Raw genomic sequence first — 65,693 nt, forward strand, 5'->3', positions numbered from 1 at the left:
CCTAAACTAAAATCTCAGCTCCTAAACTTCCCACTCATGAGCTAGGTACAAAAGCTCATATGAAAGTAGAAATCTCAGAGCTGTGATAAGGATAAACACAATGGACTCCCACTTGCAAGAACACCGGAATCACAACAAACTGCTGAACAATCATCGACTGGAAGACACTGGAACTCACCAAAAAAGATACCCCACATCCAAAGACAAAGGAGAAGCCACAATGAGACGGTAGGAGGGGTGCAATCACAATCAAATCAAATCCTGTAACTGCTGGGTGGGTGACTCACAAACTGGAGAACACTTATACCACAGAAGTCCACCCACTGGAGTGAACGTTCTGAGCCCCACATCAGGCTTCCCAACCTGGGTCTGGCAACGGGAGGAGGAATTCCTAGAGAATCAGACTTTGAAGGCTAGTGGGATTTGATTGCAGGACTTCAACAGGACTGAGGGAAACAGAGAGGCCACTCTTGGAGAGCACACACAAAGTAGTGTGTGCATTGGGACCCAGGGGAAGGAGCAGTGACCTCATAGGAGACTAAACAAGACCTACCTGCTAGTGTTGGAGGGTCTCCTGCAGATGCGGGGGGTGGCTGTGGCTCACCGTGGGGACAAGGACACTGGCAGCAGAAGTTCTGGGAAGTACTCCTTGGCATGAGCCCTTCCAGAGTCCACCATTAGCCCCAACAAAGAGTCTGTAGGCTCCAGTGCTGGGTCACCTCAGGCCAAACAAGCAACAGGGAAGGAACCCAGCCCCAGCCATCAGCAGACAAGCGGATTAAAGTTTTACTGAGCTCTGCCCACCAAAGCAACAGCCAGCTCTGCCCACCACCAGTCCCTCCCATCAGGAAACCTGCACAAGCCTCTTAGATAGCCTCATCCACCAGAGAGCAGACAGCAGAAGCAAGAAGAACTACAATCCTGCAGCCTGTGGAACAAAAACCACATTCACAGAAAGACAGACAAGATGAAAAGGCAGAGGGCTATGCACCAGATGAACAAGATAAAACCCCAGAAAAACAACTAAATGAAGTGGAGATAGGCAACCTCCCAGAAAAAGAATTCAGAATAATGATAGCAAAGATGATCCAGGACCTCGGAAAAAGAATGGAGGCAAAGATCTTCAAGAAATGTTTAACAAAGACCTAGAAGAATTAAAGAAGAAACCAACAGAGATGAACAATACAATAACTGAAATGAAAAATACACTAGAAGGAAATCAATAGTAGAATAACTGAAGCAGAAGAACAGATAAGTGACCTGGGAGACAGAATGGTGGAATTCACTGCCACAGAACAGAATAAAGAGAAAAGAATGAAAAGAAATGAAGACAGCCTAAGAGACCTCTGGGACAACATTAAATGCAACAACATTCGCATTATAGGGGTCCAGGAAGGAGAAGAGAGAGAGAAAGGACCAGAGAAAATATTTCAAGAGATTATAGTTGAAAACTTCCCTAACATGGGAAAGGAAATAGCCACCCAAGTCCAGGAAGCACAGAGAGTCCCATACAGGATAAACCCAAGGAGAAACACGGCGAGACACATAGTAATCAAATTGGCAAAAATTTAAGACAAAGAAAAATTAATGAAAGCAGCAGGGAAAAGTAACAAATAACATACAAGGGAACTCCCATAAGGTTAACAGCTGATTTCTCAGCAGAAACTCTACAAGCCAGAAGGGAGTGGCATGACATATTTAAAGAGATGAAAGGGAAGAACCTACAACCAAGATTACTCTACCCGGCAAGGATCTCATTCAGATTCGATGGAGAAATCAAAAGCTTTACAGACAAGCAAAAGCTAAGAGAATTCAGCACCACCAAACCAGCTCTACAACAAATGCTAGAGGAACTTCTCTAAGTGGGAAGCACAAGAGAAGAAAAGGACCTACAAAAACAAACCCAAAAAAATTAAGAAAATGGTAATAGGAACATACATATCAATAATTACCTTAAACGTGAATGGATTAAATGCCCCAACCAAAAGACACAGGCTTGCTGAATGGATACAAAAACAAGACCCATATATATGCTGTCCATAAGAGACCCACTTCAGACCAAGGGACACATTCAGACTGAAAGTGAGGGGATGGAAAAAGATATTCCATGCAAATGGAAATCAAGAGAAAGCTGGAGTAGCAACACTCATATAAGATAAAATAGACTTGAAAATAAAGAACGTTACAACAGACAAGGAAGGACACTACACATAATGATCAAGGGATCAATCCAAGAAGAAGATATAACAATTATAAATACATATGCACCCAACATAGGAGCACCTCAATACATAAGGCAACTGCTAACAGCTATAAAAGAGGAAATCGACAGTAACACAATAAAAGTGGGGGACTTTAACACCTCACTTACACCAATGGACAGATCATCCAAAATGAAAATAAATAAGGAAACACAAGCTTTAAATGACACAATAGACCAGATAGATTTAATTGATATTTATAGGACATTCCATTCAAAAACAGCAGATTACACTTTTTTCTCAAGTGCGCACGGAACATTCTCCAGGATAGGTCACATCTTGGGTCACAAATCAAACCTCAGTAAATTTAAGAAAACTGAAATCATATCAAGCATCTTTTCTGACCACAACTCTATGAGATTAGAAATCAATTACAGGGGAAAAAAACGTAAAATACAAAGCACGTGGAGGCTAAACAATACGTTACTAAATAACCAAGAGATAACTGAAGAAATCAGAGGAAATCAAAAGATACCTAGAGACAAATGACAATGAAAACACGACAATCCAACACCTATGGGATGCAGCAAAAGCAGTTCTAAGAGGGAAGTTTATAGCTATACAAGCCTACCTCAAGAAACAAGAAAAATCTCAAATAAACAATCTAACCTTGCACCTAAAGGAACTAGAGAAAGAAGAACAAACAAAACCCAAAGTTAGCAGGAGGAAAGAAATCATAAAGATCAGAGCGGAAATAAATGAAATAGAAACAAAGAAAACGATAGCAAAGATCAATAAAACTAAAAGCTGGTTCTTTGTGAAGATAAACCAAATTGATAAACCATTAGCCAGACTCATCAAGAAAAAGAGAGAACTCAAATCAATAATATTAGAAATGAAAAAGGAGACGTTATAACAGACACTACAGAAATACAAAGCATCCTAAGAGACTACTACAAACAACTCTATGCCAATAAAATGGACAACCTGGAAGAAATGGACAAATTCTTAGAAAGGTATAATCTTCCAAGACTGAACCAGGAAGAAATAGAAAATATGAACAGACCAATCACAAGTAATGAAATTGAAACTGTGATTTAAAATCTTCCAACAAACAGAAGTCCAGGACCAGATGGCTTCACAGGTGAATTCTATCAAACATTTAGAGAAGAGCTAACACCCATCCTTCTCAAACTCTTCCAAAAAACTGCAGAGGAAGGAACACTCCCAAACTCGTTCTATGAGGCCACCAGCACCCTGATACCAAAACCAGACAAAGATGCTACAAAAAAAGAAAATTACAGACCAATATCACTGGTGAATACAGATGCAAAAACCCTCAACAAAATACTAGCAAACAGAATCCAACAACACATTAAAAGGATCATACACCATGATCGAGTGGGATTTATCCCAGGGATGCAAGGATCCTTCAATATACGCAAATCAATCAATGTGATATACCATATTAACAAATTGAAGAATAAAAACCATATGATCATCTCAATAGATGCAGAAAAAGCTTTTTACACAATTCAACACCCACTTATGATAAAAACTCTCCAGAAAGTGGGCACAGAGGGAACCAACTTCAACATAATAAAGGCCATATATGACAAACCCAGAGCAAACTTCATTCTCAATGGTGAAAAACTGAAAGCATTTCCTCTAAGATCAGGAAGAAGACAAGGAGGTCCACTCTCACCACTATTATTCAACATAGTTTTGAAAGTCCTAGCCATGGCAGTCAGAGAAGAAAAAGAAATAAAAGGAATACAAACTGGAAAAGAAGAAGTAAAACTGTCACTGTTTGCAGATGACATGATACTATACGTAGAGAATCCTAAAGATGCCACCAGAAAACTAGAGCTAATCAATGAATTAGGTAAAGTTGCAGGATACAAAATTAACGCACAGAAATCTCTTGCATTCCTATACACTAATGATGATAAATCTGAAAGAGAAATTAAGGAAACACGCCCATTTACCATTGCAACAAAAAGAATAAAATACCTAGGAATAAACCTACCAAGGGAGACAAAAGACCTGTATGCAGAAAACGATAAGACACTGATGAAAGAAATTAAAGATGATACCAACAGATGGAGAGATATACCATGTTCTTGGATTGGAAGAATCAATACTGTGAAAATGACTATACTACCCAAAGCAATCTACACATTCAATGCAATCCCTATCAAATTACCAATGGCATTTTTTTTACTGAACTAGAACAAAAAATCTTAAAATTTGTATGGAGACACAAAAGACCCCGAATAGCCAAAGCAGTCTTGAGGGAAAAAAACGGAGCTGGAGGAATCAGACTCCCTGACTTCAGACTATACTACAAAGCTACAGTAATCAAGACAACATGGTACTGGCACACAAACAGAAATATAGATCAATGGAACAGGATAGAAAGCCCAGAGATAAACCCACGCACCTACGGTCAACTAACCTATGACAAAGGAGGCAAGGATATACAGTGGAGGAAAGACAGTCTCTTCAAGAAGTGGTGCTGGGAAAACTGGACAGCTACATGTAAAAGAATGAAATTAGAATACTCCCTAACACCATACACAAAAATAAACTCAAAATGGATTACAGACCTAAATGTAAGACCAGACATTATAAAACTCTTAGAGGAAAACATAAGAAGAACACTCTTTGACATAAATCACAGCAAGATCTTTTGTGATCCACCTCCTAGAGGAATAGAAATAAAAACAAAAATAAACAAATGGGACCTAATGAAACTTAAAAGCTTTTGCAAAGCAAAGGAAACTACAAACAAGACGAAAAGACAACCCTCAGAATGGGAGAAAATATTTGCAAATGAATCAACGGGCAAAGGATTAATCTCCAAAATATATAAACAGCTCATGCATCTCAATATTAAGAAAAAAACAAACAACCCTGTCTAAAAATGGGCAGAAGACCTAAATAGACATTTCTCCAAAGAGGACATACAGATAGCCAAGAAGCACATGAAAAGCTGCTCAACATCACTAATTATTAGAGAAATGCAAATCAAAACTACAATGAGGTATCACCTCACACCAGTTAGAATGGGCATCATCAGCAAATGTACAAACAACAAATGCTGGAGAGGGTGTGGAGAAAAGGGAACCCTCTTGCACTGTTGGTGGAAATGTAAACTGATACAGCCACTATGGAGAACAGTATGGAGGTTCCTTAAAAAACTAAACATAGAATTACCATATCACCCAGCAATCCCACTACTGGGCATATACCCAGAGAAAACCGTAATTCAAAAAGACACATGCACCCTAATGTTCACTGCAGCACTATTTACAATAGCCAGGTCATGGAAGCAACCTAAATGCCCATCGACAGACGAATGGATAAAGAAGATGTGGTACATATATACAATGGAATATTACTCAGCCATAGAAAGGAACAAAATTGAGTCATTTGTAGAGACGTGAATGAATCTAGAGACTGTCATACAGAGTGAAGTAAGTCAGAAAGAGAAAAACAAATATCACATATTAACGCATATATGTGGAACCTAGAAAAATGGTACGGATGAACCGGTTTGCAGGGCAGAAATTGAGACACAGATATAGAGAACAAACGTATGGACACCAAGGGGGGAAAGCAACAGTGGGTGGTGGTGGTGGTGGTGTGATGGGAGATTGGGATTGACACGTATAAACTGATGTGTATAAAATGGATGACTAATAAGTACCTGCTGTATAAAAAAATAAAATTTAAAAATTCAAAAAAAGAATAAACACAATGTACTATAGTTATTTTCACATAAGTACTCCATTAGTGGCAAAAGTATTCTCAGCTGTGATTTAAGAGGTTTAATTATTATCACATGGGATTTTCTGTGAAGTTAGAGCCCCTCTGGGTGGAATTTTTAGCCCCTTTAATCTTCCCCCATTGTCTTGTTTTCGTGGTACCCTTTCAGCAGGGGGGAGGTGACACATATAAAGCACCGCGAACTCTGTGATAGGCACATAGTAGGTGCTTTAGAAATGTTGGTTGACCAGGACTTTCCTATCTTTGGGGAGAGGACTGTCCTTGTGGAGGGGATGGAGGCTTTGGGTTACCACAGCTCCAAGACCACCCATGCTTCCATTTCTCATGTACATCCATTAATACACTGACTTTCTGATTTTTATTTTAAAAAATATCACTTCTCCTTGACACTCTCTCCTTCTGACCACACAACCTGAAGTCTTCCTCCCAGGCAGTCCTAGTGTCATACGTCTGGAAGACAGGGGCCATGTATATTAATACTACTCAACTCTGCCTTCGTAACACAAAAGCAGCTGTAGGCAATATATCAATTCATGGGTGTAGCTGTGTCCCAATAAAGCTTTATTTATAAAGACCGGTGGCAGGCTAGATTGGGTTCCTTGGCCACAGTTTGCCAACCTCTGCTCGAGGCGGTGTTAGGCATGAAGTGGGCAGAACCTGAGCCCCAGCTCACTGACATGAGCTGTGAAAGCCACCAAGAGGTGATGCTCCTGGATAAACAGAAGTTCGTAGCCAAGATGGATGGTGCGAAATCCTTCCTCCTGTCCTACCCTTGAGTGTCACTGAGTTTGGAAGGGATTAAACTGAAAAGACTGGCACCACACAGTAAGAGGAGGGACTTACCCAGAGCACGGAAGCTTCATTCTAAGAGATGCATGTGTCTGGGCATTATGAGCTTGATAAACACATATAAAATTCCGCAAATCAGACTGGTCTCTCCTCTGCATTTTCCCAGACTGCATTTCCAAAGGGACACAACCAAAAAGGTGGCCTCGAGAACAGTAGCATATTTAAGAATGCATGTCTATTCTATTGATATTTCTTCAGGCAATTACATGTAGTTATGCCTGTGTAACCAGGAGCTTGCTTTTTTTTTCTTTTTTTTTTTTTTGAAAAAGAGTGAATGAAACTCAGGACTTCTCAGAAGTCTAAGCTATGGAAGAAACTAACATGACCGGAGGGCTTAGCTCTTGTTGGGAAACAAGAAGCCTCTGTCCCATCCATGCTAGACGGTGCGGGGAGGGATGGCGGTCCATCCTCAGACATAACAACTGATCCTTTGCTGGATGCACAAGACACAAGACCAACTTCCTTCTTCATGACTGAAAAATGTTCAGCTTCCCAGATTACAGCATAATCCCTCCAGGGCAGGGACGGTATGACACCCTTTCCCTGTGTCCCTAGAGGTTAAAGTAATAATCATTGCTAACATTTAAGGAGCAATTATTCTGTGCCAGGCACTACCAAAGTGCTTTAAGGCCCTTCTCATTTAACAACCTCACAACTCATGCCTTGGGACCCTTTATCATTATTATTCCATATCGATAGATACTAGAACTGGGGATAAAGAGATTGAGTAACTTGGCCCAAGTTACATGCAGCTACAAGTGTGGAGTCCAGATTTGGACCCAGGGATCCCAGCTCCAGAGACAGTGCACTTAACTTCTATCTATACTGCTTCTAATAATGCAACCAATACAAGTGATCAGTATACTTTTGGGGTGGATGACAGTAGTGACTTGGAGAGATGGGGAACAAAGGAGGAGGTCTGGGTTGAAGCAAAGCCAAACTGTGCATGATTGCCAGTGAGCTCACTCTGCGCATTCTCCTGGGTGGGGAACACAGGACTGTCTTGAGGGCTCTGCACCGGAGCCCGGCTCTAAGAGGGCGGCTGCTACTGGAGGAGCTGCAAGAAGGCGCGTCTGCAGCTCTTAAAGGCCTTTCTTCAACCGCCTGAGCTGGGAGGAGCTGGAGATGTGCCTACAGCTGGGATCAGTGCTCTCTCTGACCCTCCCAGAGCCTTCCCTAAGGGGCCAGGGTAGAGGAGACAGCCCCAGGGCAGCCCCCATCCCCCCACCCCCCAATCTCCTCAAGATCCTGACTCTGGGAATGCAGGGGCCAGGCCTTCCTAATTGCTCAGTGATTGAGGTGAAGACGAGGGGCAGCTGACAAGGAGGAGAGGGAAGAGGCACTATCAAGCTGGGGCTAGACATGATAGCTTTGTTCATTAGACCACTTGGTTTTTCCTTTCTCAATACCCAGATTAGTTTGATTTTTCTTTCCTTTTTCTTTCTTTTTTTCTTAAAATGTTTTTGATTCAGAAGCTGTTTTAATCTCTATTTTTCTTCTCTAACACTGGCGTTTGGGAGTAGGAAATGTAGTCCAATTACAGTTTTCATTGCATCCCATGGTATACCGGGAAGACTGCACTTCTACTGTCTTTTGATATATTGTGTACTTGGCTTCTTCTTTCACAAAACAGCTATTTAATAGTTTTTGAGCAATTGGATAGCTTTTAATTAGCTCAGCATTCTACACCTCCAAAGTCCTTATATCATGTTATGAGAATGTCGTGGGCAATTAAGTCTGATTGCTTTTTTTATGAGAATATTTTCAAACGGACACTATATATCTTTGTAAAAGACCTCTGTACTCTTGAAATATATTTTATCCTCCACTTTTAAAATTTTTCTTAAAAATTCTGTTAAATCACTCCCAATGAAGTGTGGAACAAAGCTGTTTCATTTATTCTGCTGATCAAACATTTAATTTACTTATCATCGCTTTGTCTAACATACTTTGATAACAGGGTGCAAAGATTCTGTACATGTAATTATTTCCAAGAGTCAGAGAACCTGTACTCAGATCCTGGTTTATCTTTAAGCTGCTGCATCACTTTGGCCCAAATCACTTGACATCTCTGGACCTAGGTTTCCCTTTTTTTTATAACATGTAGAGTTGAATTAAAACTTTCAAAACTGTCTTTTGACAATATCATTCTAGGACAGCTTTCAGTGAGGCTTTACCACCAGGACCATCTTTCCCCTTCCTTTCTGCTCCAAGGCAACCCTTTTAACCAGATTTCACCTGATGAAGGAAGGGAAGGAAAGATCAAATAGACCCTGAGAATCACTACACTATCCTTGGAAGGAAAAGGAATTCCTTGTTCTGCACACACGCGCGCACACACAGACAGACACACACACACACACACACACACACACAACATATAGGATGCCTGAATGTGAACTTTTTAATAATCAATTGTAATGTACCCATGAGAAAATTTTTATTCTCAGCAACCAGCAAGTATTTGGTAAAGGGATTTTTTCTTTTACTTAAGGGCAAATATCAAGAGGCCACAAGCCTAGGGGGACCCTGGCCACCTTATATCTCCCTAGCCTTGGAACGGATACAATGGAACAATCGCAGAGAAATGCCAGCCTCAGAGGGAATAAACGTAGAATCTTCAACTTCCACAGCCTGGCTGTCACCACAGTATATCGGTCAGATTTCACTCAAGTCACTGCCAGGAAAGACCCAGACACCTGGCTAGGATCAAGGTTCTGCAGGCATCTGAAAATCAACTATTCCTTCATGGATTGAGGATGTCAGAACCAAATAATATGGATTGGCTTCAGCATATAACACACATCTACTATGAAAACATCCAAGAACAACTGTTAAATGTACATACAGTGTGCAAGAAAAATGAGCATTCCCTGGATTGGACTCAATCACACTGGGCCAGCCACGCCAGGAATTCCAACTGAAATCCTTGACTTCAGGCCCTCTGAGATCTCCAGCATGTCAGACCATGCTCCGGCTCACGCAGAGCTGATAAAAATTACACTTGGAATTTCAACCACCAAGCTGGGAATAACATTTCAACACCCTCTCTTCAGTTTAGATGTCCCCTCCAAGAAGCTCTTTATGTGCAGCAAAAAGTGACCAGTCTGCTGATCAAGGCAGGGACTGGGAGAAACGGGGTGCTTCCCCTGAGCCCATCAACAGGTGAATTTAAAATGTCGGGAAAGACACAGAACTGAAGAGGAAGTGGCGGCAAAGGAGCCCTGGGAAAGAAAGAGGTTCCCTGGACTGGAACTTTCCCTTGGAAAATGTAGGCGACAAACAACAACAACAACAAAAAAGACCAAAACTGCTGAGCTTTTACCCACGTCATTCCCCTTTCCTGGACTGAAATTTTCCCTCTTTTCCAAATATGAAAATCCTACTTGGAACCCCAGTTTACGCTCCTTCTCTATAAGGCTTTCCCAAACCCATCCACCCCACAATAACTGCTCCATTCTCTAAACTCAGCCGGTGTCTCATTTCACTCTAACAATAATGCTCATGCTGTCTTCTGGCATCTCACATCCTTGTCTTGTGACATCATGTAATTATTCCACTATTATTCAGCTTTTCACGTACTCATACCTCGATTTCTAAACTTGACTTTAACCTTCCTTCCTGAAAGTGAACTCCATGATCATTTTAGCTTTTTTCTCTAAGGCAGCTGTTCCATATATGCTAATTGATAAAGGAAAGAAAGAGGAGGGGAAGGTAACACAGTACAAAACTGTTCCCTGGTAGCACAAGGGTGGACCTGTCCTGACAGAAAGGGCAACAAAATTCCATGCAAACTAAGTACCAACAGCAACCAGAAGACACCTAAACATGTCTGTTGAATGGAAGGGAGGGAGGGAGGGAGGGAGGAAAAATTAGAGGAAATGATAAAGGGAAGAAAGTGAGGAGGGGAAAGAAAAAGAGGGAAGGATGGAGGGAGAAAGGAAGGAGGAGAGAAGAATAGAAGAATGGAAGAAAGGATGGAAAGAAAGATGGATGGAAAGAAAGATGGATGGAAAGACGGACAAAGGCATAGAAGGAAGGAGGAGGGAGAGTGGAAAAAAGGGGAAAGAAAAGGATGGAGGACGTCTTATCCTTGACCTTCTGGGTCTTCCATGTTTATACTTGCTCCCTTTCTATTTCCAAAATCTCTCTGGGACTTTATGATACCGAGCAGGACCCTCTGGGGCTCCTGGGCACAAAAGCCTTTCTGTGTCCACTGATAAATGGAATATTTATAAATGTAATGGAATATTTATAAATGGAATATTTCCTGCCATATTAGTAAACAAAGGATGATGTCATAGACATCGATGACTGCAGCCCTCCAATGTGAGTCAGTGAGCCCTAGGGGAACTCAGGGCTGAAAAGAATACTAGCCAACTAGCAGCCAACAGACTGCAGCCACTCCCTACGGTGAGCCCTGAGGAAACTCAGGATGTGAAAACACAAGGATACTGGCCCCAGATGGCTGAGGTGCATATCAAAGGAATGATTTCAGTGAGCCCAGACTCTTGCATCTTCCCATACATAGAAAAGCGCTAAATTCCTTGAGATACCTGGTTTTCTTTAGTTAAGAATAATCTTTTGACGTTCTGACTACCTGCCCTTTTGTTATAAAACTTCTATATAACCTGGCTCCCCTCCTCGCCTCCTCGGAGCAGTTTCTCAGAGTTCACTGAAACGCTGTCTGCTGGGCTGCAGTCCTCATTTTGCCCCAAATAAAACTTAACTCCCAACTCTCATGTTGTGCATTTTTTTAAAGAGGTATAGCGACCACGAATAAGGGACCCAGAGTGGACTTCTCTCCTTCGCCTGAACTCTAAGAGGAAACGGAGCCTTGGTACCAGTAGCGGCCCCTTGTGTTCATCTGCCTCCTCGGAGAGTCCAGACAAATTTGGGTAAGTCTCTCCTGGCTCTTGGATCTCCCGTGTTGGTTGATGAATCTGAGTTTTATTTGGTGGTGTATAGCAGGTACCTGCCCCCGCCCAGCTGAAAGATACTGGGGGGTGGGGGGCAGGGACGGACCCGGTTGAAAGATACCAGGGTTTGCTCAGTTGTAGGAGACTGAGTGGTCTTGGCTGAGTGGTTAGGTAAGAGGCTGATCTGATGCTTTTCCTCAATGACTGCCTTAATAGAATTTGTCAGGGTAAAAGTAAAGATATTACATGAGAGCGCTGCTCTGAAAAAAAGGGACAAGACTCCTCCCGGCTGGTTACGGCTTTCTCAGTCGACTGAGAAACTTATGGGAGTGGTGGATGCAGAGTCCTTTTACCATGCAGTGGTCCCATAGGAGAAACCTATTACAGGGAGGGGTGATCCATCCTGGGTGCTTACGTATACACCCTGCAGAACTTAAGAGCCTTGCCTAAGGAATTTTCCGATCTGAGTCGGGATCCATTGGGATTTGCTAAGAAATCTGAGTTAACCATCCAGACCTATGAGCCTCTATATCAATCAGTATTTACTTAATTGGAAGTTAAAGGAAATCACACCCTAAAAATGAGGAGGCTCTTTTATTGCATACGCAGTTAAGTTAAATTAAGGTTAAAAAGCTGGCTGGTTAAAAATATCTTTTCAGAATTCTGACTTTAAACAAAGGTCTTCTAGGGGGAAACCTGCATTTCTCTTCCCATGTCTTTGAGATGTAAATGTTCAACCTGATCTTCCTAGGACTTTCCCTGTATGTCTGTGTTTTGAAAACTTGACCTCCGCCATACTATTTTTGAGAGTAAACTTTCTGGATTTTACTTAGGTTACATCCTCCCCTACTCTCTTATGGGGAAGCCTCTTGCGTCTTAATGGTTTGAATCACTATAAATACATATACTTTATTAATGGCCAAATGATGGATCCTTTTAAAATTGGAGAAACTAACAAATTGGTCAATCTAGAGTGCTCTCATTATAAACAGCTGTTTTATTGGTACCTATAAAAACAAAAATCACATTAAAGGTGGAAAAAAGAAATATATCTAATGATTACCTAAGAACTTCTTTAGTTTAAAACAAGAAAAACTGGTGTGGGAAGCTTCATTTGTGGTCTTTGCCTTCCCTCAATGGGTCTCACAGATGCTAATAGAATCATTAGAATAATTAATGCTAACGGTAAAAATCCTGTAAGGAAAGTCTAGATACTATTTCCAACAAGGTAGAAATTTTAAAGGAATTATCTCAAATGAATAAAGCAATCTTTAGATGGTTATTTAAAATGGGATAAATAAAATGGACACTGATGTGATTTAAACACAAGGTTTTGATATTACACTACCTAAGGTTAAATGGGCCAAAAGGGACCCCCTACTGGTCCCCAACATTAAAAGCCAAACATGTCTGTTCTCTTTACCCCAGCTTTAAAATATATTTAACGGGCTAAAAAAAATTTTTTTTACACTGAGACACCTGACCAGCAATTACTTGGGACAACAGTTAGGCCAAAGGGTCTAAGTTCCTTGCCTCAACCTCACTCTGGGGATCCCAGAAGCCTTTTATATAAAAAAAGATAAAATGGACAGGGAACAAAAATAAAAACTTCTAGAACTCCTCCTGTAAGCTTGTTGATTGGCTCTTAATGAAAAGTAAAGTTAAAGGTATAAAGTTGATGGAATTGAGATGAAAGTATATAAAATTGGTATATTTAAATGGGCTTTATATAAGATGGCTACATCTCTTTTGTTTAATTATACTGTGGAATATACTGTGGAATAGTCATGTTTCACTGGGAAATACTTCCCCTGCATATTATAAGACAACGCATATAAATCTGCCCCTCAGGAAATATTAATTGAACATACTAAAAGACACCAACAGGGTTACCTGAACCATACAAATAGGTAAAACTGGGAACTAACATTCAAGGGCTAAGAAAAATAAAAATAGTGATTTTGCTCTGGGTTTAACCTGTAAACTGTAAACTCAGAAAGACGGTCTTTGCTGAATGCCTTATACAAACCTTTGAAGGCATGATAAATTAAAGTTCTAGAACATAGAACATAGTACTCGTAAAATAATTTTCAGTTTAATTAGAAATCTTGTCATTGATAAAATCTTTTAGTATCATTTAGGTGACAGACCTGTTCTTTGGGAAACTAAAAGCAACTGTCTTTCTCTTGCAAATCTCTACAAACCAGAAATGTAAATACAGGCCACAAGGACCTGAGACTGAGCCTAATTAGCTCAATCAGACAAGACCTGAAATAAAGGAAAAAAAAAAATGACAAAGTGGCAGTTATAAAATTCAAACCGCTGCGAATGCTCCCTCAGCCAAACTTTACAAATAGTAAAGCCTTAGTCATATAAGCAAGCAACTTTAATGTATTCCAACTGTCCTTTGTAAACTAGTAAGTTTATATTGTAATACCTAATTCATAACTAAGTTTTTTTTCTTTTAAATGAAGCCATGAGACCTCTAGTTTTGCCTGTTTATGTCTGTGTCCACATTATACATATGAGATTATCTCTACCTCTGGAAAGTATTATCAAAATTGAACTTATAAATAAAGAGCTCTATTTAATTTTTTAAAAAGCGCTTACAAATAAAGAAACCGGCCAAAATGACTTTCAGGTTCACGTGAACCGGGAAATATTCAATATTAGGTTGATATCTGGTATTAAAGTTTGTTTGTGGATCTAATTAATTTAGACATGCCGTTAGAGTCATCAACATTGAGCGTAATACTTTATTGTACCTAGGTTTAATAGAAGTCAAATAAGACCTTATCATATCTGTTGCAAGAAAAATAGTTTGATAACACTTTAAATGTAAATAAAAGCTTTGGGGTAAACTCTTTAAAAATATATTTTAGAAATGTCTACTTAAAATTATCCCTTCAGATATTTGATAACTTAAAGTTACAGAGTTGTGCTAATTTAAGTTATGGAAGTTTACTGAATAGCTAATTTCCAAAAAAAAAAAAAAAAAAGATACTGAGACATCAATTACTAAGTAGAGAAACTAAAGGTATTTAGGACTATTAATGAAAATGTTTGCTGTCACCCTGAGATGTCCTCTATAAGAAAACAAATGTTTTTAGAAATTATCACTGGTATTTATGCTCACCAATCTACAGAATGCTAATGTAAAAGACAGTTCATAACTGCTTACTTCTTAACTTTCACTAGAAATTAAGGTTTTTAAGAGTTGAGGATTCTAATTTAAACATGTAATTAAAACTGATAGGAGGGCTTCCCTGGTGGCACAGTGGTTAAGAATCCGCCTGCCAACGCAGGGGACACGGGTTCGAGCCCTGGTCCAGGAAGATCCCACATGCCGCGGAGCAGCTAAGCCCATGCGCCACAACTACTGAGCCCGCGTGCCTAGAGCCCGTGCTCCACAACAAGAGAAGCCACCGCAATGAGAAGCCTGCGCACTGCAACAAGAGTAGCCCCCGCTCGCCATTACAGAAAGCTCACGTGCAGCAACAAAGATCCAATGCAGCCAAAAATAAAATAAAATAATTAAATAAATAAAATTTTAAAAAAACTGATAGGAATAATACAGAAATATTTCAGTGTACAGTAGGAAAGTAGAATGTGTGTTTCCAGTAAAGAAGATATGAGGAATGGAATTAAATTTTATTGAGGGAAAAGGAAGAAAGTATATCTTAGGGCTGGTTGGTTTATTTGGACAGAAAAAATAAGGGACAGGTTGATATGAATACAGATAATGAAAGGCTGTGGAAAAGAAACACTGAGGAAAAAAAGTTTTATGCATGGTCAGGATTAACTAAATTTAGATTGAAGTTAACTAAGTAAATAGATTTTGTTAAGTAAACTGGTACAAGACTGGAATTTGAACAAAGTTTCTTACAGTGCCCCTTTTTGTTAACAGATCGTGTGAGTTTCTGTGCCCTTAACTAATCTTTTTGTGACTTTGGTTAAATGAATAAGTATTATTTCACAATGACCTGTTGTGTTTTAAAACCTTTTTCATATTTTTAACAAACTTCCCAAATATTAAAATCCAACTAAAGCTCTTTTAGCCTCCAGCTGACTCTGGGATGCTTTGAAGGAACATCTCTGAGACATCTTAGAGAGGAATTTTTTTTTTTTTAATCTTTATTGGAGTATAATTGGTTTACAATGGTGTGTTAGTTTCTGCTTTATAACGAAGTGAATCAGCTATATATATACATATATCCCCATATCTCCTCCCTCTTGCGTCTCCCTCCCACCCTCCCTATCCCACCCCTCTAGGTGGTCACAAAGCACAAAGCACCGCTGATCTCCCTGTGCTATGTGGCTGCTTCCCACTAGCTATTTTACATTTGGTAGTATACATAAGTCCATGCCAGTCTCTCACTTCGTCCCAGTTTACCCTTCCCCCTCACGTGTCCTCAAGTCCATTCTCTACGTCTGCATCTTTATTCCTGCCCTGCCCCTAAGGTTCTTCAGAACCTTTAGAGAGGAATGTTAAACTAAGTTTATTTGGTATATGTTTAATTACTTCAGAAACATTGTCAAGTGATTGGAGACGAACCTTAGGTTACAGTGTATGGATAAGTGTCATTAATATAGATACTCCAAAATTTATATGGAATTCCTAACATCTGATATGCCCTGATACAATGTTATCAGTCATAATTCTAATTATTCTAAAATGTTGTATGTCACAGAAATATCCAAGTTTCCTACTAATTGCATTGCACTCAAATCTTTAACCATGTTATTTTAAGTTTTGTCCTGATGCTTTCACAGAATGAAGATTTTCAAGAAGACTCATAAAAAGAACTTTTTTTTTTTTTTAACAGACATAAGTTTCTGATGGCCTTTAGATAATACCACTGAACTATGTAACAAATGATGGAAAACCTGATTACTTCATCCAGATCAACAGGAATCAATTACATGGGACTGAATGAACTGATGAATATGATTTATAACTTTATGACATTGGGAAATATACGAGCTTTAATCTTGGTGTTTCAGAAAAACCTTTTCTCTTATGCTATGACCTACGAGTTGATAAAGTACACCCTTGTAAACAAAGATAAAACATTTATCTTTTTCGCTCTACCTGATCCTGCCAGAATTTGGCTTTTCCAGCTGGCTCTCCTATGGACTTGATGGTTTATTGCAACTGGATTACAACTAGTTATACTAAGCATTGTTTTAATTTGTTCTTTGTTTCCAAATTGTTTATGATTGTGTCTCCCTGCTGCACTATGACTTTGTCAATATTACTAGCTGCATTACTTATATCCTATTTTATAAGATCGTTGTCTCTTACAGTACTCAATGACAGTAACCAGTCTATTAGCCTACTGAATTCTGAGGTCTCTATGATGAGAAAAGCAGTGTTACAAAACTGCACGGCTCTTGACATCCTTACAGCGTCTCAGGGAGGCACCTATGCCATAATTCAAACTGAATGCTGTGTTTTCATACTTGATGAATCCTCTAATACAACATGTTTAATGAACCATATGAAAAATCAGATTTCTGCCTTAAGTGACCCATTCCCAAACCTTGATGACCTCTTAGAAAACTGGTTTGGCGTGGGATGCTCTTGGCTTAAATATTTACTCATAACTCTATTAATATTATTAGCTATATTATTTATATTTTGCCTGTTTTACAAGATTATTGTTTTCTATATTACCAAATGTGTGACTGAGCCTCCAACAAAAATAATGATGACTAGGCGGCTTGAAAGAGTTGATCAAATATATAGTTCTGTATGCGATCAGTGATTGTAATAGTGCAACTCTAGATATGGGAAGATTCAACAAGGGAACACATTTCCTGGATCATAATAGATTAGTAAGACAAAGGATCCAGAAAATCTTTAATCTGATGATTAAACAGGGCCTAATCTGAAAATTAACACCTGGAGTGGCATATCAACAAGACTTTTCACCTGATCTGGGATGAACCTCCCAGCGCTGTGGGACAAAATTTGGTCATGAAATCTCTCCCAAACATTGGTCTACTTTCCGACCAAGAGGAGGGACTGATAAATGGAATATTTATAAATGTAATGGAATATTTCCTGCCATATCAGTAAACAAAGGATGTCATAGTCATCAAGGATTGCAGCCCTCCAACGTGAGCCAGTGAGCCCTGAGGGAACTCAGGGCTGAAAAGAATACCTGCCATCTAGCAGCCAACAGACTGCAGCCACTCCCTATGGTGAACCCTGAGGAAACTCAGGATCTGAAAACACAGGATACTAGCGCCAGATGGCTGAGGTGTATATCAAAGGAATGATTTCAGTGAGCCCAGACTCTTGCACCTTCCCATACATAGAAAAGCACTAAATTCCTTAACTTGTGATACCTGGTATTCTTTAATTAACAATAATCTTTGGGGGCTTCCCTGGTGGCGCAGTGGTTGAGAATCTGCCTGCCAATGCAGGGGACACGGGCTCGAGCCCTGGTCTGGGAAGATCCCACATGCCGCGGAGCAAGTGGGCCCGTGAGCCACAACTACTGAGCCTGCGCGTCTGGAGACTGTTCTCTGCAACAACAGAGGCCGCGATGGTGAGAGGCTCGCGCACCGCGATGAAGAGTGGCCCCTGCTAGCTGCAACTAGAGAAAGCCCTCACACAGAAACGAAGACCCAACACAGCAAAAATAAATAAATAAATAAATTTATAAAGTTCCTACCAAAATTCTTTAAAAAAAAGAAAAAACAATAATCTTTTGACGTTCTGACTACCTGCCCTTTGTTATAAAACTTCTACATAACCTGGCTCTGCTCCTCGCCTCCTCGGAGCAGTTTCTCAGAGTTCACTGAAACGCTGTCTGCTGGGCTGCAGTCCTCATTTTGCCCCAAATAAAACTTAACTCGCAACGCTTATGTTGTGCTTTGTTTTTTGTTTTTTTTTTAAGTCAACACCGCCATTTCTTGATTACAGATAATAGGCTTCATTCAGCCTCCATCACTTTCCCTGAGTTCCAACCAGCAGGTTCAAACAGTTGCTAATTAGGGAAGGGAGGGGGATGCGGAGACTAGGGAGGAACTGCCAAAAGAAACAATAGTGCAGCCTTGGGGGAGGGTCCTGGTTCCCCCTCAAGGGGCATGCAAAACAATACCTTTGAGCTGTTTTGCAGATACTGAAACCCCAACCAGGTGGGAGAAGTTAACTGTAAGCTGCCCACAAGCACGTAGACCTCAGGCCACCAGGTGGAACCAGAAGGTTGATGATGCTGACTCCCACTTACCTCACCACCAACCCAATCAGAAAAATGTCCACAAGCTGATCACGTCCTCTTCGAACCATTACCATAAAACTCTTCACTACCCCCTCCCTGTTGGGACGCACAGTTTTTGAGGGCATTAGGCGGCTCTGGCCCCCTTTGCCTGGCAAAGCAATAAAGCTATTCTTTTGTACTTCACCCAAAACTTTGTCTCCAACATTTAATTCGGTGTCGGGGTACAGAGGCCGGATTCAGCTTCACTTCCAGGGCACCCAGCACCTAGTTCCAGGCTGCCTGATTCACCTGCATAAAGATGTGCGTGAACCACCTCCAAGGCCAGTTTGCTTCACTGGTCAGCACCCACCATCTCCTTCGAGTGCCCCTGCTCCAGGGACGCCGGCTCCCACAAAGCTACGCCTCATGACCCAGGGCTTGGAACTCTGGGGGACGTCTGGGCAAAAGCCTGGGCACTCCTGGTGCAGCGGGAGGCCATCACCTCTTACTTGTGACAAGGCAGCACATGACGCAGCCCACTGGCTTCCTGGGCAGCCCATTAGGGAATCAGGGATCCTGGGCTCCGAGGGGTCGGGGCGGGACACGCACTGGCGCGCATGCAATGCCTCCCTCATTGCCAACCACCGACCCCCCTGCAGCCCTCGCCCCTCCTGCACCCCCTCCTCCATGCACCCCCAAGGACCTGGAAGGCGGGAGCAAGGGGTTGGGGGGAACTAGAGCCTTAAAGCCCACCCACGTCCTTCAGGGGGAGAGAGGAACACATCTTCCTAACAGTACTTCTCTCAGGGATCAGCCTGAAAGCAAGGACCCTGTGGGGCCCTCCTGGACACAAAAGCCTTTCTGTGTCCCCCGTTTCTGGTTTGTAGGAAATAGGCGTCATTCAGCCTCCAAGACCTTCCCTGAGTTCCAAACCGCAGGTTCAAACCTTTGCAAATCAGGGAAGGGAGGGGGGGGATGCGCAAACAAGGGAGAGGCAATCCAGAAACAATGTGCAGCCTTGGGGCAGGGTCCAGGTTCCTCCTCAAGGAAAATACAAACCAAGATCTTTGAGCTCTTCAAGGGACCTACGAGCCAATGGATGAGTTTCGAGCCCGTGGATGAGTTGTAAACCCGAGAGCCCAAGACTCAATTAAATACTGGAACCTACTGTAAAGAGTGGGGGGATGGTTAGGAGGCTGAGTCCCACTGCAGCGGCTCCAGCCCTGGGACACCGCACATCCCCTCGCTCAGGAGGTGGGGCGCTGCGACTGCAGCTGGGACGCTGAGACTCTGCGCCTCCCCCTCCCCATTCCCCTCAGAAGGCGCAGCTTGGACCTCTCCCCGCTCCCGCCGGCCCCGGTGAACCGGGTGGAAGGCAGGAGCTAGACGGCGCACCAAAGTTCCCCTGGACCAAGACGCTGCCCCCAGCTAGCTCTTCCTAAACAGCAGGGGCGGCTCCGAGCGAACGCGAACACGTGGGACTCAAAAGTTGGTCTCCCGCAGCAGCCCGGGGACGCGGTACTGGGTCCGCCCCTACTTACCAGGCGCGGGGCCCAGAGGGCGGACTGGGCTTCGGCTGGCGGGGTCCAGCCCGAGTGCGGCGGCGGTGCGGCCGTGGGCGAGGTCGAGGGTCGCGCCGCCCTCCCCTCGGGCTCCGAGGCAGCGCAGCGGCGGCAGAGAGAAGAGACGCCAAGCCGGGAATTCGGGCTCCGCGGGGACCCGGGCTCCACTCCAGGCGTCGGGGGTGGGTCCGCTCGGCCCTACGTCTCTAGGGGAGGGGGGCGGAGGCGGCGGAGAGTATGGGGAGCTGGAGGGAGGAAGCGGGGCCCGAGCGGGCGGCGAGGCACCAAGCCTCCGCAAAGACTTTCCACCTTCTGAAGATCCGCTGGCCACGCAGCCCACGCGTCGCCCACGCGCTGCCTGCTCCTATGCCTTGGCGCGAGCGCCCCCTGGGGGCCGGGAGGAGGGCGGGCCGGGAGCGGAGTGCCCCGCCCGGCCCCTCCGTGCCCCGCCCCCCCGTGTGTCCCGAAGGGGGCCTTCCGGACTGGTGAAGGCCCGCCCTGGCAGCAGCCCTGGCTCCTGGCTAGGCCCTATCGCTCACCTCCAGCTCCTGGGGACACGTCTCCTCTCCACATCGCGGTAAAGCGGGGATATCTGGAAGCGGGTAGGAGTGATGCTTCTTTTCGCACGCATTCCAGGAAACTTCTTGGATGGATGTTCAACTGCCACAAAAAACGGTGAGGATATCGCTCACCTCTGCATCCTCAAGGTCTACAAGAGCGCCTGGCCTATGGTAGGAGCCTGGTAATTATTTTTTAGTAAATAAGTGCATGAATAAATGAATGGACCATGAGGCTCTTTTTCATCCCATAACGTCTTCTGGAATACATCCACTTCACAAATAAGTAGAAGATAAAGAAATGCTTGGGGAGCACCAATGTTTAAAAATAAATATAAACAGGCTGTCTTATGTAAGGGGTAACCACTGCCACATGTTCTGAAGCACTTTAGAAAGGAAATGTGGCTTTCCTGTTCCAAACTTATTAAAAGTTGAATTCAGACAAATGAGCGCTGGAGGTGTATACTGTGCCTTACGTCTGATGCTTTCTGCAACAACAGATAAACTAGACAGCTACAGTAATCAAAGAGGATTATTCCACATCCAGAAACGGAGCCAGCTGTCAGGTGGAGGAACACACAAGCCAAAGGAGGCCTGTTGGCGTTTTTGAGAGTGTCTGCTTCCAGCATAAGGTTTACTTTATTTATTTACATTTTGTTTTATTTTTTTTAATTTTATTTGAAAAAATCCATTATTTATGAAACCGTTCTCTTTGGTCAGATATATACTGCTGTTGAAAACAGTTAAAACATGTAATGGTTATCTACAAAAATATCATTTCTGATTGTTGTATTCCCTCAATAGCATATGCATCTACACAGGTGCAAGGATATTATATTCCCCAAATATTTTATATTCAGAATTAAATTTTAAAGGACCATGTTTTCCATAGTTTTGGTCTGGTGAACAGGTTATTTAAAAAAACCCATTAAAAGGGGCACAAGTCATCAGAATAGGCACCCAATATCACAATAGGCACCAACCATCAGAATAGGTGCCAACTGTCAGAACAAGGCATCAGCCATCAGAATAAGCACCAATGAGCAGAAGAGGCATCAACCATCAGAATGCGTGACATACTGTGGATTCCCCGTTGAACTTTCACTTCACTTATTCATTTATTTATATTGGAAAGGACTCATAGCTTTCTGTTTGATTCAGTGGGTTATTATCTATTACTCTCACTGTTTATTTTAATCCTCACATTGTCCCAGATTTGACCAGTGAGGACCTCTTCAAACTGGATTCTGGGTCTTTTTAACATGCTCCATCATTCTTAGAGCACTTTGTTACTTTGTAGGCCCCAAAGATCTTACAGGCTCATCTTGTATCTTCCCTGCCCCTTGGATTCTTTTAATGGAGAATGGCTTTGAGAAGTCAGATATGGGTGCTAGGTGTGCTCATTGCTATTGGGGTGCTCATTGCTCCTAGGCTGTCTCAGTGGACAGAACAAAATGCGTGTGTGTGTGTGTGTGTCTCACAATTACATTAATATTTATCTCTATATATTGAAAACCATTAATTTACATAATACCTCTAACTCTAATTCAAAGCCACAGGGCTCATTCTGGTTTTCTCCCCTTCTGTATTTGTAACTGCCTTCTTAATCAGTGAGAAAACTGGCTCCCATCATTCTTAATATATTTGCTTTGCTTGGTTGATCCCCCTGCATGGAGCCAACTTCCCATAGTAGGACACCCTCCCACCAGCACCTCATTCTGCTTGGGCTTTGGCATTCCACCTTGGCTGTTCCCTTTTCTTGTGTGGACACCCTCTTCATTGTATTTGGTCTCTGACACTGTGCATTGGGCTACTAAATCCCTGCTCCCCTGTATGGGTACTCTCTTTGTTCTGTTCTGGCTCTGACATCCGATGCCAGACTCTCCCCACCATGGGGTGCTCTGCTCTCACAGTGCTGGGCTGCTCCAGTAGCTGCCCTACCCTGTGCAGATGTACTCCTCCCTACTCAGCTCCAACACCCACCTGGTCTGCCCCTTATGGGGACATCCTCTCATTCCACTTGGGCTCCAACTCCCTGCTCTTAGCCTCTGAGACTCCCTAACCCTGGCCCATCCTCATGAATGCTGAGTCTCTGGTGATGGTGCCATGCCTCTAGACTATAGCAGCTAATCAGGTAGCCCTTCCTCCACAGTCCCCTGGTTCTGTGACTCGACTGTCTCCCCTGATTCCATGAGCTGTAGGGTGGTAACTTCTTTTGCTAGTCTTTGACTGCCTCACCATATCCTGTATTTTCCCTTAACTCTGCCCACACCTCTCTGTTACCTTCCCATTAAGATCTCTTCATGTGACTATCTGGGGGTGAACTCTCCTGCTTAGAGTACGACTGATATGCTACCTTTCATTTTCTTGGTTCTCCCTTCCTGGAAATTTTATTAATTGGATAATGGATCATTTGCATTAATCATCTATGCCTCTTATTTTTGCATAGGGTTTCCTAGAACAAATCATCTTAAAATTTGTATGGAGACACAAAAGATCCTGAATAGCCAAAGCAGTCTTGAGGGAAAAAAATGGAGCTGGAGAAATCAGACTCCCTGACTTCAGACTATACTACAGAGCTACAGTAATCATGACAATATGGTACTGGCACAAAAACAGAAACATAGATCAATGGAACAAGATAGAAAGCCCAGAGATAAACCCACACACCTATGGTCAACTAATCTATGACAAAGGAGGCAAATATATACAATGGAGAAAAGACAGTCTCTTCAATAAGTGGTGCTGGGAAAACTGGACAGCTACATGTAAAAGAATAAAATTAGAATACTCCCTAACACCATACACAAAAATAAACTCAAAATGGATTAGAGACCTAAATGTAAGACCGGACACTATAAAACTCTTAGAGGAAAACATAGGAAGAACACTCTTTGACATAAATCACAGCAAGATCTTTTGTGATCCACCTCCTAGAGTAATGGAAATAAAAACAAAAATAAACAAATGGGACCTAATGAAACTTCAAAGCATTTGCACAGCAAAGGTAACCATAAACAAGACGAAAAGACAACCCTCAGAATGGGAGAAAATATTTGCAAATGAATCAACGGACAAAGGATTAATCTCCAAAATATATAAACAGCTCATGCAGCTCAATATTAAAAAAACAAACAACCCAATCCAAAGATGGGCAGAAGACCTAAATAGACATTTCTTCAAAGAAGACATACAAACAGCCAGCAAGCACATGAAAAGATGCTCAACGTCACTAATTATTAGAGAAATGCAAATCAAAACTACAATGAGGTATCACCTCACACCAGTTAGAATGGGCATCATCAGCAAATGTACAAACAACAAATGCTGGAGAGGGTGTGGAGATAAGGGAACCCTCTTGCACTGTTGGTGGGAATGTAAACTGATACAGCCACTATGGAGAACAGGATGGAGGTTCCTTAAAAAACTAAAAATAGAATTACCATATGACCCAGCAATCCCACTACTGGGCATATATCCAGAGAAAACCGTAATTCAAAAAGACACATGCGCCCCAATGTTCATTTCAGCACTATTTACAATAGCCAGGTCATGGAAGCAACCTAAATGCCCATCGACAGATGAATGGATAAAGAAGATGTGGTACATATATACAATGGAATATTACTCAGCCATAAAAAGGAACGAAATTGAGTCATTTGTTGAGACGTGGATGGATCTAGGAACTGTCATACAGAGTGAAGTAAGTCAGAAAGAGAAAAACAAATATTGTATATTAACGCATGTATGTGGAACCTAGAAAAATGGTACAGATGAACCGGGTTGCAGGGCAGAAGCTGAGACACAGATGTAGAGAACAAACGTATGGACACCAAGGGGGGAAAACTGCAGTGGGGTGGGGATGGTGGTGTGCTGAATTGGGCGATTGGGATTGACATGTATACAGTGATGTGTATAAAATTGATGACTGATTAAAAAAAAAAAAAGAAAACACTCCCATTTACCATTGCAACAAAAAGAATAAAATATCTAAGAATAACCTACCTAAGGAGACAAAAGACCTGTATGCAGAAAATTATAAGACACTGATGAAAGAAATTAAAGATGATACAAATAGATGGAGAGATATACCATGTTCTTGGATAGGAAGAATCAACATTGTGAAAATGACTCTACAACCCAAAGCAATCTACAGATTCAATGCAATCCCTATCAAACTACCACTGGCATTTTTAACAGAACTGGAACAAAAAATTTCACAATTTGTATGGAAATACAAAAGACCCTGAATAGCCAAAGCAATCTTGAGAAAGAAAAACGGAGCTGGAGGAATCAGGCTCCCTGACTTCAGACTATACTACAAAGCTACAGTAATCAAGACAGTATGGTACGGGCACAAAAACAGAAACATAGATCAATGGAACAGGATAGAAAGCCCAGAGATAAACCCATGCACATATGGTCACCTTATCTTTGAAAAAGGAGGCAAGCATATACAGTGGAGAAAAGACAGCCTCTTCAATAAGTGGTGCTGGGAAAACTGGACAGGTACATGTAAAAGTATGAAATTAGAACACTCCCTAACACCATACACAAAAATAAACTCAAAATGGATTGAAAACCTAAATGTAAGGCCAGACACTATCAAATTCTTAGAGGAAAACATAGGCAGAACTCTCTATGACATAAATCACAGCAAGATCCTTTTTGACCCACCTCCTAGACAAATGGAAATAAAACCAAAAATAAACAAATGGGACCTAATGAAACTTGAAAGCTTTTGCACAGCAAAGGAAACCGTAAACAAGACCAAAAGACAACCCTCAGAATGGGAGAAAATATTTGCAAATGAAGCAACTGACAAAGCATTAATCTCCAAAATTTACAAGCAGCTCATGCAGCTCAATAACAAAAAAACAAACAACCCAGTGCAAAAATGGGCAGAAAACCTAAATAGACATTTCTCCAAAGAAGATATACAGATTGCCAACAAACACATGAAAGAATGCTCAACATCATTAATCATTAGAGAAATGCAAATCAAAACTACAATGAGATATCATCTCACACTGGTCAGAATGGCCATCATCAAAAAATCTAGAAACAATAAATGCTGGAGAGGGTGTGGAGAAAAGGCAACACTCTTGCACTGTTGGTGGGAATGTAAATTGATACAGCCACTATGGAGAACAGTATGGAGGTTCCTTAAAAAACTAAGAATAGAACTACCATACGACCCAGCAATCCCACTACTGGGCATATACCCTGAGAAAACCATAATTCAAAAAGAGTCATGTACCACAATGTTCATTGCAGCTCTATTTACAATAGCCAGGACATGGAAGCAACCTAAGTGTCCATCATCGGATGAATGGATAAAGAAGATGTGGCACATATATACAATGGAATATTACTCAGCCATAAAAAGAAACGAAATTGAGTTATTTGTAATGAGGTGGATGGAGTTACAGTCTGTCATACAGAGTGAAGTAAGTCAGATAGAGAAAAACAAATACAGTATGCTAACATATATATATGGAATCTAAGAAAAAAAAAAAAAGTCGTGAAGAACCTACTGGCAAGACAGGAATAAAGACATAGACCTACTAGAGAATGGACTTGAGGATATGGGGAGGGGGAAGTGTAAGCTGGGACAAAGTGAGAGAGTGGCATGGACATATATACACTACCAAACGTAAAATAGATAGCTAGTGGGAAGCAACCACATAGCACAGGGAGATCAGCTCGGTTCTTTGTGACCACCTGGAGGGGTGGGATGGGGAGGGTGGGAGGGAGGGAGATGCAAGAGGGAAGAGATATGGGGACATATGTATATGTATAACTGATTCACTTTGTTATAAAACAGAAACTAACACACCATTGTAAAGCAATTATACTCCAATAAAGATGTTTTAAAAAAATCATAACTTTTACTGTAATTTTAAATATTATTTTGCAACACGACAGCTTTTCAGATACAGGATACAACCTTCTCTAGAGAATAAGCATAAACAATACCATAGTTGGCTTAAAAGCAGCCACCAATTAAGAAAGTGTGCAAGGTCAACACCACACAGACTTTCATCTTAATACCAACAGTAGATAAAGCAACTCCTAATTTAATACTGGGCTAATCTATTCATTATTAGAAGCAATACTGTTTATATGAGTAACAAGAAATACTTCCCCTTGCATAAGCTTATATCAGAATAGATAACCCATGACAGTTAACAATAAAAGAAACCTAAACTAATACTTAACCTATTCAAACATGGTTAACCCAACACAAGTATGCATTTAAGAAGAGATTTTAGTGCTTCCCTGGTGGCACAGTGGTTAAGAATCCGCCTGCCAATGCAGGGGACACGGGTTCGAGCCCTGGTCCTGGAAGATCACACATGCCACAAAGCAACTAAGCCCGTGTGCCACAACTACTGAGCCCACGTGCCACAACTACTGCAGCCTGCACGCCTACAGCCCGTGCTCCACAACAAGAGAAGCCACCACAATGAGAAGCGCGCGCACCACAACGAAGAGTAGCCCCTGCTCAAAGCAACTAGAGAAAGCCCACACACAGCAACAAAGACCCAATGCAGCCAAAAAAAAGGAAAGAAATTTTTTTAAAAAGAAAAGATTCTTAAAAGTAAAAGGAACTCAGCAATACAAACCTACCTGTTTATGAAAAACATTACCTCTAGCACTTCTGGTTAGAGGCACCGCCTGCCCAGTGAGATCTGTTTAAGGGCTGTGGTATCCTGAGTGTGGAAAGGTAGTCATTTGTTCTCTAAATAAGGACTTCCTTGACTGGTTACACAAGGCTTTTACTGTCTCTTTTAAGCAGTGAAGTTGACCTTCCCTTGAAGAGGTGGGAATAATATAAGGTGAGAAGACCCTATCGAGCTTAAATTAATTAAACCAAAAAAATAAACAACTGAACTTTTAAGGGATAACATAGCTTTTAATGTATTAACAATTTTCATTGGGGTGACCCTGGAGATTAAAACAACCATCTAGTGATTAAAATTTAGACCAACTAGTCAGAATGCTTTATTGCCTATTGTTCTGAAACACTGATCAAGCATATTGTTTATGCTTATGGTACAAGTTATCCTAGGGATAAACAACGCAATCCTTTTCCAGAGTTCGTATCAGCCATAGCGTTTACGATCTTGATGCTGAATCAGGATATCCTAATGGTATAACTGCTATTCATGGTGTGTTTGTTCAGTGATTAACGTCCTAGAGATCTGAGTTCAGACTGGAGTAATCCCAGTCGGTTTCTATCTATACTGTAGATTTCTCCCAGTATGAAAGTTCAAGACAAGTAAGGCAGACTTTACAAAATGTCTTCAAAGTAAATGATGATACAATCTACATTCAACTAGTTTATGCATACCTTACTGTAGACAGGGTTTGTTAGGGTTTGCAGAGCCCAGCAACTGCATTAAACAAACTTTTATCCGCAGAGGTTCAAGTCCTCTTCCTAAGAATATGTTCATAATCAACATTCTTTCACTAATCACCCAATTTTACTCACTATAGCATTCCTTACATTAACTGAATGGAAAATCCTAGGCTGTATACAAATCCAGATAGGGCCAAGTAGAGACAATTTGAAACATTTACCAACCATCATGCTAATCGGAGTTGCCCTATCATCATTGCGAATCCTTTACGTGATACATGAAACCAATAACTCTTCCCTAACAGTGAAAACTACGGGTCAGCAATGATACCGAAGCTACTAATACACAGATTATGAAGATTTAAATTTTGACTCCCCTATAATCCCCACATCAGATCAGGGTTCCTGATCACTCAGCAGAACATGGAGCAGCACCCCTTCCAGGTTGTCCGTCCTCACATGAACACAACAAGATACAGAGAAGAAAAGGGACCACAGGTAAATCAGGGCAAAACCCTCAATTCAGACGTTGGAAATCTCAGAGGGGACAAGACACACTGCAGGCAAAAAGCAGATATGGGGTCTCCCCCTACATGTGATCCTGACCCATGCAGATGGGGTGAGACCACACAATCCCCAGACCCTGCACCTGGGGTCACACGTCCACACTCACCAGGGGGACCCCACCTCCCCAGATCCTGTACCTGGGGTCACACGTCCACCTTGGTCAGGACACCGTGGCTGTGCTGTGTGGGCTCCCAACGTGTGGACAAGCCGGGTCCCTGGGACCTCCTAGGACTGTAGAAAGCAGTGTAGGTTCCATCTCCACTCCTGACACTTGTCCCAGAAGAGTCAGTCCCTTCCTGTTTCACTTTGGGTCTGTGTTATTTTAATTGTTCTTAAAGCTTTCAGGCTAAAGTTGAACACAGTACCTTGCTTCTGGCAGGCTCAGCCCTTTCCTTGCTCACCGAGGTGTGGAGAAAACTCACGCAGCAGCAGGGCTGAAAGAGGAGCGGCACGACCGGACTCTGCGGAGTGGGGATGGCCGACCGGAAGGCGAGCAAAGTAGCAACCTCACCTGCTGCCCATCAGCCTTAAGCCCAGATCCATGTGCCCAGCAATCAACTCACCAGGTACACCTGCCTCCCTCCACGCCCTCTGCGTGCTGGTGAATTGGAATAATTACCAGGTAGCCCACCTGAGGAGTCTCCACCAGCCCCAGGGAAGGTGAACCTCAGAGGGGTAAGGACTAAGGCCCCCACGACACCACTGACCCTGGGAGGGCCACGTAACCACGTTCAGAGCGGAGCGCTGTTACCCAGACAAGCCCACCTCAGATCCAGACCCCAGACATCTGAGCACTGGCATTCAGACAGAAGCACAGAGCTTCCCAGTACTGAGGACAGGCTGGGTCTCTACCCTGGTCTCCACATCTACCCTGAAGCTCCAGGAGTGAGGCCAGGTCTCTACCGATGTCTCCACTTCCATCTTGAAGCTCCCAGGATTGAAGCCAGGCCACATCTCTACCCAGGTCTCCACGTTCTAGTGTACGCAGAACACAGTCTGGTCTAAATGTTCTCATTTGTAGACAGCACACGGTCAGGTCTAAACATATTCCGTCTAGACAGGGCATGGAGAGATCTAAATCTATGGTGTAGGCAGAACTTGGCCAGGTTTAAACTACTTTAGGTTTGATCTCCTACGAGGCACAGGTCACACACGTGGGTTCTCATCTCTGAACAGGGGCTCACTGTTGTGTGGGAACTAGGATGTACATTTCTTGGAAAATAAATTAACATCGGGCTCCACAGTCACTCACATCAGGAAACTGAACAAAATCTTTCTGTCATTAGACATTTCAACATGCAAAACAGAAACGTTACAGATTTCTCTGGTCACATCGTGGTCAGGATCCCGGGGTAAGCCAGGGGCTTCTTGTAGTGCAGCCTAGTCTTTTGCAAGGACAGACCAGAAGTGGCCTGATTCCAGCATCTCAAGCTCCCAGCAGGAGGTGGCCGCACTGGAACCCTGGGCAAGACCGTCCATCCCACAAGCCGATTCCGAGTGGAGGGCTGATGGCTGCGAGGGCTCCCAGTCAAGTTACTCTGATGCCCAGAGCGTGCACTGCACTGTGTTCAAGGGAAGAATACGTGGAGAGTTTGGGGCACAGAAGCCATCCGAGCGGAGAACTCACAGGCCGAGCTCCTAGGGCACCAGTCCATCTCCACATGGCGGCCCGCCTGCCCACCATGGGCCTCACGCCACCCGCCCATCACCCCCATGCCACAGTGCCTGCTCTTTCAAAAGCACAGGGTCTCATGAAGGAGACCCAGTGGTCCACCCTCGAGTCCTGATGCTGAGTTTGGGGAGAATGAACTCCCCTAATTGGGCGACGGGACCCTCTGAGGAAAGAGCTAGTGGCCCCATCCGAGTCAGGGCCTTACTGAGCAATGGGAACACAGGAGCTAAGTTCAGGGCCTGGAGGCCAGGCCAATGGGAGGGGCGCCCCCCAGCCCTGGCTGGGCTCTCCAACCGTGACGTTGTAGCTTAAAGGGGACCCAGGGCAGAGCACTGAATGTAATGGGGGCCTAAGCTGGACCCTGAATGGAGCTTAAAGAAGGTGTGAATGACGTGACTGAGATAGTTACAGCGACTGGAAGACAGACTCTGTGTTAGCTCCATCCATTTAAATGCCCGAGATCCGTGATCTTTACATGGCTACACAGGATTGTTTGAGCAGGTGTGTGCTGAGGTATCTGGGGCCTAATTAAGTCTGCAACCAACTTGCAAGTGGTTCTGGCAAACACACAGGTGTGCGCACAGGCAGGCACAGCACACACACTAACATATGCACCTGCACAACATAAGTATATGCACACACTAGCATGTGAACACACATGCACACACATGCATAGCACACATATGCCCATGCACACACTAACACGTTCATGTGCAAATGCACACGTGTACCTACACATACCCAAGCACATGCACAGCAAATGTATGCACACAGGCACATGTACACACACAGGGAATAAAGTGAATATCGTAAAGCGTTAATTCCTGAACACAAATGAAGCTCATGTGTATTCTTCACTTTTTCTTAACTTTGACTTTTTTCAAAATAAAAAGTTTAAGAAAAAAGTTAATGGTAAGTGACTTTTGATTCATAGGACTTTCTGAAGTTATTCCACAAATATTGTAAGACGTGAGAGATTAATGTAGATATTACATGTGTCCATCAGTGGATGAATGGAGAAGGAAAACATGGTCCATCCATACAATGGAATGTTATTTAGCCTAAAATGGAAGGAAATTCTGACACAGGCTATAGCATGGATGAAACTTCAGGGCATTATGCTCAGTGACATAAAGCAGACACAAAAGAACAAATAATGTTTGATCCATTCATATAAGGTCCCTAGAGCAGTCAGATCTATAGAGGCAGAAAGTAGGATGGTGGGTCCCAGGGGCTTCAGGAGGGGGAATAGGGAGTTAATGTTTAATGGGGACAGTTTCAGTTTTGCAAGATGAAAAAGTTCTGGAGATGGATGGTGGTCGTGGTTGCACAACGGTGTGAATTACTTCCTGATCCCGAAATGTGCACTTAAAAATGGTTAAGAAGGGGACTTCCCTGGTGGTGCAGTGGTTGAGAATCCACCTGCCAATGCAGGGGACACAGGTTCGAGCCCTGGTCTGGGAAGATCCCACATGCTGTGGAGCAACTAAGCCCATGTGCCACAACTACTGAGCCTGCGAGCCGCAACTATTGAGCCCACGTGCCACAACTACTGAAGCCCACTGCCTAGAGCCTGTGCTCCACAAGAGAAGCCACGGCAACGAGAAGCCCGCGCACCGCAAGAAGAGTAGCCCACACTCACCACAACTAGAGAAAGCCCACGCGCAGTAATGAAGACACAACGCAGCTAAAAATAAAATAATTTTTAAAAAAATGATTAAGATGGTAACTTTTATGTTATATGTATTTGACCACAATTTTTTTAACTTTTAAAAGAACCACAGGAAATAGTCCATGAATGCAATAAGGTGCACAACTTCACTAATAACCCAGGAAATAAAACCATAAGAAAAAACTATGCATACACCTACCAGACTGGCAGATATTAAAGACACAGTGTCAAATATCAGCAGGATGTGGAGCAATGGAAAGCCTGGTACCCGGCGGGGGTGCAACCACTTCTGAAACAATCTGGCCTCAGCGAAGTCTGTGCACACATGGACCCACCGTGCTGCTCCCAGTTAAACACAGACCCACGAGCACTGGACCAGGACACACAATGACTCTGAAGCTGCAGGAGCCAAACCCGAAACCTGAAGGCCATCACAAGCAGATGAAGAAATGAACTATGCATGCTCACTCGAAGGAATATTGCACAGCAATTGAGTAGGTTTTTATTCAAAGTAGGTAAAACTATAAAAATTATTTTTAAAAAGCTATATCCACGAGATGAAAGAATCTCATGGACACAGTGCTAAGCCACCAAGGGCAACAAAGCAGCCCGTGCAGTACACCCACGTACAGAGTTCAGAACTAGGCAAGCTGGACTGTTATTTACAGATGCGTGCCTGGGGGTAAACCATGAGGACAAGATTACTGTCACAAAATCAGGAGAACAGCTATCTCACGGTAGGGAGGAGGCCGTCACAAGGGAAGGGCACCCCTGGGTGCCCACTCATCATGTTCTGTTTCTTGAGCTTTATGATTATTCTTTATGTGTATATAACATAATTCTTAATATGTAATTAAAGCTTATCATTTTTGTTTATTAAAAGAGGAGTCTCCGCAACAAAGTAGAAGGATGCCTACTTCTCCCAGGGAAGCAAAGGAGTACAGTTTCTACCAGTGAAATCTTGACACCGTGGCTGCTTCAACCATCAGGCCTGACAACAACGCCCATGAGTGGGGCACCGGGGCCATGACACTCAGAAGGAGGCCCTGGGACCTCAGTCCTGGGTCACTGCCTCTGAGCAGCCCACCCCACCTGGTCAAACTTCTCGGTCATTCTGGGCATGATGCTCTTGCCTTGGTTGCTCTGGCACAGCTCGGCCATCACCATCGCTGGGAGAGAAAGAGGAAACGGGCAGAAGAAAGAAGTAGGGTTCAAGCTGACCCACCGTCTTCTACGGAGACTATGCCACCGTCCCTAAGAGGGGACAGCAAGGCCACAGAATCCAGCCTCATGGCCTGAGGCCTAACCACACTAGGGCCCCAGGTGTCTGGTGTCATGGGGAGAATTTCATGAGGTGCCCTCAGACCTCCTGGTTGGACACATGGGGCTTTCAGACACACAGGTCCTGCCCGACCCTGCACCTCTGGGGTCAGATTCTGGAGGTGGGCCTGGAAGCCTCCAGTTTTTCACTTTTGATAACAACTTTTGAGACTGAATTCACGTACCATACAATTCACCCATTTTAAGCATAAAGCTCAGTGGTGTTTTGCATATTCACAGAGTTGTGCAATCATCAGCATGATCCATTTTAGAATATTCCCATCATCTCCTCAAAACCCCTGCCCTTTAGAGGTCACCCCTCACTTCCCACAGCCCCAGCACCACTAACCACTTTCTGTCTCTACGGATTTGCCTGTTCTGGACATCTCACGTAAGTGGAATTAACTAATTTTCCTTTTGGGTCTGGCTTCTTTCTCTGAGCATTATGTTTTCAAGGTTCATCCATGTTGCAGCCTGTATCACTGCTTCACTCCTTTTCATGGCTGAGTAGTATTCCCCCCTCTACTTTTAACTCTATAATTTATTGTGACTCCCTGCCCACACTGCATAGGGCTGATGAGAAATTCACCTTCCATCATTCTTGGGGTGTAACCTGCACTTTTAACCAACACCCAGGGGTCCTGTGCAGGGGCTGAGAGCCCAGCCCCACACGGTGCACAGTCACCCTGTATGACCAAGCCCAGAGGAAGGGTGAGATGGGCCTGAATGTTTAGAGGACCAGAAGTCTCATGTGAAACCAACTTGCTGGTCAGTGTCCTGTGAAAGCTGTCCCCAGGGCACCATGCAGGGAACACAGAACAGTCAGGGTCCACAGCACTGCCTTCAGTTCAGGCCCACCCACGGCAACTGTCTACTTGGAAAGTGCTGAGGCTCCAGGGGAGGATCCTTCCTGCCTCTTCCAGCTTCTGGCGGCTCCAAGCATCCCTGGACATGTGGCTGCATCCCTCCCATCTCTGCCTTTGTCTTCACGTGGCTTCTCCTCTGTGTCTGTGTCTCCCCTCATCTTAAAAGGACTAGGGCCACACAGGATTAGGGCCACCCCAATGCCCTTGTCTTAACTACTTACAGGACCAGTCCCTATTTCCAAATGAGGTCATGTCCTGAGGCCCTGGGGTCAGGATGTGGATGTCTTTTTCCATGGTGGGGGATGGAACACACAATCCCCCTTCACTCTGAGGTAACAGACCCCATAGGACAGGTGTCCTTATAAGAAGAGGAGATCAGGACACAGAGACACCAGGCACATGCCTAGGACCATTCTAGATGACCAAAACTCTCCTCAACCATATCTCACCCAGACCCTGTCCTTGGCCTCCACCTCGGCCCCATCCTTGTGGGGCCTGCACAGCCCGGTCTCAGCAAGAATCCTGCCGAGTCAGTGCAGAAATGAGGGCACCAGAACACCCCAGAATGTGCCTCTTTGGCATGTGGATTAGTGTGAGCTAAATGCCACCAAGAACCAGCAGATGCAGGCAAAGCTCTAGAACAGGGCACAAACATTCCTCCTGCAAGGGAAATTCACATTTATAAAGGAAATGCCCACTTGTAGGGACCTCTCCTTCTCTCATACCTGGAAGAGGAGGCCGCTCAACAACTCTCATCAATAAAAAAGTCACCAACTTGAATCTGCATCACAAACTCCACTAAACACCCTTGTTCACCGTGCTTTCCTGACCGCCTTCCCATAACTTAATCCCCCCAAACCGCTTTCCTTTGTCCAGCCCATGATGGTATTTACGTCCCCAGTTCTCACTGTCTCCTGAAGTAGCATTTCTTTATTCCCACATATACATACATCATTCAGACTTTTTCTTTTCTCTTGTTAGTCTTTCTTTTCTCAGTTTAATTTCTGGGTTCCAAGCACGGAACCTGGAAGGGGAGAGGGCACTGGAGCTGGCTGCTGTCAATTGTGAAAGCCATATTGGAATCTTCAGGAATGGCGTGAGCCATTGTTAAACACAGCTAGTGTTAGAAATTAACTTAAAACCTTACACTGAATAAACTATATTAAGAATAAAGGCAGCGGACTTCCCTGGTGGCGCAGTGGTTAAGAATCCGCCTGCCCATGCAGGGGACACGGGTTCGAGCCCTGGTCCAGGAAGATCCCACGTGCCATGGAGCAACTAGGCCCGTGTGCCACAACTACTGAGCCTGTGTTCTAGAGCCCGCGAGACACAATTACTGAAGCCCACGCGCCTAGAGCCCATGCTCCGAAACAAGAGAACTCACCGCAATGAGAAGCCCGCGCACTGCAACGAAGAGTAGCCCCTGCTCGCCGCAACTAGAGAAAGCCCATGCACAGCAACGAAGACCCAATGCAGCCAAAAATAAATAAATAAATAAATTTATTTTAAAAAAAAAAAAGAATAAAGGCAGCAAATTCTCAAAACTCACCACTATCATTGTAGACCTCACTGGTTGTGGTACTGCATTTACTACCATCTCTGCTTGCTCTAACCCCCTCCCACCCACAGCGTGTATGATGGAAATGCTCTGTGGGCTTCTTCCCGACTCCGTGTTCAGGAATGTCACATTGGAAACTTGAAACTGGCCACCGTGGAAATATCTACACCACAAATACCACAACCCAGGCTTGGTTGACTGTTTTGTTGATGGTCTAGACTTAGAAAGTGATGGGGAAAGTGTGACTCGTGCAGACCAGATGCACAGGTGCTTGTCTGCGGTGCTGCATTGTAATGACTGAGACAACATTCTTCCGCGTCCAAAACCCAGGACGTGATTCAGCAGAGGCTGCTGACATCATGGAGGAAGAAGTGAGGTTTTACACACATGGAGTCCATAGTCTTACTACTTAATTACAAAAAAATACCAAGCAATGTCAGAACTACTCTTGTGTGTCAACTAGGGGACCATGGGTGGTGGGCGAACAGGAGCTGGGCAAACATCCACAAAAGCATCCCGTGAGGCCCTGGGCTTTCTGGAATTTACACCAGAGTCTTGTCCGTTAGTATGTTTTGTTAATTATGTACCACACATCCTGTATATCAGTTTACCTAATAAACATATGTGCCCATATATGCACCATTTTGGGGGGAGCCCATTGACAATAGAGGCTTGTGTGTTATCTGTTTTCCCATGATAGCATATTTTCATCTTTGTGATCTGTGTACCACTGTCCTTCACGTCATCTTACATCGTAAACTGTGCACGTGTGCTGGCTCTTCTTTCCCTGCAGAGTGGGGTCCTGACCATTGGCCAGCACACTCCTGCCCCTGACCCCATTACCATCCCTGGCAGAACTCAGGCCCTGAAACATTGGCTGGACTCACACCCAAAACCTAGGTGTCCAGAGGTATGGATTTTCCAGACCTTCACCTCAGTTCCACAACTTGCCGAATTGGAAAAACCCGGCCACTTTGCACACTCAGGTGTCAGCAAGAGCAGTGGGCAGAGATCCTACGAGACGGAGGAGGAGAAACACGATGTGTCCTATCAGCAGGTCCACCGATTCTGGCTGTGGTGAAGCTGGGCACCCTCATGTGAGAACCAGACAAAGATGCTGTTGCTCCAGGATGTCTGCATCCAGGCACTGTGACCACAGGAGAAAGGGTCACCCCAGTAGACCTCAGCCTCACTCACACTTGAGTGAAGGAAGGAAGGAATGAAGGAAGGAAGGAACGGGCAGTGACCCAGCAGGGCCTCCACAGGGACCCAACCCCTCCCCCAGAGAAATTCCACAGTTGCTCCCAACAGGGAGATCATCGGACACCTGCATTGTGGGCCCTCAACACACTCTCCTTGACCCCAAACACAAGTTTGTTGAGTGAATGAACAAACGTCACCCCCAGGTACAGTCACTAGAGCCCCTACCTTTTATTGCCCCTGTACCTTAGAAGCACACAGACATTTCTATCTACAGGATCCAGTGTTCCTCCAGGAAAATCCAGCTAAAATGTAAACTTGAAGGTGGAAAGATCACCCCTTCCCTGTACCTACCTCATACCTCCCCTAGGCCGGCCCACCAGCTCGGCATCCTCAGGTGCATACACCTGATCAATTTGCTGTGACTAATATTAGTGGTGGGTGTTCCAGAAGTGGTGGTGGTAATTGTTCCATTACTAGTATGTTGCTTTGCCATTTTAATCCTCAACTGAATGAAATAATTCCTGGGGCCTCATCTACCTTGAGACAGAACAGAAAACATCCATCCACAGCACAGACAAATTTGCAAAGCGGGTAGGAGAACTCGGTTTCTACAGAGCCCACCTGGGACTCACACTGGGCAGTGTAAGAGCAAATCCAAATTCAAACCTCCGGGTTTAATTCTCCGAGAATAAAGACTTCCCCCTTCCCTTTTCTTAGGACATTTACTTTAGAACACGTGGGAATTCCTTCTCTGTCTCTTTGAAGTCCATCTTTTAAAAGTGGACACGTGTCTGACACTAGCACATCTCAGAATGTTTCCGGCAGCACTGGGCATGTCTCTGAAATGTGATGGAGAAAAAAAGAAACCCGACTTCCAGCTCCTGAGAGGAGAACCTGACTCCAGCGAGGCCTGGCTCCAAACACAAACTCACCTCCACCATGAAGAAATCAGTGATTGTTTATCTGGGAACATGGATGGAGCAGGTGGTCTCCGCTCAGCTGCACAAAGGGTGAGACGCTTTGTCTCTCAGTGGGTTCGCCCCTGATGCCACCTGTGACGCATCACCCACTGTGGTTTCATGCTGGTTCCAGAATAAACGGTGTTTTCTCTCTTATGTTTGTGGAATGTCCCCTCCCTTCTATCACAGGTCAGGGTCTGAGTGTCCTCTCCTCCTGTCACAGCCCAGGATCTGAGTGTCCCCTCCCTCCTGCCACAGGTCAGGGCCTGATTGTCCCCTCCCTCCTGTCAGAGCCCAGTGTATGAGTGTCCCCTACCTCCTGTCACAGCCCATTGCCTTTTGACAATGTTAAAGGTGACCTGAAGGTCCAGAAATCCCCTCACCCTCTGTGTCCAGGAAACGACTTTCCACAAAGACCCTTCCCCACAAAGAGCCAGCTGAGACTCAGGATCCCCCATTTCCTGACCAGGCCACACAGACCCAGTCCCTCCCCCGGCTCATCAGCCAGGAATTGACCCGCTCATTCCCAGAATCTGTCAGAACAAGGGCTGGTCACCCATGCGTTCCCCTCCTCCCTGGCCTGAGCTGCAGCCACTGCCCTCTGACGGGGCAGAAGCCCTGCGCAGAGCACCTCCTGATTTGGGGCCTCTGATCCACGTGCCATCAGGACAGCTTTCATGCCAACCCCACGCCCAGGCCTTTATACTTGTGTTTACTCTTCTCCATGGAAAAACCTCCTTTGCCCCAACTATCCAGATGCTTGCAGACCTTGTCAGGAGTTATCCCTACTGTCATGGTCCCCCCTCTATAGCAACAGTCCTCCTCTATTTTTATATCCCCCCTCTACAGTAACAGTCCCCCCTTTACAGTAATAGTCCTCCTCTACTGTCATATAACACCTCCACAGTAGCAGCCTCCCCTATGGAGTAATAATCCTCCTCTTTGTCATAGTCTGCCCTCTAAAGTAAGTCCACCCTCTAGAGTAATAGTCCCCCTATATTGTCATAGTCCTCCTCTATTGCCATAGTCCCCTCTCTACACTAACATCTCCACTCGTGTCACAGTCCTCCCTCTACAGTAACAGTCCCCTCTCTGTTGTCATAGTTCCCCCTCTACAGTAACAGTGACCCTCTACTGTTAGAGTCCCTACTCTATAGCAATAGTCCCCCCTCTACAGTTATAATGCTCCTCTATTAACACAGTCCCCCCTCTGCAGTAACGGACCTCCATCCATTATAACAGTACCCCTCTACAGTAATAGTCCTCCATTGTAATAGTCTCCCTTCTTTTGTAAAAGTCCCTTTTCTACTGTAATAGTCCCCTCTGTACGGTAATCGTCCCCCCTCTACAGCGATAAACCTCCATCTACTGTAATGGTCTCACCTCTACTCTAATAGTCCCCTCTCAACAGTAATAGTCCTCCTCTACTGTAACAGTCCCTCTCTACAGAGTGGTCCCCCTCTATTGTAAGAGTCCCCTTTATGATAATAGTCCCCCTCTATGGTCATAGCCCCTCCTCTATTGTAACAGCTCCCGCATTATCATAGTGCCCCCCATTGTAACATGCCCCCCTCTACAGTAATAGTCCCCCCACTACAGTTGTAGTCCTCCTTTATTGTAAGAGTCCCCTCTCCACAGTAATATCTCCCCACATTGTCACACCCCCATTTATTGTCACATTCCCCCTCTATCATATGAGTCACATCTCTATGGTAATATTGCCCCTTGTACAGATATAGTCTTTCCTCTACAGTAATGGTCCCCCCTCTACTGTAACAGTCCCTCTCCCTATGAGTATACTCTCATGCCCTCGTAACAGTCCCCCTCTCTCCTCGCAATACTTCTTTTGAAATAAAAGTCTCCTTTCTAACCCAGATTTGATTTTATTTCTTAGGCCTCATAGAGTGACATACAGCAAAACACTTATTGCAGGGCCCAGGCATGGGCACCTGTGGATGCGTGGTGTCCCCCATCATGTAGGGCGCCTGTTGGTGTGCCTGTGTCACCATCATGGGGACACCTGTGTGTGTGTCTGCATCCCCATCACAGAGGAAACCTCTCCCCAAACACAAGTCACATGACACTAACAGTATCCTGTCCACACCTGTCCCTATGTCCCCAGGCCTCTCCCCATAACTCAGGTCACCTGAGCACCGGGTGTTCCATCCCCTCCGGTCCCACATCCCCCAGACCTCTGTTTCATCAGACTCTGGGTCACTCTGTAACAAGTCCCTCATCCTCCCATTTGCCCCCGCCTGAGAAGGTCATGGGTTTGTCCATGGGGGGAGGAAAATCGTCCCATCCCCGTGGACACCAACTGTGCACCTGCCAGGCACTCACCTCCTCCCAGGTGCACAGGTGTGGGTCACCCGTCCTCTCCATTGACTGCAGACCCCAGCTCTCTGGTTTCCAAGTACAGGTTCAGTTGTGCTCTGCACTAGTGCAAACCCAGAACTAGCCAGGTGAGCCCCATTCCCAGGTGCAGTCCCAACCTCGAGCCCTCGGACAGCAAGCCTGGGAGTAAGCCGGGTGCACCTGGGTGCCCTGATGCCTTCCCCACCGACCCCTTCCCCAGCTGGATCCACTTCACCCTTTGCCTTCTCCGTCCACATGGGGCTCAGGTGAGCACCAGGAGAGGCCTTCCCAAAACACAGCGGGGCACAAGATGAGTTAAGGTCTCAGTCCCGCTGCCCTGCCTGGATGGCCAGGTGAGACATCTGAGCCGCCCACCTGTGACAACACAGGGAGGCTCCTTCCGTCCCCCCACGCACCTGCAGGCGGTGACTGGCACAGAGTAGGCACTCAGGAAGTAATTCTCAGGTGAAGGAATGGACGGACGTGCACACAGCCGGCAAACCCACCCGACGTTCCAGTCCTCCTCCTCACCCAGACCCCTGAATGCTCACCAGGACCCCCAAATGCTCAGCGGGCTGCTCAAATGCACATCAGGCCCCCTGAACACGCACTTCGGCCCCACAACTGCTCAGCCACACCAACCCGCCCGATGGGCCCTCGGCCCACAGGAGACCTCAGCCCACAAGCCCTTCCCCGCCCCCGACCTGATCCACGGCCTCGCTTGGCAGCACAGGAGACGGCGGGCTCGTCACACACACACACCCCGCCCCGTGAGCTGCAGTCCAGGGGCTCCTGCAGGCTCAGTGGCTCCCCCTCCTCACGCTGGGAACACCGGAGCCTGCGCGTGGATGCTGCCCCCGGGGGGGGCCCTGCCCTCCAGCCCCTCCTGCTGCCCCTCCAACCCCTGGGCCCCAAGAAGGAAGGAGGAGCCAGGGTCTGAGGGGCGTGTGGACCACCCTTGACCCCCACCCCACCTGGAGACCCTGAATTCAGACAGGCAGGTGGTGCTTACCGCAACCCTGAGTCCAGCCGACTCCCCTGCTGCAGGCCCAGCGTCCTCTCTCAGGCCCCCGGAGGGAGCCTCACGCACTGCCTCACACGCTCTGGGCCGTGATTGGATGTAAAATACCCACTCCTGTGAGGGTGTGGGTGGAGCTACCTCCCAGAGCTGACCCGCCCCACCCCAGACGGGACCCCACTGTCCCCACTGTGGGGACCGCACTGCCCAGCTGGGGGTCCTCAGGTCCTCACAGCAGACAGCCTGCAGGGACCAGACCTTCACAGGGGACACGAGGACTTTCTGAGTGTGACCGTGGCATCCAGTTGTCAGAGGACAGGACTGAGGATGTCCTGGGTGTGACCACTTGGATAAAGTGTCAGGCCCCAGGCCCCGGTGGGCCAGTGCTAGGCGTGGTGCTCCAGGAGACTCCTCCCACCCAACGTCCCCACTCCTTCCTGCGGTCTGCACTCTCCCCTTCAAGGAACTGTCCCCCCAGTGATCCCCCCCATTTGCCTCCCACATTGAAGCCCCCGGTGGGGCACAGCGGTGGACAGATGGGGCTGAGGAATGGCCTGGGGTCTCCAGGCATCGACAGGCTGCCCCCAGGCTGCAGCACACCTAGCCCACGGGCCTTGAGCCCACAGGAGACGGAAGGCCCCCACTTCCTCCCTAGGGTTGCCGTGCTTCCACCCCAGCCAGGAGGCCTTGGTAGAGAACAATCCAGGACAGAGGGAGGCTGGACCCAGGAAACTCCACAGTGATGTGCCCTCTGTAGTGTGTACAGTCAACTCCCAGGGACCCCCGGATGGGAAAGACCCTGCCCACACCATCCTCCCCCCATAACTCTAGGTCCTGCCCCTGGCCTGCTATTGTGCTGCTCTGAAACAGGAGCCCTAGGCCAGCATCTGTGGTCGACACTGTAGGAATGTGTCTGAGCATGGGACAGAGAGGAAGGGCTGGGGAGGGGAGGAGGGGAAAAGGAAGAGAAGGGAAAGGCCCGGGAGGGAAGGGGGGCGACTTCACTGGTGCGTTAAAAGGCAGCGGCCACTGAATACAATGGGAGCGCCTGGAAGGGATGTGGAACAGAAGGGGCATCAAACGGAAACCCGAGGACCACTGAGTAAAGTCTGTAGTTTAGTTAGTACTGTACCAAGGTTAATTTCTGAGTTTTTGATAAATGGTTATACGCTGGGTGAGAGGTATACAAGAACTCTCTAGATTATCTTTGGTTATATGCTGGGTGAGAGAGGTATACAGGAACTCTTTAGATTATCTTTGCAATGCTTCTGTAAATCTAACAGTATCTCAAAAACTGAACTTTAACAAAAAAAAGGCAGTGGCCACAGCAGAAAGGGCGCCTTAGGGAGTCAGAAACCTCTCGCACTCTTCGTGTCATGGCTCATGTCATCCTCAGCTGGGCTCTCTGAGGCCGGGAAGTGGAGCAGGAGCCCCAGAGAAGCCTGGCTTTGGAGGCAGAGAGCTCCGGGCTGTCGGCTGTGGTGGTGCAGCGCACCATCTCTGCACGCTCACCCAGCTACCCACCTATCCTACTGTGCTTCCTCTTTTGTGCAGGGCTGGACTGAGGATGCACAAGGGGTCCAGGACGGGGAGGATGTTCCACAGAGCTCTCAGCTCTGCGTCTGTGGCTCCCACTCCCTCGCACACAGTGTGTTCTCCAAGAGTGCTCGGCAACGAAAGCAGAGAAAGGGGGTAGCCTTCACCCTTCTTACGGCACCCACTAAAACGGAATGTGGGGGAGGCCCACCTGAGCCCAGCAACCTCTGACTGTGGGTGCAGAAGTCAAGGACCCCTACAGGCTCGGCCGTCCGGACCGCCTGCGCCTCACCCCCAACCCCACCCAGGGAACAAGTGGAGCATGGACAAGGCCAGAAGACCTCAGCTGGGTCAACGATGGAAGCCAGCATAGAGATGTCACAGGAGGCTGCAGCGCCAACAAGGAGCTGAAAGAAAATGCTTTCCTTCCCCCAGCCTTGGTCCCGGAGGTCGGGTCAGGGCAGGCTGGCCAGCCCAGCACACGCACTGTCTACCTGGGACACATTCTCAGGTACGGCAACTGCCGTAGGGCCCGGGAAGGGAGCCACTGGGGTGGTGGCCCCTCTAAGGGTTGAGAGGGTCGGGTTGCCCATGGCTGCCAAGAACAGACACTCATGTACACTATGGTCTTTTGGTGATAAAGATATGTCAATGTAGGTTTATCAATTGTCACAAATGTACACTCTGGTGGGGGACATTGGTAACGGGGGAGGCTGTGCATGTGTGGGGACAGGAGGCATAGAGGAAATCTCTGTACCTTCCTCTCAATTTTGCTGTGAACCTAAAACTGCTCTAAAAAAAAAATTGTCTAGTAAAATGTAAACAAAAAATACTTCTAACATATATGTACAGGACCACATGTTATTAATATACAAGGAGCTCTAACAAATCAATAAGAAAAAGAAGAATCCGGGACTCCCCTGGTGGCACAGTGGTTAAGAATCGCCTGCCACTGCAGGGGACACGGGTTCGATCCCTGCCCCGGGAAGATCCTACATGCCGCGGAGCAACTAAGCCCGTGCGCCACAGCTACTGAGCCTGTGCTCTAGAGCCCGCGCGCCACAACTACTGAAGCCCGCGCACCTAGAGCAAGTGCTCCGCAACAAGAGAAGTCACCGCAATGAGAAGCCCGCGCACCACAGCAAAGAGGAGCCCCCGCTCGCCGCAACTAGAGAAAGCCCACGCACAGCAACGAAGACCCAACGCAGCCAAAGATAAAAAATAAATAAATTTATTTAAAAAAAAAAGAAAAAGGGCTTCCCTGGTGGCGCAGTGGTTAAGAATCCGCCTGCCAATGCAGGGGACACGGGTTCGAGCCCTGCTCCGGGAAGATCCCACATGCCGCGGAGCAATTAAGCCCGTGCGCCACACCTACTGAGCCTGCACTCTAGAGCCCGCGCGCCACAACTACTGAAGCCCACGCGCCTAGAGCCCGTGCTCCGCAACAAGAGAAGCCACCGCAATGAGAAGCCCCTGCACCACAACAAAGAGTAGCCCCTGCTCGCCGCAATTAGAGAAAAGCCTGTGCGCAACAACGAAGACCCAACGCAGCCAAAAATAAAATTAAATAAATAAATTTATTAAAAAAAAAGAATCCAATGCAAATGGAAAATAGACATAAACAGGCAGATCATAAACAGATTCAAGTGGTCTGTAAATATATTAGATAATAATAATAGCTATAACATTTACTTAGCCCTTATTTTGAGCTAGGAACTGTGCTAGCACTTTATATGTGTGATGCTGTTAAATCCTGAAATCCAATTAATAAGGCCATTTTCATATCCCCATTTAATAGATGAAGAAACTGAGATTCAGGGCGTTCAGCAACTTGCCCAACATCACACAGCTTGAGAGGACCAAACAGGAATTTTCATCCAGGCAGTCTGACTAAACAGAATCTTACTCATAGTAAAGGAATTGCAAATCAAAATAAGCATTAAGGTATCATTTTTTCACTTATCAAATTAGCCAAAATATTAAAGTTTGATAAGACTCAAATGTTGGCATGGGTGTGAGAAAATAAACATTTTCATGTATTATTAGTACAATCTTTTTGGAGACCAATTTGCCGGTATCCATGGACACTTTATACATACCACCAGTTGAAAACTTTATCCCCAGATATTCTCACAGATGTACACAAAATTATACATATACAAGGATATTTATTTTTACATTTTTTAATAGCAAAAAATATAGGCAATAACATAAAGTCCAGCAAAGTCCAGCAGAAGAGAACTGGTTTAATTTTTTTTTTAAATGCACCTGTATTCTATGCAATACAATATACCCACAAAAAAGAAGGAGGTGGAATCTATATATGGCAACATTATCTGCAAGATATATTAATTTTTAAAAATAAATGCAGAATAGTGTCTAAGTCGACCTAATTTATACAAAATATTTAGAAATCTGAGCTTGTGATTACAGAGAAAATTTCCTGGTGGACCCATGGAAAGTACAGTGGGAACCGTGGGAACTGCCCAGCGAGGAGTGAGGCAAACTTCAGTCTACACTTTACACTATTTGAAATTCTTATCACAAACCCGTACAATGTTGAAAAACAGAAAGCCAAGGTCTGTACTGTTTGAGATTCTTATCATAAATATCTATTGCTTTCATTTTAAAAAAGCAAAAAGCCAGGCCTAGAGTCACACAGACTGGAGTTTGAATTCCAGCTCCTTCATTTCCTGGTCATAAAACAGGGCAAGTTACTTGACCTCTCTGAATTTCAATTGTCATTGGGAAGTGGGCAAATTGTGAGAAGTAAAGAAGAAAACGTATGCAAAATATCATCACTGCTTCTAGCATTTGTTTAGTGTCAGAGTGTGATAGCCACTATTATCATTGCCTTCATTCACTGACAGACTATGAAATGCTGATTTTTTCAACTGGTTAACTGTGTGTACCAATAAGTTCTTGTGGCAGATTGTAGGTCTCTTGCTTTCTAGGAGAATGTGATGTCTGGAGGTGCCGCAGCCATCCTGTGACCATGAGGCTAGCCCTTGCTAACACCCTGAAGATGGCAGAGCAGAATTATGGAAAGAATCTGAATCCTTGATGTCTTCACTGAGCCACTGAGCCTACTCTAGAACAGTGACCGCCTAAATTATTAACTGAAATTAAGAATTAAGTGGTGAATTAAACATTCTCATTGTTTAGATAACTTTTGATTCATAATTCAGTTACTTGCAATCAAAAATGTCCTCAAGGGGGCTTCCCTGGTGGTGCAGTGGTTAAGAATCGGACCACAATGGAGGGGCCACGGGTTCGAGCCCTGGTCCGGGAAGATCCCACATGCCACGGAGCAACTAATCCCGTGCGCCACAACTACTGAAGCCCGCGTGCGTAGAGCTTGTGCTCCACAACAAGAGAAGAGACCGCAATGAGAAGCCTGCGCACCGCAATGAGTAGCCCCCGCTTGCCGCAGCTAGACAAGGCCCCACCCCCACCCCGGCCCCGAGCAGCAATGAAGACCCAATGCAGCCAAAAAAAAAAAAAAATGTCCTCGAGAGACCACCTCAGGGAGGCTTTGTGGGCATGTAAAGAGAGAGGAGTGCTTGTACTGGGCCCAGCCACTCCCTCTCACCCCACTGAAGAAGAGAAGCCCACCCCTGCTCAAGTTCTACTCTCTCTTTCCATCCCAGACACAGCCCTCATCCACACTTCAGTTGAGAGGCTCTATCCAATCCTCCTGCCTGACATGCTGCAAAGAAGAAGCTCTCCCTCCAACCTCTCTCTTGGCTGCCATCACCCCTGGCACACCCAGCTGGCCCTGAGCACCAGACAGAGTAGGTGGAAATCATGCCAGGCAAGGAGAGACAGGGTGAAAGACCCTCAGAATCAGCCGCCACCGCAGTGACCTTTAGGCCCCAGTCCCTCTCTGACAGCCAGCTCTAGCTCAGAACCCCCTCCTCAAGCCCACTGCCCCCGGTACTCCCTCTGCCAGACAGGGTCAGTCCCCCGTGACGGGAGGCACACTCCCGGCTGTCCACACCTGCTCTCTCCATGGCCCAGGAAGAGGACCTTCGTGGGGTGGGACCACGGGGCACATTTCGAGGCTCTAGGTAAACTTAAAGACAAACGCAAGCCGAAGGGTTATAAAACAAGGCTCCTACGCTCAGCCCCCTCGGCGTGTATAACTCACATTTGGAGTCAATGGTGTAAGTAAAGTGAGGCTGTCTTCCCTTTCAAAGGCCGAAATCGCCCCCGCCCCCTTCCCCATCCCGGCGCCCGCACCCTTCCCCATCCCGGCGCCCGCACCCTTCCCCATCCCGGCGCCCGCACCCCTCACTCCACTCCGCTCCGCCCCGCCTCGCCCTGCCTCGCCCCGCCTGGACTCCACCCCCTCCACCTTCTCCAGCTCTTTGCTCTTCTCTGGAAGCTTCCGTTCAGCTGTCCTGGTTGGCAGTGGAGCGTCAGGAGTGGCGGAGGGGGAGGAGAAGGCACAGGGACCGAACTCAGCAGTGTCCGCCATCCCCCCACCCCGCCCGCGTCTTCAACCCAGGGCGGGACAGGAGGAAGGTCACTCGAGGCCGCCGCGGGCGGGGCAGGGTTGGTGGCTCCCAACCTGCGCCCCCAGGTGCCTCTGGAAGGCGATTCCGCGGCCACAAGGGGGCGCCCGTGCTCCTCCGGCGGGCTGCGCTGCCCGGATCCCAGCTCCGCACCGAAGCCCTTGGCTGACCCCGCCAGCCGCCTGGGACCAACGCCCAGCTGTGTCCCAGCCCCTCTGGGACCACAGTTCTGCTGGTTCCTGCCTCTCCTTTCCCCAGCCCAGTGGTGTGACCACAGAGGAGGCCGTGGGCCATGCCCAGGGGATTGCATCAGGGGAGAGGGGAGTTGGGTTGAAATCTTCACAAGAAGCCCCTTCCCCTCTCTCTGAATTCCCCCAAGTCTGAAGCAAAAGAAAATCAAACCAGAGAGTCTTCCTTAAAAGACGCAAGCGGGGCTGACAAAAGCCACAAAGCTTGCAAACAAAATGGCGTCCTTGGCCACTTCCTTCCCAGACCCTTGACAGCGAGAAATGAGATGTGAAGAGAGGAAGGGCAAAGCAGAAGCCTAAAAGGGAGGAGCCAAGTGGGCCTGGGATGAGAGGCAATTCCACTCCTCCCCAGCTGGACTTCAACACCCCAAGTGTAGTTCTTTGGTGAGCCATAGAAAATTCCAGCCCCAACAAAGGCTCCCTACTTGGGCCCACCTCAGGCCTTCTCAGTGTCTCAGAAGTCTTCTCAGAAGTCTCCTCCCCCTGCCCCCAGCCCTGGCTCCTAGACACAAGTCCAGTCCCACACAGGAAGGGAGCAGAGACCAGACAGCGCGGTGTGTCCCTACCGAGGCCCAGGCCATGCCCCAACCTAATTACAAGGCAAGCAAGAAGATTCTGAAAACATGAGAGAGAGATGACCTACCTAAAGCCAGCAGATGGGTACCACCCACCCATCGTGCCCCTTGGGTGACCTAGCCAGCCAGGGCCCAATAAAGGTCACCCAAACTGAGGATTGACAGGTGTCCTTCTAGCCTGATCAAAGCCTCTTCACTCACAGGGCAGGACCACTGACAACTGATTTCTCTCTTTGGGCAAAAGCGATGGAAACAACCTGACAAAGCAACCCCAAGCTGTCCCAGGGAGGCCTCCTTCTCCAGGAAGAAGCTCAGAAGCTATTTGGCAAGCTCAAACAGTTTGGGTTTTGTCCGAAGAGAAAAAGGACAGGTGGGAAGGAAGGGCCTAGACTAGTGAAAATCAGGAATGCCAAGACCCTGACCATGAGAAGAGAGACTGCTGTTTGGAGCAGAAGGGATAAGGCAAGGCAGAGCCTTGGCATAAAGGGAAGGAAGCAGTGGGGAGGACAGTGGGATGGATGGCGGGGAGACAGAAGGTTTCTGGGGGCAAAGAGGACATGAGACAGAAAAGGAGAAACGGGGGGAACTGAAATTAAAGATAAATAGGGGATGGGGGAGAAAGAGCACCAAGGGCAGTGGGTGCAGGACCTGCAGAGCCTCCCCACTGCCCCTGGGATGGATGCCGATGGAGGCGCTCTGCTCTCTCAGCTGTGTTAATAGGATGCTGAGAAAGCACGCTGTGTCTTTTCTCAGGAAAGATGTTGGGAAATGAAAAGCTTCTGGGGAGCCCACTGCAGACTAGCAGTGAGAGATGGGATGCTTCTCCTTAACATGGCTCTGGGAGCCAGGGTTTCAGAGGACCAGGGCCAGAATACATGTGTCCCAAGCATGGTTCAAGGCAGAGGGTGAAGGACCTGGAAAGAGGCTCTGAATGAGGGAGGGTTAAGGAAACAATGTGGGCCTAGATTAAGGCCAAGCTGACAGGGCAAGAGCTGATCCCACTGATGGCTGTGGAAGTGGTACCTAGCAACAGCAGACGTGTGCTAAGCGCTAACTCAGTGCCAGGTACCTTATGTGGGCTACTTCGTTTACTACTCACAGCAAGCCAAAAAAGGGAGGCACCATTATCACCCCCATTTTACAGATGAGGAAGTTGAGGATCAGCGAGGTTAGTAACTTGACCAAGGTCTCATAGCTATAGGTGAGATCCAGGATTCAAACTCAAGTTTTAGACGACTAAGCTATAGTGCCCCCCCTCAATATCCTAAGTATCAGGACCTGCATTGGGAAGACCCCATTGGCCTCCTGTGAAATAAAAATCCAGTACCTCTGGGGGACAGAGACCCAATTCTGCAGACTCAGGAGGTGATGTCACAGTGGGTTAGGGCCATTCTCTGCTTTTCCACCCTCCCCCACACTGTGCCCTCAGCCCAGCAGTAGCCTACACTCTGGCAGGAATAGCTTCTCCCCCAGGTAGACTGGTGATCCCTGTGACGGTGATGGCAGCCTTGGACTTGGAGAGGAGATGCATGCCCTGTGTCCTGGCCAGGCCCACAGGTGACAAGTTCCAGGGAGCTAGGCTTCAGCTACTGGGGCCCCAGGTTGCCAGGAAGGAGAGCTGGTGGACGGAAGGGAGATCCCTGGAGAAGAGGTGATTCCTGCCTGAGCATGGAGCCCTAGGAATCTGGGGAAGGCTCCAAAGGACAGAATCTACCAGAACAAAACAAAACAAACAAGACCAGCCAGGACCAACTGGACCCTTCCCTGACAAAGCTGTGATCTCCGTTACTTTATTTCAAATTCAAAACAAAACAGACATACACATAATGAAATCTACCACCTTCCAGAGCCAGGTCTAAAGGGGTCCCAGAAAGTCTGGTCAGAAATCTGGAGTCTGAGAGGAAGATATCTGTAAACGAAGCTGGTGGCCATGTTCTGGGACCCTAAACCACTGCCAGTCAGGCCGAGCCAGGGAAAGGCCACAGCAAGAAGGGGGTGGGAGGGTTGGGTCTCCAGGTTGAATTCAGAAATTAAGCTGCAGCTGCTCCAAGTAGACTTGTCCGCAGAGGCTGTGCAGCCTGGGCTAGTGAGGCCAAGGACACCATTTCCGCTGTTCCGGGGTGGCAAGCTTACCTAGGAGGGTGTTGCGGGGGCCCCAGCCGTGCACAGCCCCCAGCTCGGACACAGGCCAGGCTGGATTCCAGCACCACCCTGCAAACCTTTATCTCGGTCACGAAGAGGTGGGAGGGTGGCTGGCTAGCCCTCCGCATTCAGGGCACAGCCCAGCCTGCCATCTTGACATACCAGGTGCAGCCTAGAGGTGGCAAACGGAGAATGAACTCATGACAGCCTGCACAGGACAGAGGAGAAAGTCTCTTCATGAAGGGTGTCCCTGGTCCCAGCCAAGCCCTGTGGCGTGCAGCCCTTCACCTGTCCCTCCCCAACCTCCACCTGCCTCTCCTTGTCCCAGGTGGTAGCCTCACCTCCTTTTACTCAGACTGGAAGCCTCAGCTTCCTGGAACTCCTCCTCCTTCCCAAATCCATCACACGCTGTGTGTGTGTGTGTGTGTGTGTGTGTGTGTGTGTGTGTGTACACACGCCCAGCCCTAGCTGCCCTCTCCATCTCCCCATAAAGGGACGCTCCTTGGTTCCCATACCCCAGTCCCGCCTGGGCTCCTCCCTCCCACCTCTTCCACATGAATCTCCCGTCATGGCAGCCAAAGGGACATTGCTGGAATGAAATCTGTGTCCACCCCTGCTTCCACAGCTCCTGTAGAGTCCCTTTCCTCAGTCACACCAGGAGACTCACAACTAGGACCCCCTGGCCAGCCTCCCAACACAACAAACACCCCAACTCAGCCTGCACTGCCGTGATTCACCGCAGCCTGGGCAAGACAGCCACCTGCAAGCCTCTGGCCAGGCCGTTCTCTCTGCCTGGTATGCCCTTCCCTGCTCACCCACCAGTCCAGCCCTGCTATGTCCTCAAGACCCTGCTCAGCCCTGGCCCTGTGTGAAGATGCCTTCCTACCCCAGTTCATCACCCCTCCCCACCGTGTCCTCACAGCTGGGGCTCCTGGCACCCCCACGCAGGGCCAGAGATGAGAGCACCCTGGTACCCACGTGTCACTCCCCGGAGCGTGACATGCCTGCCCTGAACCACAGGCGTCGGGATGGACAGGCCCAGGCCCCCGGGCTGCACGGTGCCAAGAGCCTTATGACTGCACGAGAGCCTGCTTGATCACATTTTAAAAGGGGGGTAAGGTCAAGTCCCCTCCTGCACACCACACCCACCCCTCTGGCCCAGCCCTACCCTCAGAAGCAGCTCTGATTCACTGTCATTTTCAAGCAGGGGTGACATTTTATCTGGCCTCCGCTGGGAGTGGGAAAGGCACATTTTGGGGTAAGAGAGCCCCATGTTGGGGCCTTGGGATGCATTCTGACCTGAAGCATGCCTTTCTCACCTGGTTCCTGTTAGAATGTCGCTCCTGCATTAAATGTTAACCCATTGTTGCATGAGTCATTTCCACCTCGAGTACTGGGCCTTTGGGGGTGGGGAAAGGTAAGCCAGCTGTCAGGTCCTGGGTTCCTGGGTGCAGAAGAGGGCACAGGAACAGGGCCAGGCCATGGGCAGGGCTGCATGTGGGCCCTGACTCCACCTTCCCATGCCAGGTGACTCTAGGCAGGGCACTAACCTTTGGCTCCCTCACAAGGCGGCGCTGGTGGATTCTGTCCCAGGAGCTTGGAATCCCCAACACTAAGCCCCAGGGCAAGGACACAAACTCACCCTTATCCTCCGCAGGTCTTGAGAGCTCCTTTGTCAATGAAGTCAGGCTGTGCTAAGCGCCAGTGTCCTGAGCTCCCCACCCCCATGGTCCCCTGACCCCCATGGCCTCACAGCTCCCGCCATGTCCCACTAGGTGGGAGACCCCACCCCAGGCTCCTTCCCTTTTCCCACCCATTCCTGCCCTCCCTCCTTTGAAGAACTGCACCAGCTGAGAATAAGTCCTTAAGCCAAAGGAGCAAGGTGATAATGGTACAATTTCAGGCACTGCAACATATTTGGGGACAGGTGGCCACCTGCTCTCTCCTTCCTGAGGCCAGCGCCTGACACAATGACCTACTGGGAGGCTGGCTCTTAGAAGTACCCTGCAGTCCTCTGTAGTGCTCAGAGCCCCCCATACTACACACTGTGAGCTCAGCAAGGGCACGGGCAGCTTCTTTCCCAAGGAATTCACAGAACCTGGCATGGAACATGGGCTCAATAAATTCTTCTTGTTCACAACTGCCCTGCGCTGCCAGCCACATGCTGCAAGAAAACACTACAGGCTTCAGCCAGCCTCAGCTCTGCTCTCATCCCACCACCTCGAGCTGTCCAACCCAGGGCATAGCAGCTACAGCCACGCCAATGTCTGTGGTTGCGTCTATAAAACAGAGTGAAGAGGTAAAGACTCCACGAAGTAAGGGGATGAGTACAGGCTGTGGCACATGGGAGGCCTCCACCATGTCAGTTCCCGCCCCTAAAGACTCAGACAAGTCCTTGCCACTTGGGGCCCCACGTCTCACAGCAGGAATTCGTTGTATCTCAGCACTGCTGTGAAAATAAAGCCACCAAGAGGTCTGGGGGAAATTATGGCAGAGTTCTGAGGAGAGACTGAACAGAAGGTCAAGGGTTTTGACAGAAAAATCAGGATCCCCCTTATGCACAGTGTTGAAACCATCCCAGAGTTCAGAGCCGGATGTGCAGATGTGGCTCTTGGAAATCAAGCCCTTAAAAACTAGCCCAGCTGCAGGGGGAAGGAAGCCCCCAGGCTGCAGTCCTGTGGTCTGCAGGCAGCCGAGAACAGAGACACGTCCATGGGTGCCAGTGGGTCCAAAGGGCACAGGGCCCCTACTGTCCCTGGGGCTGAGTCCATGGGCCCAGGGCAGCTCCTGGGACTGCAGCTCCTTACTCAGGGGCTGCACTGGAGCAGCCGCAGCAGCTGGGGCACTGCAGGGACTGCATAACAGCTTGAAGAGGCCCCCTCCGGCCCTCCGCAGACAGGCTGTTCTCCCTGGCAGGGGCCCGCTGCAGCTGCTCAAACTGCATCTCCAGGTGCTTCTGGATGGCCAGGCCGAGTACCTCAGGGTCCACTGCAGCTCCATACACCTCCCATGTCATGCCCTCGGCATCCCATCGCACCTCCCGCACAGGGGATGGCACCTCCTCCAGGCTGGACCCCAGAGTTACCTCCGGGAATGTGTGCAGGGCCACAGGGGCCTCCAGAGGCGGGCTGGTGGCCACAGCTTTGCAGACTGCCTTGGGGGCCGCTTGCACACCAGCATCCTGGGCTGACAGAGGTGATGCCAAGATGGGGGCCAAGTCACTTGCTGAGGTCATGGTCCACATATCCTTGGTCCTGGCGCCAGCCTCCATAGCTAACCCGGTGGGACCCCAAGGGTACGCACAGCAGTGGGAATGCCCAGGAAGCCCCACAGGCAACCTACACTGGAATTTCACCCCATGCTGAGCCTGCAGCCCAGATTCACTCACTGATGCCACTAGTTTAGGAAAGGCCAGGATCCCTGGGGCAGGCAAGCCATGGCAGCAGCTGCTGGCCCCCACCTCCCTCATGCCACAGAGTAGGGCTGCTGGGGGCAGAGCATGGCAGGAGGTGGTGGCCGACTGCCCAGTGGCTTTGAGGCTGCTGCTGTGGGTCATTGTGCCCCCCAGGCCAGGTGGCAGCACCCACACCTGACTCTCCTCCAGTGTCCAGGCTGAGTTTGAAGTCCCATCCTCCAGAGCCAGGTCCCTTTCCAGGCCTGCAGGGGCTTGGCCACCCTGGCCAGAAGTGCTGCTGGGCTGCAGCTGAGCCCTATGGACAGGCGAGCTGCCCAGGGCCGAGCAGCTGAGGCTGGTCTTTCGGGCACTGCTGTGGCCCCAGGTCTGGGTGCTGTAGACCAGGTCCGAGTGGCTTCTCTGCACAGCGGCGGTGCTGGGGTCCCGCAGGCAACACAGGTCACCACCGCCCACGGTAGACACATTGCCCACAGTGCCGCTCCGCCAGTGACCCATGGCCCCGGGCTGTGGCCGGGGGCTGGAGGCCCGTGCCTGCTCCTCACGCTCAGCCTGGCTCCCTTCCTCCTCCGGGACCTGGGCACCCCTGCTGGTCTCGCCCGGCAGGCTGGAGGAGCTCCAGGACAGGGGCTGAGGGCAGGGACCGATGGGTTCCTGGGCACCCGGCTCAGGGCGGCTGGATCTCATGGCTGCCTGCAGGAGAGAGAGAGGGAGGGAGCGGCGTTGAGTTGGGTGCAGCACTTCCGCTGGACTCTGCTGGGGGCCCACAGGGTGCAGGGCGCACTGCGGGGACAGCTTCAGTCGCAGCCTGCTTGACCAGTCAAAGCCACAAGCAAAACGATGACAGGAGACCAGACACTTCAAATCAAGGTCACCACACATTATACACAGGGATGACACTTCAAATACCTAAAAACCAGAAACAAGCGATCAGAACGAGCCCTAGGGTAAGGTCCTAGAGACCACCCAGAAGGCCAGCTGTTGACTCTTTACTGCTGGGTTATGGGGAAGGGGGGAGCCAGGGGAGAGGCCAAGCCTGCTGGGGACAATAGGTCTTAGCACAGAAGTATTGCAGTATTTTAATAACCAGTAAAGCTCAACTGGTGAGTACTAGCCGGGCTCCTCCCACGACTGTCAGTATCTCTTTCACCTGGACTAGAGCATCCTTGGTACACGGTGCGGGGAGGGGGCTCAGAGAAGTTTCGTGGGACAAGCGAGAAATGAATACAGGGCACACTGAGAACCACCCTGGGTTCTCCCATGGCCCTCCCCATCTTCTCTGGCATAGCCTGGCTGAGCTGTCACGTCTCTGGGGATCAGTCTTGGCTGCCGTGAAGGGGAAGGGCTTTCCTGGCTGCCATCACAGGCTCCAAGGGGAGGAAGAGGCCCCCATATCAGCCCTCTACGCACAGGACTCACTCGGCATTTGCTCATTCCTCCCACAGCCATCTCCTGAGCACCTACTGCATGCCAGTCTCTTGGAATTGGGCAACATGGAACTAGTTTAGATCAGCTGTGCCCCCCCCAGAATGGGGTCCAGTAAAGGCCTCCCCCACTATCCGAAAGTACAGCATTCCTATGGAACCGTTCGTAAACCAAAATGGTGTAAAGCAAAGAGGCAACTACCTTTTCTTGTAAAATCCTCTTCGGATTTCTTTCCTTTATTGAAAACCTGTACTAATTAATGTAGGTCTCTCATAAAAGTGAAGTGACATAAAGTGAACTTTTGAAAAGCAGGGGATACCTGTACCACCAATCAGACACCGCACACTTCCTGCCCCATTCCCCCCCTGCCATTCCTGTCCCTTCCTCTAGCCATAGACTCCTCCAGACCTGCCCACTGGCCTGTCTGCAGCCCAGAGTCAGCACCGGCCCCTTCAACCTTAGTGTCTCCTCCCGGGGAAGCTTTCCCCAACGGGACTGGCTCCATCTCTGGCTGAGCCCTGTCTGGCCTGGATGGAAAAGTCTGGCCAACTGTGGGCCTCCCACCAGCCTGAAGCTGTCAAAGCCCGTGGCCTGTTCCACACTGTCTGTCCTAACACGTGGCTGGCACTCAGAGAGTGTCTGCCGTGTGTCTGACGGAGAGAACAAGCGAATACAAGAGTAAACCCATAGGGGAAAGGGCTGAGTGCCAAGAACGGGGTCTGAGGGAGGGCATTTCCAAGGCAGGAGAGCTCACTTTGCATGATGGATCAGAACTTCCTGGAGGACCAGCCATGTAGGTCGGGCCTGGAGCGAGAGGAGGGAGATGGTGCCCAGGGGGAAGGAACAAGGAACAGGGTGAGCAGAAAGCAGGAGGCATGTGTTCAGAGCACAAAAAGGGGGCAGCAGGCTAGGGGCTGGGCAGGGCCCCAAAGGGAGGGAGTAGGGTCAGGGCATCTGGGCCAGCCCGGCCCCGGCCAAAGCTGTGAATTAGAAACTTTACTCTGAGACTCCCAGCCAGGCAGGACCAGCTGCAGAAACAGGGCAGGGATAGCAGGCAACAGCTGCAGTTTGGGCAACCCCAGTCCTGCCTTCCCAGCCTGGGCTGATAAGAACTGTCAAGAAACCAACCACCCTGGCCAGGTGAGCAAGGCCACCTGAAAGGGAATGTGGGAAGGGCTCTCGGGAACTCAGTTTCTGTATATTACAAACTTCTTGCTGTCCCAGAGCTCAGGAGATGGCTGGTGGCTGTTCGAGCCAACGGTGAGGATGTTTCTAGGGCAGCTGTCCCCTGAGAGCTCCAGGCTTGCTATGAAGCCCATTTCAGCACAACTTCCGGCAATGATGGAAAGATGCTGCTCTGTGCCATCCAAAGCAGTAGGCACTGGTCACATGTGGCTACTGAGCACTTGACATGTGGCTAGTGCGACTGAGAAACTGAAATCTGATTTTATTTAAATTTAAGTAATTGAAATTTAAAGGGCCACATATGGTTAATGACGACCATACTGGACTGTGCAGCTATAGACATGGTCCCAGCCTGGGCAGGAGTATCCTGTCCTGGCTGCTCCTTGGGGCTGAAGCCAGACTGGTCCCTGGAAGAGTCAGGAAAAGGATGAGTAGGCAAGAGAGGACTATGGCCCAGGCCCAGCCCTCAAGGAGTTCTAAGATGGACATATAAACAGAGAAGGGCAACAAAGCCAATAATCACAGTGATGATAATAAGAAAAACAGCTCCCAGTGCCCAATCACCCACTGTTTGCCAGGCATGTGCCATCTCCTTTCCAGCACTGTCTCATTTAATAGTCCAAGCAACCTCATGACATATGTCATCTGAGACGTATGAGAGAGGTTTAGTGACCTGCTCAAGGGCACACAGCTGGTAAGTGGTTAAGCCAGGAATTAAACCCAAGAGTGTCTGAGGTTCTCTGTGCTCCCTCTGAGCACTGTGCAGACCTCCATCCTAGACACCATCACTCTCCACTGTCATTCCTTTTTATTTACTGTTGCCGTGGCTCAACTGGAGTCCCAGAACCTGGCGCAGCATCTGGCACTCCCAGGGGTGCCCACAACATGCCAGTGGAACAAGTGAATGAGTAGGAATAAAGCCTGGATGTCCATCCCACCCGACCTGCTTCTTAGCAGCTTCACAGGCTGCCCAGAGTCAAGAGGGCAGGAGGAGCACCTGCTGCGTGGGAAGGCTGTGGTCACACATAGCCCCTGGCAGGCAGACAACCACCGAGCCCCAAGACCAAGTATGCCAAGGAAGCCCTATCTGGACAGCCTACACAGCTTCTGGCTGAGCCTCACCTACCCTGGACCCTCCTCACAAATAGGTCCTTAAGGAGCCAGGCCAGGCCCTGGCCCCCCTAAGGAAAGGGTGGGACAAGGCTGGGGATACCCTCAGACTCCACCAGGAGCTGGTGAGAAGCCGTCAGTGACAAGGGTCCCGCTGTGCCTGCCTCACCAGATGGCTGTCTAGTGTCCAGGGTTGGTCATCACCCAGTGAGAGAACAGTGACCACAAAGACACCGGGGGTGGGGGGAGGAGGTTATATTTCTGTTGGTTCCCTTCCTCAGCCCATCTCCACAAATGGCAGGTGACAAAACTGAGACCTGGAGCAGCTCAGAAATGTCAAAGAACCCACAGCTGAACCCTAGCTGGCCTTCCCAGCCCGAACGAGGAAAGGGCTTCGAGGGAAGTTACTCGAGTTATGCCAGGGAAAGGAGGTTTCCCACACACCCTACCACCAAGAAGAGGGGCCTCTCAGGAAGCAATGGAGCTGACCAAATGAACCTTGGAGCCAGGGGCAAGCAGGTGGGGCAAGGGGTCTGCTTCCAATCCAGGCTCTTCCCCTTCCTACATATGTGCACTCAGGTGGACCCCTAACCACTTTGAGCCTCAGTTTCCCCAATCTGCAAATCGGAAATAAATCCCCACCCTGCAGGGCTGTTGTGAAGACTGAACGTGATGGCATATGGACTGCCTGGAACAGTGATTGTTAGTAATCTTATCTTTCTTCCTCCCATCAGGAGTGACTTGTGCTCAAGGTATCATAGGACTAGTACTGGGGGGTGGGGGGGAGCAGAAAGATGGCTTTTAGGAAGCCATCGAGACACCCTATAGGTTAGCCTGGTCTCGCTTCTTAATCTTTCCTACCCATCCTTTCCTTTCATCCCATCCTAGGACCTAGTTACCAACAGTGTTCCCAATGTCTCCATCATCACTATGTTTCCAAGTCTATTTTAAACCTCAACTTTGAAGGATACCCATGCACACACTCATACCTGCATGCATACGGACACACACAAGTTTGCAGTCTGCATTCTAAGTGCCCCAAATGGCATGTCCATCTGCCTTAAAAATCATGGAAAAGGCTCTGGTTTCATGCAAAAAAAAGACCCTGAGAAGATGTTTTAGCACAAGTTAAAGCACAAGCACAGAGGTATCCAAGACCCCTAGTGTTCTTTAGATGACACTTTAATGTTCTCTCTCCTGTCCCACTTGATGCCAGTCAAATTTGCAATGTGGTCAATTCCCTGTGGCCAAGGCAGCACTCTCCTGCTGCCTCAGTTCTGCTTGTCAGCAAGTGGAGGAGCAACCAGGCTCACATGCAGCATTCAACCAATGTCATTTTGAGTAAAAAACTCCAGTTCTGCAAAAACTTCCAGAGAGGCCCAACCAAAGAGAATGCTAGGTTGACCTGGTCAGAGGTTCCAACTCCTGCTGTGTCGCCCTAGCGGAGGAGTCCAAGGCCCCTGGGGATGAGCCCAGGGGGATTACCAAGGCCAGTGCAAGCAGGCCCCATTGCAGACCACACCTGTGGCATCCATTTAGGTCCTCTCTTTTAAGGGACAGGCATTTGGATGATGACTTCTGCTTCCAGCAAAACCAAGACAGGAAAAAGCAAAGCTATGTGGTCAGGAGGGGAAACTGCTCATATGTTGAGATGTGGATCTTTCCCCTCAGGGACCAGGGAGGGATACACACCACCCAAATCCTTCATTGCATAGTGAGGGTGTGGCAACCTCCAGCAGGTGGTCTGATCCATCCCAGCAGCAAAAGAGGGACTGACAGGACCAGACTGTTTAGGGCCAAAGTGGGGGAATGCAGCAGGGAGCATTCCTGAGCTACTGAGAAGTGTTTAGAGGGACAAAACTTACCCATCATAGAGCCTTAAGAACAAGATGCCCAGCTCACAAGCTATGCAGGAAAGGGTCCTGGGGTAACAGTGGGGCAGAGGCCCCAGGACCCAGCTCTGCTCACCACAGAGAAGCCTAGGCCCCACCAGCCCCAGAGCTTCCTCCCCTGAGGAGGATTTGCCCATACTTTCCAGTAGGAACCTGGGATGGAGAAGGTCAGCCTCCAGGCCCAGCTGCCCCAAACCCGAAGCAGCCCAGGTGGCTGGTGTGTCGCTACCTGCGTGGCCACGGGCACCCATGAACCAGCATAGGCCCACGCCCCAGCCGTGGACACACCAGAGGCCGACATACAGGCCCGTTTGCGTGTGAGCCTGCAGGAAACAGCATCCACACAGCTGCACACTGCACAACAAACATACAGGCTGTGGAGCCAAAGGCCCAAACACACCACACCACACACTCTCCCCCAGGGGCAAGGGTCCCTGCCCTGACCCTCCCGCACAAAGCCCACTGGGACTCAGGGAGAAGGTCCTCAACGCGATCCCCCAAACTAGGCTACAGACCTTCCCAGCAGCAAAGACAGTGACTGAAGGAAGACAGGGCTGTGGGCCAAGGGGGTAGGGATGGAGGGCAGGAGGAATGAGAGGGAAGGGAGGTCTGGGGCTGGGGGCTGTGGGAGGAGGGTGGGATGGGCGGTGGGGATGGAAAAGGGAGGAGGAAGGGGAGGAGAAGAAACCATAGGAACAGGGGTGGAGGCAGAATGAGATGGGGTCCTGGGCAGAGTATTGAGAAATGGGAGGATGGGCAGAGGAGACGTGAAAGAGGGGATAGGAAAGGCAATGAGACCAGAGATAGGAGGAGGGATGCGGCCATGGGGGGCGCTGAGCACTGGGCGGGGGCCGGGATGCGGAGGGTCCGAGTGCAGGGAGAGGTGAGGAGTGGGGCTCCGGGGCGCAGGAAGGGGAGGCGCCGCCCATCCCACCCTCCTTCGCCCTAACACGGGCGAGAACGGAGCTGGCCTCTCACCCTCTCGCCCGCCCAGGGCCGCGCAGGCCGGCGGAAGCGCTGCTCCTGTGGCCGCCACAGGTGCCCGGCGCAGCGGCCCAAGATGGAGCCGAGCCGGACCTGGCCTGGGCCGAAGACGCCGCCAGCCGCGGTCCGCCCGGCCCGCGGAGCCAGCGCCGGGGAGGCGCCGAGGGGTGACTAGGGGCTGGGGTGGGGAGCCGGGGGAGACGGGACGAAGGAGACGACAGCCCTGCTCACCTGGGCCCGCCCCCGCGCTCCACCGCCCACGTCGGCGTCCCGGCCCCGCCCCCGGCCCCGGCCCCGCCCCCACGGTCCCTCTGCTCCCCGCACTATCCCCACAGCCTACAGCCCCACGAACCCTCCCCTACTCTGCCCCGCGAGCCCCCAGTCCTGCTTCCTGACCCCCTCCTCGCGGCACGTCCCACTGTCCCGTCTTTTCGGCCCCGCCCCCACCATGATCTCCAGTTTTACAGGCCTGTCCAACGACCCCCCACCCAAGACACCCATCTTATCGACCCGACCCCGCCGTCCCCAGTGTCATAGGCTCGGCTCCCCACAATCCTCCAGCCCCCGACCCAGCTCCCCAGCCCAAGTCTTCATAGCTCCGCCGCCTCGGTCCTTGTTCCTCTCCGTCACCACGCCCCGCACAGAGGTCTACAGCCGCTCTGGAGACCCCCTTTCTCACGGCCCGCACCTTGTTCTTGGTCACCCTGGCCCCGCCCTTCACAAGTCACGGACTTCCCACCCTGCCCTCGAGAACCCCAGCGCTAGGACCTGTCCCCTGGGATACCCGGTCGGGTCCCTCTTAGTCCCCGCCCTGTGGACGCTCATTCTCCAAGCCCTGGACCCCAGAGTCCGATCCTCTCCGATTCACTCTCGCAGACCCCAAGACCGACCCTGGTCCTTTGCACTCCACCTCCACGGCCCCTCCAAGACCCAGGTCTTGTCCCCTGAGCCCTCCACCCAGCCTCCATAACCTAAACCTCCTAGATTCCATGCCCAGAGTTGCTTCCCCAGTTCTGGCCCCAAAGCCCGTACTCTCCCACACCTTTCCTCATCCCTTTCCTCGCCCATGTCCCTAGTCTCCATCTTTGCCCCCAAGCCAACCCAACTCCTGGCATTCAATCTCCAGCCCACTCCCAGGGACCCCAACAGCTGGCTTGTGCATTGACCATGTGGGAATGAGCCAACTCCGCCCAAGCTCACACCCCTTCCTGCCACTCTCTGAAGCCCCAAAACGCCCTGTCTCACTCTCTCCCCGCCCTATGATGCCAGGAGCCGGTCCAGGCCCTGGGAAATCCCGATCCTGCCCTACTAGGATGGGGGCCTGTGAGCTCAGTTCGCTCAATATCCCCCAATCTCTGACAACCACGGGCTCCTTACACACAGACTCCCAACAGGCGTCCACCAGCCCAGACTGATCCCGACCCCTTCCACCCTCGAGAGATTCCTACCACCCTCCACCCCCACTCCAGGGCCCCTTGTAAGAGAACCTTGTCCTATCTCTGGGCTCCGAGAATTGAGCCCCAGTGTCGACCCTCCTCTGTTGATCCCAGCTGCAGGGACCACTGATTTGCTTGCCCAGCCCTTTGCTGAGGGGTCTTCAGTGGCGGAAGAGGCAATACCATCTCTGCTGCTCTTCCAGTTTGGGAAGACCTCAGGCCCCAGCCACACTTCTCTGGTCTCCACCAGCCCTGTGCCTCCACCTAGCATCAAGAGGGGACCTGCAGAAAGTTCCCCAGCCATTGGAGAGTGGAAAGCCCAGGCAGGAGCCTGCACCATTCACTTTCTGTAGCCCCTAGCCTGGCACCTAGTCCAGAGGAGGGGGCATGAGGCACTGTGCAGCAGGTGCAGCTTGGACCTCACACCCAGCTGCCCCCACCCAATATCTTGGTGTGTTCTCTGCATGTGAGACCCCTCCCAGCCTTAGTACCCCTGTCCATAGCTCTGAGCTGCCTCTCATCAGTTTGTCTCATAGACCAAAGTACACAACAGATAAACAGTCATTCCCTCAGTATCCGCGGGGTATTTGTTCCAGGCCCCAGCACAGATATCAAAATCCTCAGATGGTCAAGTGCTGTAGTCGGCCCTCTATATCTGCAGGTTCCACATCCTTGGATTCAACCGACTGCTGATCGTGTATTAAGTTTGCCATCTGTGGTTGATTGACTCCACACGTGTGGAACCCACGGATACAGAGAGCCGACTACACCACCATGTCACACACAGCATTTGACCCTGTGGGTCATGCCCTCACGCTTCTCCGCCCAGATTTTAATGACGGGCATCACTGTCTACTCCCCCCAGCCTGAGATCCTGCTGCTTAGGGCCTGGAAGCCTTGGTTTTACCTTCTCTGCCCACCCGCCCCCCCCACTCCAGTTACAGCTTCAATTTGGGATCTCACTCACTGGTGAAGAGGGTGGGGTTCTGCTTAGGAAGACTCAGACTGTCCTAAGCACCCCTTTCCAGTGGGGTCTCTTTCCCAGGGTCTAGCAGATGGCTGGCCTCCTCACCATACACAGCCTGGCAGGGGGATACGGCCAAAAGGGGGCATGTTGGGGATTTGTTTGCTGAGACCACCACCCACTCCTGCCCCTGCCCAGGAATTAGGGCCCCTCCTCCAACATCTCATGAATCTTCCTCTTATTTCCTTTTTAGGGAAGTCAACAGAGTTCCAGGAAGGGATGAGCTATGTGGGGATATACTGAGAGCTGGTGCCAGATCCAGGACTCAGACCTGGGGCTCCCAGCCCCATGAGCATCAGAGAGCCCCCCTAGAACCTCACTGCAAGTGTTTCAAGGATCCCTGCTTGGAGGTGTCAGCAGATGTCTGCCATGCTGGATGCCCGCAGATGCAGCCTGACTGGACCTGCCATTAGAGTCTCTGAACATCACCCTGGCCTTGGCCCCTTGTCCAACTGGTCGCCTTCTTCCATTTGTGGCTGGTCATGGCAGCTCTCCTGGCTGCAGTGGCTGCCGGGGGAGAGCCCAGGATGGAGAGTCAGACAGGAATGACAATCCCAACACCCCCGCATATTCACTGGTTCTGTGATCTCACACCCAAGCTAAACCATCCCTCTCTCTGGGCATCAATTTCCTCAACTGCAGAATAATTATTCTTACCTCACAGGACTATAGGAAAGAGAGAGTTTGTTTAACTGTTCTGTAGAGTCTTCTTGCTGCTATCAGTCATTTGATCAAATATTTATCGAGCTCCTCCTTTGTTCTGGAGATACAAGATAGGACTGCATGGGGTGGGGATGGGAGTGGAGTTTGTTGATTGCTTTGGTAGAGAGAGGAGGCGCTTGACTTAGGACCTCATGGGCCAAGTGTCATTTCCTGAGACTCAGACCCTGACAGAAGAGAAGCAGGTATGGAGGGCTCAGGAGTTCAGTGGGGTCATGCTGGGATGGGTGAGACAGCAGGTGGAGAGGCAAGTGGCACATACAGGACTGAGGTTTGGGCTTCCCCAGGAGGTCTGGGCATCATGGGCACAGGGGTCCCTGAAGTCACAGGAGTGGATAAGGTCTTTAGGGAGAATGTGGAGAAGAGGACCTAGGACCCACCTGTGAGTAACCAGGTGGCAAAGGACTGAGAAGGAGCAGCCAGAAAGGAAAGAGGGAAACTGGGACATTGCTGTGACCCCGGGCATTTAGAACAAGGAGCTTCAACGAGGTAATGGAGCAAGAGCCACTGGAGTCAAGGGGGAAAATGGAAGACAGTGCTTGTGCAGGCAACTCTTTTAAGGATGGCCGTAAAGGGGAAAGGAAAAAAAGGTGTCACTTGGAAAGGGGTGTGGGATCAAGAAAGAGATTTTTTGGTGTTGGTGCTGTTTTTTGGTTCGCTTTTTTTTTTTTTTTTTTTTGGCTGTGTTGGGTCTTCGTTGAGCCTGGCCTTTCTCTAGTTGCAGCAAGCAGCGGTTACTCTTCGTGGCAGCGTGCGGGCTTCTCAATGAGATGGCTTCTCTTGTTGCGGAGCACGGGCTCTAGGCACGTGGGCTCAGTACTTGTGGCTCATGGGCTCTACAGCACAGGCTCAGTAGTTGTGACGCACGGGCTTAGTTGCTCTGCAGCATGTGGGGTCTTCCTGGACCAGGGCTCGAACCCGTGTCCCCTGCATTGGCAGGCGGATTCTTAACCACTGTGCCACCAGGGAAGTCCTGGTTTGCTTTTTAATATGATGCATCATGTAGCGGGTTTCCTTGATTTCAAGAAACAGAAAACAACACTGGTTAAGTTAAGCAAAAAAGGAACTTGTTGGAAGATTGCAGAGAGCCCAGATGGAAGCTAATGCAAGAGAGCTGGCCTTGGTTCCTCAAGACAGGAGCCAGGTGAGTGCAGACCCCAGCAGCAGGGGCCACCCCACCATCTGGAAGGAAGGATTTCAGTTGTTTGTCTTTCGTGTGCCTCTCAACTTGAGATTTAAAGAACCAGGGGATCAGGAGCTGTTTTGACTGAGCTAAGGCCACATGCCCTCTGTCTTTGGATGGTGAGAGGAATACCTGGCCAAATGCATCTCTAGGAGCATCACACAGGACCCACCAGGACAGCACACACAAGGCATTTTCCCCAGAAGGAGGAATGGAGACTGGGTGGCCAGACACAGACAGATCACTGCACACTGTAACAAACTGAGTATATTTGACAGTGGAGAAAAGGGCCCATAGAGAGGGAGTGGATGAAGAACAGGAAAGAGTGGGAATCACTGCTGGCGTAAGGTCCCCAGTGGGATCCTGAACGTGGTAAACAGGAGTCAGGCGATTTCTCTGTGTAACCAGAGGGCAAGAAAAAATGATGGGGTAATACCTAGGCAGGGCACTAGGTTTGGAAATGGAAGTTTGTTGATTTCTGTTTTCTTGTCTGATGGTTCTGTTTTCTCTGTGTAATAAAATGCAAGATCATGTGCTGAGACAGACAGGGGAAGATGGAAAGGTTGGAGGGGCAAGGAGGGAGGAGGAGGTTTGACATAGTTATTGCAGAAAGTGGAAGAGACTACTGGCCAAAGAAATGCCATAGAAGATCACCAA

General features: G+C 48.5%; 1 protein-coding gene across 1 annotated transcript; it reads right to left on the reverse strand.

Annotated features, from left to right (window-relative positions):
• Positions 1-52,980: 52,980 nt before the first annotated feature.
• Positions 52,981-60,744, reverse strand: GPRIN2 (G protein regulated inducer of neurite outgrowth 2). Its single transcript, XM_059899916.1, has 2 exons — positions 60,668-60,744; positions 52,981-54,770 (listed from the first exon to the last, which is right to left on the reverse strand). The coding sequence occupies exon 2, from the start codon at positions 54,762-54,764 to the stop codon at positions 53,469-53,471; it is 1,296 nt and encodes a 431-aa protein (XP_059755899.1). The 5' UTR covers positions 54,765-54,770; positions 60,668-60,744; the 3' UTR covers positions 52,981-53,468.
• Between the last annotated feature and the right edge of the window lie 4,949 nt (positions 60,745-65,693).

Source organism: Balaenoptera ricei, chromosome 16, assembly GCF_028023285.1.
Source record: "Balaenoptera ricei isolate mBalRic1 chromosome 16, mBalRic1.hap2, whole genome shotgun sequence".
NCBI classification, from domain to species: Eukaryota; Metazoa; Chordata; class Mammalia; order Artiodactyla; family Balaenopteridae; genus Balaenoptera; species Balaenoptera ricei.

What these genes read in the sequence shown, in the direction of transcription:
- GPRIN2 (XM_059899916.1), bottom strand. Translation starts at nt 54,764, where the DNA reads ATGAGATCCAGCCGCCCTGAGCCGGGTGCCCAGGAACCCATCGGTCCC.